Genomic DNA, 71,903 nt, shown 5'->3' with positions numbered 1-71,903 from the left:
AACGCCTGTAATCCCAGTACTTTGGGAGGCCAAAGCAGGTGGATCACCTGAGCTCAGGAATTTGAGACCAGCCTGGCCAACATGACGAAACCCCACCTCTACTAAAAATGCAAAAATTAGCCGGGTGGTGGTGCACCTGTAATCCCAGCCACTTGTGAGGCTGAGGCAGGAGAATAGCTTGAATCTGGGAGGCAGAGGTGGCAGTGAGCCGAGATTGTGCGACTGCACTCCAGACTGGGGGACAGAGTGAGACTATGTCTAAAAACAAAATAAAACAAAAAACATTTACTCCTTATCCATGAAACAACATAGATGGAGGTGATGTGTCCTTCTGCTCAGGTAATTCAAGAATTCCCCAGACAAAGGCAGAAATGAAGGAGAATGGCCAAGTATGTAGCTAGTGATTCCCTATGCATAAGCCAGCTGCATACATGCCACCCCTTATGTGACATTCCCACGAACATCTGAGGTGTCCTCCATGGCTCTGCACAGTTCCTCCTGAGCAAGCCATACTCCTTTGTTATTTCCAAACTTGAGAATCTTAATTAGTACTAGCCACCAATTACCTAATACACACTTCACAGCTGATCACCACACTCCAGTGGATCAGGGATTGCAGTTGAGAGCACTGGTTGCTTGAGTTGGGAGTTGATGTCTCTCAGTCAAAGACCACCAGGAACCCACATATAGTCAACAAAGTCAGGTTTACTATTTGCTGCAGCAAAAGAGATTGCATATGGGGGGTGTCTTTGTCTGTTTTCTGTTGCTATAACAGAATACCACAGACTGGATAATTTATAAAGAAAATGTTTAGCTCATGGTTCTGGAGGCTGGGAAGTTCAAGAGCATGGAACTGGCATCTTGTGAGGCCTTCTTGCTGCATCATACCATGGTGAAGGGCATTACATGGTGAGAGGGCAACAGCAGGAGAGCCAGAGAGAGCTCGCTTCTATAATAAAGCCCTTCCCTCAATAACGAACCCACTCCTGTGATAGTGACATTAATCCATTTATGACCACAGAGGCCTCATTAACCCATTAATCCATTCAGGAGGGCAGAGCTAACATTAATTCATTCGTGAGGGCAGAGGGATTAATTTTCCAACACATGAACATTTGGGGGCACATTCAAACCATAGCAGAGAGGAACTGAGGAACATCTTAACAGGAGGGAATTAGGGACAGACAGGGCTTTTGAGACCAGAGAAAGTCATAGGATGATCCTGGAAGGAATGGGTCAGATTTTGTAAACTAGAGAGTTGCTGGAAGAGTCAGTACTCTTGTCTGGCTGTGTGAGTGAGTGGGTGTTAGGAGAGTTTATGCTTACATGATTTGTGACATTCATGTTCTGAATGGGTGCCATTTATGGGTTAGTTCTAGAGCAGCAATGTTGAAAAGTTGTGACTTGTTTCAACTGTCAGTTCTCCCTGACAGCCTTGCTGCCAATAGAGCAATTTTTCACTCTGTCACTGGAAAAGTGTAGCAAATGAGAGAAATGGACACCAGGAAATGACTCTGCCCACCCTACAACTGTCTCTCACCATGCAAAGAGGGAGAGTTGCATACAGAGATGCTAAAGGAGAAAAGACACCCTGGGCAATTTCTCAGGTAGGGGGACCACCTTGACCTGGAAGGCATTTCTGTGGAATTCCTGTCCATTTGTCTTTTGACTCACTTTTGATCTTGATTATAATTTTTTCCCTTCTGTTTGTCTAGGAGGAAAAGGAAATGTGGGTCATGCATCCTGGTTCTTAGGGCAGAGCCTGGCTTTAATCAGCATGCAGATGGAACCCACATAGTCTTTAACTTGCTCTGTAATGTCACCTGAAGTTAATAAAAGCAGAGATTCCAATTAGTTAGCCTGACTCACTGGTAGACTATAGTGGAGGGAGGCTTCCCTGGCTTTACTGAGGGTGTATCTTAGAGCATTCAGGTTGCTATAATAAACTACCTTAGGCTGGGTGACTAATAAACAACAAAAATTTATTTCTCACAGTTCTGAAGGTTGGAAAGTCCAGGATCAAGGTTCTAGCAGGTTTGGTGTCTGGTGAGGACCTGTTTCATGACCCATAAATGGTGCTTTTTGCTGTGTCCTCACATGATGAAAGGTAGCAGACACACTCTCTGGGTTTCTTTTTTTTTGAGACAGTCTCACTCTGTCACCCAGGCTGGAGTTCAGTGCTGCGATCTCGGCTCACTGCAACCTCTGCCTCCTGGGTTCAAGTGATTCTCCTGCCTCAGCCTCCCAAGTAGCTGGGATTACAGGTGTCTACCAACACACCGGCTAATTTTTGTATTTTTAGTAGAGATGGGGGTTTCACCATGTTGGCCAGGCTTGTCTTGAACTCCTGACCTCAAGTGATCTGCCCACCTTGGCCTCCCAAAGTGCTAGGATTATAGGCATGAGCCACCGCACTCAGCCTCTGGGTTTCTTTTATAACGGCACTAATCCCATTTATGAGAGCTCCACCTTTATAAACTAATCACCTCCCAAAAGCCCTATTTCGTAACACCATCACCTTGGAGATGAGGTTTCAACATATGAATTTGGGTGGTTGGGGAAGACATAAACATCCAGACCACAGAAAGGGATAAGAGCCGAATCAGCTGCTGCAGGAATATTGTTAGAGAGGAGGGATACAGCAGGCCTGGAAGAGGAGGTTTGGGGGAGGGAGTGTTTTTGATCCTGCAGATTCTGAGGAGAGAATGGCTTTGATTTTGTTTGCAGTTCTCCAGGCAAATCCAGGGTGGGGATTAAGAGTCCATAGCCCTTCCTATTCCTGGAGTCAATGAATCTCTTTATGAAATATGCTGATTGAGCCCCTTGTTTCATCTTTTTACTGCTGAAGTGAGTAGAATCATGTCATTACTAGTTATAAAATTAGTCCATGTCTTTTTTAGAAATAGAAAAAGAAAAAAGTCCACAATGTTTGAAAATCAGCGCCCTGAATGTCCCAGAATGACTCTGCCCTCATTGCAAAATGGCTTTCCTCTCTGGCTCTAAATTTAGCTGCAATTACACTAATAAAATCATCATCTTGCTCCAAGATTATTAGCAAAGAAAAGGATGGCTGAGCTGGGATGTGGACTTAAAGTGAAGTGACTGGTTGGAAGTTGGTGGCTGTCTATGTTCCCTAGGATGGGGATGACCCCTTTCAGCAATAGGTGATTTACCCCAAGCTGGTGTTTGGAGGGGAGGTTGGGATACTAGGTGTGTTCATTTCCTAGGGCTGCCGGCACAGAATACCACAAACCAGGTGGCATTCTCTCACAGTTCTGGAGGCTACAAGTCTGAAATAAAGGTATATACAGGGCCACACTTCCTCCGAAGGCTGCAGGGAATGATCCTTCCTTATCTTTTCCTAGCTTTTGGTGATTGCCAGCAATCTCAGCATCCCTTTGCTGTGAAAGCATGACACCAATCTCTGCTTCTGTCTTTTCTCTCTCTGCATGTTTCTCTCTCTGTCTCTCTCTCTCTCTCTCTGTGTGTGTGTGTGTGTGTGTGTGTGTGTGTGTTTTCTCTTATGGATGCCAGTCATTGTATTATGACTCCATCTTAACTAATTACATCTGCAAAGACATTATTTCTAAATAACATCACATTCATAGGTACCAGGTGTTAGGACATTGACTTGGTTTGGCTGTGTCCCCATCCAAATCTCGTCTTGAATTGTAGCTCCCACAATTCCCACGTGTCATGGGAGGGACCTGGTGGGAGATAATTGAATCATGGGGGCAGGTCTTCCCCATGCTATTCTTGTGATAGTGAATAAGTCTTATGAGATCCAATGGTTTTATAAAGAGGAGTTCCCCTGCACAAGTTCCCTCTTGTCTGCTGCCATGTAAGACATACCTTTGCTTCACCTTTGCCTTCCACTATGATTGTGAGGCCTCCCCAGTCATGCAAAACTGTGAGTCCATTGGACCTCTTTTTCTTTATAAATTACCCAATCTTGGGTATGTCTTTATCAGCAGCATGAAAACGGACTAATACAGACATAAACATATCTTTTGGAGGGACAGAGTTCAGCCTACAACACAAAGCCTATTACGCTCCTCAGGCAAGAGGCTGGGACAGAGCTAAGGCTGGCCCTGATCAGACTCTTCCATGATGCTGGAAAGGATATTCTAACCTTTGATACAGGCCATTTTAGCCTGAGTTTTGCAATTTAGGTAATCAGGCTGGGCACTGTGGCTCACGCCTGTAATCCCAGCACTTTGAGAGGCTGAGGTGGGAGGATCGCGCGAACAGGTGGTGACTGAAGTGGCATGAGAATATGCCACTGCACTCCAGCCTGGGTGACAGAGCGAAACCCTGTCTCAAAAAAGGAAGAAGAGGAAGAAGAAAAGGAAGAAGAAGAGGAAGAAGGAGAGGAAGAAGGAGAGGAAGAAGAAGAGGAAGAGGAAGAAGAAGAGGAAGAAGAAGAGGAAGAGGAAGAAGAAGAGGAAGAGGAAGAAGAAGAGGAAGAGGAAGAAGAAGAAAAGAGGAAGAAGAAGAAAAGAAGAAAAGAAGACGAAGAAGACGAAGAAGAAGAAGAGGAAGAAGAGGAAGAAGAGGAAGAAGAGGAAGAAGAGAAGAAGAGGAAGAAGAGAGAAGAAGAAGAAGAAGAAGAAGGAAGAGGAAGAGGAAGAAGAAGAAGAAGAAGAAGAAGAAGAAGAAGAAGAAGAAGAAGAAGAAGAAGAATTAAGTAATTTTGGGGGAAGGGTAAGGCAGGTGCACGGAGTCAAATGTGTTCTATTCCTCAGTCCACAGCATAATCTCCCCATCAATGACAGAGGGATCTTGTCATTTTATTTTCTCCCTTTCTTCCCTGAGTCAGTCAGGATAGTTATGCTGGAGCAACAGACAACCTTAAAATCATTGTGGCTTAAAACAACAAAGGACCATTTTTTGCTCATGCTTTTGTGCCTCACAGATCAGCAGTTCACTGTGATCACTCAGACACCTGAGCTGACAGGGCAACCTCCACATTGAGTGGGGCCATTGGCCGTATGAGAGGAGAGAGAACTCTGGGGGTCCCAGCATCTGTGAGTTCCTTGGCCTGGAAGAGACTGGCACCATTTCTGAGCCACCACTGGTCCCAGTGCCATGCCCTCCCACGAGGGCACAGACTGCCAGCCTATCATGGGCCCAGAGGTGGGAGAGGAGGAAGTATTAGGCCAAATTTGCTAATGTCTACCACAAATGCCAACTGTTTTGTGCCTTGTCCATCACCTTGCCCACAGGACAGGCTGGCACTGGAGCTTCCTCAGTGAGCATGCAGACAAGATGCCTGCTCTTGTGGAGGTGGGATCCCAGCAGGTCAGGTCTGTAGGGATGCTTTTGGCTGCAAACAAGAACTCCATCTGAAACCTACTTAAATCATAACCACGTTATCTCACATAACAGGAAGTCCAGTATTCGTATGAGAAAGACTCCCTAGAGGGCAATGTTCTTGCCTCCTACAGCTTTCAAGCCCAGGTCTGGCACTCCCTGGGAGCTGGACAGGAATGAAGGAATGGGAGCAGTAAATTACCTTGCCACTCAGGGCCCCAGCAAGGGGCGAGGAGTGAACTCTTCCTCTGATGGAGTTTTGCCTGGGTCAGGTGGACAAACGAGTCAAAGAGGCAGAGATCTTTACTTGCAGAAACACGTCTGGCCACTCAGCCAACCATAAGAAAGGAAGGCAAGCTATTGCGTAAGTGCCACCGCATGGCTGAGGTGAATCCCGGCATAAGTAAGCAACGTATATGACAGAGCACACTTTCCCTCTAAAGAATGCATCTAAAGAGCTCCCTGACCTAAGAAACTAGATTGCTAAGATCTAATTTTTCATTAAACGTGGTCAGATTCAGAAAATCCCATCAGCCCAAATCTAATTTTCATCATCATAGTCTCTTGTTTGCAAGTCAGCTAATATTTCTGTGGTCTGGCCAATGCTGTGTTTTGTTGGAAATCCTCTTTGTGGCAAAGGGTGGCCTAAGTTTCTCATTAGACTTCCTCTAATAAGAACCAACTTCTCCATGAATCAAGTGCCAACTTCTCCATGAATTGGTCTTGACTCTTCCAGTGATCCTTTTCCCCCAACTTCTGACCTTGGTGAACCTGCAGCACCACGCACATTGGATTTTTCACTCTGTTTCTACCATTGTTCAAAGTATCCCCTTGTGACAGATGTGGAGATCTTACTTCTGAACTAGAGGGTAAGTTTTATTTTAGGCAGAAATCATTTGTTTGAAAAGAACACCCAAAAGAATGCATGCAAAGGAAGACTGAAAGGACACAGGGCTATCTGATAAAATCCACTGACTGGAAGCCAGGTTGCATGAGGCACTGGAAACCCAAACAGGAAACCAGAAGTGGCGTTTTCAAAATTGGCCCTAAAATCCTTTGAAACCTCTCAGCTCAATTCAATTTAGTAAGTACTCATTGGCCTATGTCCACCTCCTAGGACTCAGTGGCTTCTTGTGACTACTTTGATCAACAGAGTATGGTGGAGGTAACAATATGTGATTGGGTCCTAAAAGGCCACGTAGCTTCCACATTGTTCCCTGGACCACTCATGCTAGTAACACGAGCCATTGTGTTAGAAGCCCAACTACTCTGAGGCCACCTGGCTCAGAGGTGGGTTTACTGGGAGTCTGAACATGTGCCCAAGGAGAGATATGAGGAAGTCAGACTCAAATGGGTCACTTTCCACCAACCACTGCCTCAGCTTTACCAAGCTCTCCCTGCAGGGAAGGAAAGATGAATTTTTGTGAGTCTTAGCTTGTACATATGAAAATCTCTAAGTGTTTATGAGCTGCATAAATATTCCTGAATGTCTGCTGTGTCCTACACACTGTTCTAGGTGCTAAGCCACATGGAGAGCCCAAGGGTAGATGTTCCAGTTATCAGTCCTAGTCTTTAGGTCATCCCAGCCCAGGCAGACATGTGAGTGACCCTGAGGTAACCCCAGCCCCCAGGCATGGAGTCTTCCTAGCTGACGGAAGCAAAGACATTGTGGAGCAAATAGAAACTATTCCCCTGTGCTCTTTCTGAACTACTGGCCCACCGAATCCATGATAATTCATAATAAAATAATTGTTTTAAGCCACTAAGTGTTGGGATATTTTATGCAGCAATAACAAGCAGAACACAAAATTAAATTCTATCCTTCCAAGCCCCATGGTCTATTGTTTCCTTTCTTCCCACATCAGCATCATTGTTCTCTTTGTAGACAAGTTGTCTTTCCCTTGTGCACATGAGCCCAATATGGCCATCCAAGGCTTTACACCACTACCTCATCCAAACACTCAGGAGAGATTCTGAGTCCTAAGGCCAAACTCCTAGGATATGGGATCCAACTATCATTGCACATGATTACAGTGTTTGCAACACCCAAGTGACGTGGATGATACACATTTGGTCCTCCATACCTGCAGGTTCTGCACAATCAACCAACTGCATATCAAAAATATTCAGAAAAAAGGAATAAAAATAACATACGTTTTAAAACGTATAGCAACTATTTACACAGCATTTATATCATATCAGATATTATAAGTAATCTATAGATTACTTAAATTATGCAAGAGAATGTGCATAGGCTCTCTTCAAATACTATGCCATTTCTGTTTTTTTTTTTTTTTTTTTTTTTTGAGACAGAGTCTCACTCTGTCACCTAGGTTGGAGTACAGCAGTGCTATCTTGGCTCACTGCAACCTCCACCTCCTGAGTTCAAGTGATTCTCCTGCCTCAGCCTCCAGGTAGCTGGGATTACAGGCGTATGCCACCACACCCAGCCAATTTTTATATTTTTAGTAGAGATGCAGTTTCACCAAGTTGGCCAGGCTGGTCTCAAACTCCTGACCTCACATGATCCACTCGCCTTGGCCTCCCAAAGAGCTGGGATTACAGGTGTGACCCACCGCACCCAGCCCTATGCCATTTTTCTATCAGGGACTTGAGTATCCATGGATTTTGGTATCCATGGGGGGCCCTGGAGCCCATCCTCTGCAGATACCAAGGGATGACTGTAATTACATATATTACAAATACATTTACTACATACTGACAAACCCCTTTCACTGCTTTTTTGTAGCTCTCAACCCTCTTTGACATTACACATTTTTTCATTTACACATCTACTGTCTGTCCCCTTGCCAAAATGTAAGCTCCATGAAGTCAGTGTCTTCAGCAATCTTACCCATTGTAACTTCAGCAAGTAGAACAGTGCCTGGAACGCAGTAGACATTCAGGAATATTTATGCAGCTCATAAACGCTTAGAGATTTTCATATGTACAAGCTAAGAGTCATAAAAGTTTATCTTTCCATCCCTGCAGTGAGAGCTTGGTAAAGCTGAGGCAGTGGTTGGTGGAAAGTGAGCAACCCATTCAAGTCTGACTTCCTGTCTCCTTGGGCACATGCTCAGACTCCCAACAAACCCATCAAGTTGACTGTGACTCTGCAGTGGTATTTCATTGTTGGCTTATTTTTCTTTTTGTTTGCTAGTGTTGTAGGTATAATAATTCTTAAAAAGTGATTTTTAAAACCCATCCAGAATCCTAGCTAACTTTCTACTGCTCAAGTGCCCGTGATCTATTTGGCTTGCCTCTTGTCTCTTCCTGGTGGCAGCTGACTGATACCCAGATACCCAAGTCAGGCAGGTGGGCTAGCTGTAGAATACCCCTCCATTCAGGCCTCTCTGTCCTTCCAAAGGAGGGTTTGGTGGGTGGGGCAGATGTGACAACTGGAGGCATCACTGGGGCCTTCTTTGATTCAGGAACAAGAATGCTCATACATTGCTGTTGGGGGTGGAAAATAACATAATTCTTACAGAGGAAAAATTGGCCCTAAAGATACAAAGGCAAAAATACAAAAGGACATATGCATATTGCTGCAATATTTTTAATAGCAAAGGGCTGGAAACAACCCAAATGTCAATCAGGAGTGACTGGTTGAATAAACAATGGTATGTTGTCATAATGGAGCATTTTACAATGGAAAACATACTATATGGTTCTATGGAGTGATAGCCAATATTTTAAGCAAAATAGAAGGGTCCAGGAAAGTGTGAAATAGCATGCTATCATTTATCATTTGTTTATATTGCTTAAATGGAAGGATAAAAGGGGAAATTTGATTACAGCAGAAGAGGAGGAGGAAATAGGGTGGAGGGAACTGGTCAGAAGATAAACTCTGAATACATTTTGTTTTGTAGATTTGACTTTGGAACCATGTAAATAGTTTACATAATTATAAAACAAAGTTAAAATTAAAAAGCAATCTCTAAAAATTTCAGGAAAATGAATGAGGTATAATCAGTAAATCCTGATTCTAGTTTGGAGCATGCCACAGAGAGGGGAACCATTCCAAGTAACTTTACAACAGCAAGTTGACTGTCTGTCCCTAATTGCATAAATGCTGAGGACACAAAGAATTGAAGAAAAAAAAAGATTTTAACTGTTTTTAGTTATCACATTTGTGTGTTAAGGTTGGCATTGTTCTTATAAGAATTTTTTTAAATGTGTAGTTAACTATTTTGGTGATGTTTAGAAGGAGGTTTTCAGAATGAGAGGAGAGCAGATAGAGGATCAATGAAGTTACATTAAAAATGGAAACAAGGCCAGGCGCGGTGGCTACGCCTGTAATCCCAGCACTTTGGGAGGCTGAGGCAGGCAGACCACTTGAGGACAGGAGTTTGAGACCAGCTTGGCGAACATGGCAAAACCCTGTCTCTACTGAAAATACAAAAATTAGCTGGGTGTGGTGGTGCATGCCTGTAATCCCAGCTACTCGGGAGGCTGAGGCATGAGAATCACTTGAACCCAGGAGGTGGAGGTTGCAGTTAGCCAAGACTGCACCACTGCACTCCAGCCTGGGCAACAGAGCTAGACTCTGTATCAAAACTAAAATAAAATAAAATGAAAACACTACAAAAAATAAAAATTTTCTGGGCATAATGGCATGGACCTGTAGTCCCAGCTACTCGGAGGCTGAGGTGGAAGGATCGCTTGAGCCCAGGAATTTGAGGTTGCAGTGAGCTATGGTTGTACCATTGCAGTCCACTCTGAGTGACACAGAGAGACCCTGTCCCTATGCCAGTTCTCCCCTCTAAACAACATAAAACCGCCAGTAGTCCTGAATTAAATTGGAAGTATCAGCATGAACTCATGTAGTGTTTTATCCTAAAAAATATTAATAATACATATTTCCTAGCTCTAGCCACTAAAGCCAAGAAACTATGATGTAACCACTACCAATGAGCACTTTGAGCGCCCAGACCTTGATGTCTAATTACCATTCCCCACTAGAAGGAACCAGGGATTATTGGGGGAAAACAGCTGATTTCAGGGCAGGGACAGAAAATATACAAGGTGAAAAAGACTACTAGGGTCATGTCAAAAGGAATCAGCCACCTCAAAGCAGCTCCCAAGAACCAAAGATAGAACAATTTGAGCAAAAACAAAGACAGTAACTGTAATTACTATTAATACAGATGATAACACACATGATAACATCAGGTATGTTTCAACCATGAGTTCATAATGTACTCAAAGAAGAAAACAACTCTCAGAGGGCATATTGGAAAGATGCCTGTGAACCACCTCATTTTGAAAACTGAAAAATAAAGGGAGGAAAGCCAAGAATCAATCCTACTTTTCTCATACAAACCAAATCTCAGGGTAACCAAATAACTGATGAGAGTATGTTTCTCTTTATAAAGTATGTCAGCTAATAAACAATGAAAAAATCAATAGCACTAGAATATTAATTGCAACCCCTACAGAAGTAATGGATCTGTGCAATCAGCGGGTGCTGACATCAGAAAAGAGAGGCAACCAGATATTTTGCTCCTCCTACTGGAAGGATCTGTCACCACCAATAAAGTAGTCTTGCCTAAATAAATCTAACTTGAATCTGACTAACTCTCTAGACTTACAAGAAATAGAGAAGACAGAGATGCACTCAGAAAAACTCATACTGTGAAAAATTCTACAATATAAATGACCCTATATTTTGTCTTCCAACAAACCTTCAGATTATTCCAATATATGCTGAAGTGTGAGACCCACTGCTACAGATTAAAAAAAGACTTAAAAGGCATATCAATAAATTACAGTGCATAGACCTACTGCAAGTAACCAAAAAATATAAGCCACTCAGAGAAATGTCAACAATGGCTGAATATTTAAAGGTATTAAGGAATTAATGTTTTAGATGTGAATAGTATTTTGGTTATCCTTTTTTTAAAAGTTGTCTTTTAGAGATACATTCTAAAATATTTATAGATGAAATGATAGGATTGGATCTACTTTGAAATCATCATGAGGTGGGGTGATAGTAGATCAAACAAGTTGGCCATGTGTTCATTGATGAAGCTACTGATTCAGACATGGGGTTCATTATACTATTCTTTCTACTTTTGCATATGTTTGCAACTTTGCATGATAAAAAGTCTTAAAGCCCCTCTCTCAAATAATATGAAACTATATTACCTGGAAAGGGGTGCAAATGAATACTGGTTAACCACTAGTTACTCTTAGTACAGAGTGGGGCTCTGAAAGGACAAAATAAAAGTTGATTCCATAGAGGAGAGTGAGGAGAGAGCATACAGAGAACAAGACACTCCACAGGGAGAAGTGCCCAGCCATTATCCACAAAAGACCCATCATCCACGTCATCCACAAGAAGTGCCCAGCCATCATCGTCCACAGCCATCATCCACATCCTAAGCAGTCAGCCATTTATACTTTGGTGCTGTGGGGACCGGGGCTGGGTGCGTGATTTCATCAGTGGGAAGCAGGTTTGATGATGGCAGATCTTGGTGATGGAAATTGTTGCTTTAAACTGGGCTGTTTGGCATCAAAGTTCTATCATATACCAGTTTAGAGGGCACCTGCTCTGGAGACTCCCCAAACACTCCCCACCTTCTGGGATGTGAGAGGCTTGTCCCCCTGAACACATCATATCTCAATATATCCCACATATATCCCACATCATATCTCATCATATCTCACATATGATGTGTGTGATGTGTGGGCTCCCCCTAGCCCATAGCTGTGACATCTCCCATTCAGGAACCTGGCCAGGCCCTTAGACTCTTCCGCCTGGTGTTGCACACATGGGACTGGGTGGTGTGCAGGCTTCTGGCCCAGCATAGCTACATTTAGAAACATAAGGCTGTGGATAATGTTTTAATGAAGTCTTGTGACTTTAGTTTGCAGGTCCTTTTTCTGTTGTTAGACAGAGATTGCAGCTGAGCCCATGGGAGAAGAAAAATTTCAAAAGCAACTCTTGACTGTGTCTCAACCTTTGTCCAAAAAACAGTACAAGAATAAACCATCTCAGAAACCATCTTGATGTAGGGCTTGATCATTGAACTAGTGACATACTTCTGGCTCCATCTCATACCAGGGCAAATACAAAGATTTAAATAAAATATGTGTGATGAAATCTCACCAGCAGCTTGACATGCAATTAGATAATGAAACTTTCTTACAGCTTCTCTACCTCTTAAGTTTTAGCTTGAATGATCTTCCCCACCCTACCCCACACCCCATCCTACCACACCCCACTCAGCTCTGGCCAGTGTTTTCTCTCTTTGATCACCTGGAGGGCGTCACCCTGTAGTGAATTCATCAGAAACAAAAGGCCATGGAATCTATGACAACTCAAGCACTTTCCTAAACTCTCCACGGCCAGGTATTGTCCTTACCAATCTCCCATGTGGTCAAAACAAATTTGTATTGTGGAACAGTCCCAAACATCACCTCTGTGTTCTCTGACTCATTTATTCCAGTGTATTCAACCCAGACAGGAAGAGAGCCAGCCATCGCCTCCTAGAAGGAAGTGGGCTGTCTCATGCTCAGGTAGAAGTCAGGCAGGCAGGAAGGAGCAATCGCTTTTATTTTTTCAGTTATATTACCAGCTTATGTATTTGAGATATGATTTCTCAAAAGGGAAGTAACTCAGGCAGAATCCATGCTTTTAACAATGGGTCCTTGGTCTAGAAGGATCTGCGTGGGATTTAAGGCCCTCCTGTGACTCTCTGATGAGAAGGCAGGCAGGCATGTCACAGAGGAAAAGGCAGATAAGAACAACGTGCTGGGTCATGGGAGAAGACTCCACTTCCTATGCCACATGCACAGAGGCATGACTAGGCCCCCCGCACGACTAGAACCGCTTCATTCATAGCAAGCCTGGCTGTAAAAATGCAGAAGGGCTGATAGTCACCTGACACACATTGCCACCTTTTCTCTCCCCAGCTAGTTCAAACTCACAAGGCCATTTGCACAGCATTTTGGAAAGCCACCCATCCCCTGAATGAAAAAGTTTTAAGAAAGTTAGTGCATAATCTAAGGGAAGGGCCTCAAAGCAGGAAAAAAAAAAAAAAACAGTGATGGCAGCAGTTGAGTTTTGTGGCTGCTCTTCTGTGCTATTCCATGGGACGCCGTGCAACGCTGCCCTAGAAGCCTGGGTGCACTGGCGAGAGGGCAGGAACAGGCGGGAGGATCCACGCAGTCAGTGCCCGAAGCTGAGCCTTCGGGGAAGAGAAATGAGGTCAGCTCTCCACACCCCAGTGTCCCTGTGTACCCTTAGAAGTCATAGGGGGATACAAAGATGGTGACCTTGGACACATGGTTGGCCTGGAAGGAGCGGTCCAGGTATTCCGACATGTCGACGTCCACCTCCAGCGTCTGAGGCCCCTCCAGGGTCTGCACGAGGATCAGCTCCCCAGTCTGCCGGTCTGAACGCTGCATCACAAAGTGGCCGCGGCTGTTCCCACCCACGATCCCAAACCGCAGGCTGTTGGGCCCAGCTCGGCCGGGGGCAGAGGCTGTGGCCATGCGGAAGAGCGTGATGGGCGTCTTCAGGTTGGAAGGCAGAGAGAGGTAATGGAAGGAGATGGTCTTGGGCAGATGGCGGCAGGGCCTGCTGTCCATGGGGCAGGGGTTCCGCTCACACTGGCTGGAGCGGAGAGGCAAAATGGAGGCAGTCAGCCTTGGGGAGTCTCATGAAGGGCTGCTCTGACCCGGCTGCCCACCTGCCCTCTTGCAGAGGCCACCTAGATGACCTTTCCCAGCCACGGGTCCTTCACCCAGGAGCTATGGAGCTGCAGACGAGTGAATGTAGCTGGTGTCAGGCATGGCAAAGGAAGGGCTGCTGCTTCTGTTCCTGCTCAAGGGTGCTCCCTGCCCACCTGTGTACGTGTGTATGTGCGTGCAGATATGTTTATTTATGCTATTACTATCATTTTTACAGAAAAATAAAGCCTGGGAATATTAAATAACGATGGCAATGCTGATATTCAAACCAGGTGCCCTTTCTCCATATGCTGCGACCTCACTCAGTAATGGTAGGACCTCAGCAGTTAGCCAGGAACATCCTGTAATGCAGTGCTTCCCACACGGTGTACGGTGAACTTCCTAAACACAGCAGCATGTATTTTATTTATTTATTTATTTTTAGACAGAGTCTCACTCTGTCACCCAGGCTGGAGTGCAGTGGCATGATCTCGGCTCTCTGCAACCTCCGCCTCCCAGGCTCAAGTGATTCTCCTGCCTCAGCCTCCTGGGTAGCTGGGATTACAGGTGCCCGCCACCACGCCCAGCTAATTTTTGTATTTTTAGTAGAGACAGGGTTTCTCCATGCTGGCCAGGCTGGTCTCGAACTCCTGATCTCAAGTGATCTGCCCTCCTCGGCCTCCCAAAGTGCTCGAATTATAGGCATAAGCCATTGTGCCCGGCCATCACGTGTATTCTTAACGCAGGAAGCCCTGTTTTCCTTAATCATTTGGAAAGAGGGTCTTGTGGAAATGCTTTCGATATTTATCTTGTTAAAAGACAAATGCAATCTAGTATATTTGGTGATTCTGTAACATCATGATTATGCAGTCAACTGTCACATCCAGCTGTTGGTCGAATGCCCCAGAGGCCATAATAGACAGGTTCCCCATCCCTTCACCGAGTAACTCCATGAGGAAGGTTCTGATGTCTTCACTCTCTCTAAAACCTGCCATGCTTCAATGCCACTAACTTTCTTGATGCTTCTAATCTGCTTTAACTCAACAGCAATTCAAATAATTAAGTTACCCTCCATGGCTGTTACTTCATTTTAAAGACAATGCTAGGGCTGTTGTGATCTCTTTTTGAGAGAAAATATATGTGCTTTGTGATAGCTGTAGTCATTTCCCTTAAAGGCCCATCTCCCAACTTAAAAAATAAAAAAAGCTCTACTTGCTGTTTAAGAGTTGCAGTTACTAGATGTAGAACCTTCTAGTACTATTGGAAAAGCAGAGCGATACAATGCAGGGTGCACGTGATATGCAGTGTAACTCAAGGGAGTCTGTAGTTCCTGGCTATGTGAATGCTGTCATCTCCCAAATCCATGTGATCTATACCTGTCTCCTGGGCTGCTATGGGTTTATCAGGGTAATGTCACCAACAGCTTCTTCCCTTCAGTGCCTGCCCTGGCTTTGCCATCCTCGGGTGGCAGCAACCCCATCAACCTCTATGCAGTGGGGCAGCACTTAATATATTACTCCCATGGGGAATGGGGTTCTTATTTCTCCAGAGCAGCAACACATTAAATGCAACCACTAAGGGGAAATGGAAATTCAGAGACACCAGCCTCCCAGCCTCCTGCCTCTCATCTTTCTATGGTATAACTGTACCTTCTCCCAAGAACCTCTAGGAAACATCCAGCCCAGCCACACTTGGAGGGCTGGGTGAGGGTGTGCATGCCCTGGAGATACTCACAATGGAGATGTCTTCACATAGCTCACATTGCCACTGCCCTCGGGGCACTCAGGGCTGACGCACTGGAAGCTTCCACTGGTGTTGATGCACGTGGTCCCTTGGGGGCATACCGGCTGCAGGCCCACACATTCATCCACATCTGAGATACGGGACATACAACGGGTGAGAATCGCCCAGTCCTTCCCTCCATTGCAGACAGAACCACATGAGAGGCCCTGCAGGCCCTGTAATGTGGTGCTCCCTGCTCCTGGCACTTATTCTTAAAGCAGAAAGCCTGCCTTCCTTAACTGTGTGGAATCAGGGCCCTGAGGAAATGCCAGGGAACGCCCCTCCCTGGGATCCTGTCCTCTTTCCCTGGGGTATGACAGGTGGCAGGGATGGTGGAAAGCACCAGGTGAGTGTTACTGGTCACAATACTTCTCTCAGACCTGTCTGCTTCTCAGCCCAAGTGCCCCATTACCCTCCATGGCTGTTATTTTTCATATGTGTGTGTGTGTATATATGTATATGTATATATATGGTGTGTATATATGTATATGTATATATATATGGTGTATATATACATGTATATATATGTATATATGGTGTATATATATACAACATATATGTATATATATACCACATATATACATATATATGGTATACCATAACATGGTATATATATGGTGTATATATACACACATATATACATATATATAACATATATGGTGTGTATATACATATACATATATGTACATGTATATATACACATATACACATATAACATATATACACCATATATAACATATATGTTATACATATATGGTGTATATATACATACATATATACACCATATATAACATATATGGTGTATATATACATACATATATACACCATATATAACATATATGGTGTATATATACATACATATATACACCATATATAACATATATGGTGTATATATACCATATATACACCATATATATACCATATATATACCATATATACACCATATATACCATATATATACCATATATATAACATATATATACCATATACATATATATACTATATATATATACACTTTTTAAATTAGAATCTTCTAGAAAGTCTTCCCTGCCAGCCTCACCCATGCGAGTGCAGACACCTCAATATCATGATTTGTATGAGTTCTCTGCTCCCTTTGCAGACATCCAGAGAGTCTCCCCAGCTGGAGGCCGTCCTTCCCAACCCCAAGCAACCCCAGGTGGGCCTTCGTGAGCACTGTGGGAGGGAGGGAGTGTGGGTGGCTATCTGGATGCCTTCTCCTGCTCCAGCCCCAGGTCACCCACTCCTCAGAGCCCTGCAGCGGGGCCCCAATGGGATGTGACGTGGGATGACGTGGGATGTGAGCCACCTCTCCCCTCACATTCCCACGTCAGCCCATGGAGGAGCTCTCTGCCCTCTCTTCTCCCGTTCTCCCTTGGTGGGTCAGAGCTGTTGTCTGGAGCCAGCGGGGCTCCCCTGTGTCCTGTTTCCATGGGGTAAGTCCAGCTGGGGAGGTGGGGCTGTCTACCCTCCTAGTGTGAGGTATGCCTGCAGGAGCAGAACCAGTCCCCCCGAAAGGCCCACTACAGCACAGTGGTTTAAGGGCCAAGGGTCAGGATGATCCCGCTTGGGCTTCAGGCCTGAGATGTGTGCTGTGACTCAGCTCATGTGGCGATTCAGCATGTCTACATCAATTGACATCTGTATTTTCCCTAAGTGGAGGTGGGGAAACACAGGAGGCTTCCTGTTAGGCACCCAGCGTCCCTGGGACTTGTCCTGTAGTGATGATGGTGACTGTTGCGAGGGTTCTCAGCCTCTCTGTTCTACAACCAACCCACTCTGCACACATGCTTCCTGATCTCTTAGGTGCTTCCCATCCCTGCTGCAGACATTCCTTGTCAGCTTAAGATGTTCTTTCCCACTCTGCCAGGAATCAGCCTCAGAAACCTCAACCCGGTCCTCCAGGAAGCCACTGCTGATGGACAGGAGTCAGCACTGGGGTGAAACCTGAGCCAGTTATTTTCCATCTGCACCCCTGCCCCCCAACCCACTCTCTGCACCTGAGAGGCTGACTGGTTTTCAGCTGGGGTTGGCAAATGACAGTGACCCAGCCTGAGGAGTCCTGACCTGCCTGGATGTGGTTCTGATGGAGGCTGTGTCCTTGATCAGAGCCACAATCTATCAGGCTCTGAAAAGCCCCCTCACTTCCTGTACCTCACAAGCCAGGGGTAGTGATGCCCCCGACTCTTGTCCCTCCCTGGGTGCTCCGCCTCCCTTGTTGTCCTCAGCTACCATCAGACAAGGCTGGTGCTGTAGAGCCCGACCTCACTAAGACATAAGTGCCTGTAAGGTGCTGCCCCTTTCAGAGGTGGACTTACAGGTGGCCACACAGGGTCATGGAGTCTCATGGGTTCCTCCAGATTACATGACATGGGTGACCACCTGGCCACTCTGCCTTTAGGCCCAGCCCCAGCTGAAGGAATTGTTGAGTGGGTAGAACTGACCAGACCTTGAAGAAAAAAAAAAAAAAACCCATTTACTCAAATAAAGTCAGAAAAGACTAGTTGCCAAGATGTTTAAGGAACTCATTTTCCTATTTATGTAGATGATGATGTGGCCTGACCTTTGAGAAACCCTTTGGCCGGTGGCTTTTTAAAAATCGAATGTATCTGAAACTGTGACTCTCCTAACCCCCTCACTCCCGATTGTGAGGTCCTGGGGGTTCACCACAGCAGCAAGTGGCTGGGTGCAGACGACACTCTGTAGCCTCACTCACCCTCACAGCTCTTCCCGTCGGCCAGAGTTCGGTATCCACTGGGGCAGGTGCAACGGTAAGAGCCCGGGGTGTTCACGCAGGTGTGCATGCAGAGCCGGAGGCGCCCCTCCTGCCCGTAGAGCTCACACTCGTTCACATCTGCAGACAGAAGTGCTCACTGTGACTTCAGGAGCCATGCAGCAAGTGTTGCCACTGTGACCCAGAACAGTCATGCCTCAATTCCTGGAGGCAATGGCAGCTGCAGTTAAGTGGCTGGGCCTCGGGAAGCCGCCATGCCCTACCCCCAGCAGAGCACTCACAAGAGGAGCAGGTGTGCTTCCCTTTCTCCTAAGCCGAGGGCCCAGAGGGCTAAAAGGAGGAGTGAGAGGGAGCTGACGTGCTAGGCCCTAGAAGGGCATCACTGTCTTAGGTTGAAGACACCTGGGGAGACCTTGCAGAGGCTGGCAAATCAAGCCTATTCCCAGAAAGTAGGGATGGGTTAACAGCCCCATGTTAACTCTCTTTATCTTTGGGAATGGAATAAGAGGGCCTCCTTTCTGTGCTGTAAAATGAGGCTATTAGCACCAACTGACCAGATCTCAGATTTGAACTCCTGCTTTGCGTTGTTTGGGGAGAGAACTCTGGTAATCAGGAGAGCACAGCAAACTGAGCCGTCAGGAAAGCTAAGCCCAGAGGGGACCAAGGAATGAGTCCCACACCCCTACCCAGCTCCGGGCCCTCTCTACCAACACAGCGATTTAAGCTCCTCCTTGCCACCCGTAGATGTGACTCCAGCCAGGACGGAGGGGATGGAGGGTCTCAAGGCCCTCCTGAACCAAGCGCGTGTGGCTTGCGCATAGGCTGGACCAGGTTCTGAGGTGGGGCGAGCTCCGATTTCTATGAATTAGCTGCCTTCTAGCAATCATTAGGTCAACACTTACCTATAATGCAAAGTGGCCAGGCCTTCTGAGACCGCGCGCAGAAAACCACCCGTGCCGGCAGGAGGACGGTGGGTGAGAGCCCCTTCCCCGCCCCATGTCCTCCCCGTGCTGTCCCCAGTGTCCTGGCGGAGCCCGCGCCTACCCTGGCAGACGCTGTCGCCGGCGGCGCCGCTCAGGTGGAATCCGGCCTCGCAGCTGCAGTGCTGAGCCCGCTCCACCTGCGCACAGCGCGGCGCGCGGCTGAAGGCAGAGTCGCCGGCCACACTGCCCTCGGGGGCGGCTGCGGGGAGAAGACACGCTCAGTGCCGGGCCCTGGCGCACCTGCCGTGGGCCCAACCTTGGGTAGGGGCCGGGAGCAGAACCAAGACGGAGGCACGGCCCCTTCTCAAAGAGCTTACTCTGGAGTAGGGAAAGGAAAGACAAGTAATTAACCACAAACCCAGACGACCCGTCCAGGGCCCACCCAAAGAGGGCGCAGGACAGGAAGCGCACTCGAATAGAAGGGTGCATGAAAATGCAGGCCACCAAGCTGCACCCCGAGAAGGACAGCTAGGGCAAATCCACGTTTTCACTTAAAAAGACTTGAACACCCCAAAATTCTAACAGTGATCACTAGAGTATAAACCATGGGCCACTATTTTTTGTTTCTTTTTGTGTGTTTGTATTTTTTGTTTATTTTATTATTTTTAATTTTAGGTTTGAAGACCTTCAACATGTGAAGGTTTGTTACATAGATAAACACGTGTCACAGGGGATTGTTGTACACATCACCCAGGTATTAAGCCCAGTACCCAATAGTTACCTTTTCTGCTCCTCTCCCTCCTCCCCAACCCCTCGAGTAGACCACAGTGTCTGTTGTTTCCTTCTTTGTGTTCATAAGTTCTTATCAATTAGCTCCCACTTATAAGTGAGAACATGCAGTATTTGGTTTTCTGTTCCTACCTTAGTTTGCTAAGGATAGTAGCCTCCAGCTCCATCCATGTTTCCACAAAAGACATGATCTCATTCTTTTTTGTGACTGCATAATATTCCATAGTGTATATCTACCACATTTTCTTTTTTTTTTTTTTTTTTTTTTGAGACGGAGTCTCACTCTGTGGTCCAGGCTGGAGTGCAGTGGTGCGATCTCCGCTCACTGCAAGCTCTGCCTCCCGGGTTCATGCCATTCTCCTGCCTCAGCCTCCGCAGTAGCTGGGACTACAGGTGCCCGCCACCACACCGGCCTAATTTTTTGTATTTTTTTAGTAGAGACGGGGTTTCACCGTGTTAGCCAGGATGGTCTTGATCTCCTGACCTCGTGATCTGCCTGCCTCAGCCTCCCAAAGTGCTGGAATTACAAGTGTGAGCCACCGCGCCTGGCCCCATGTACCACATTTTCTTTATCCAGTCTGTTATTGACGAACATTTAGGTTGGTTCCATGTCTTTGCTATTGTGAACAGTGCTGCAACGAATATTTGAGTGCATGTGTCTTTATGCTAGAACGTTTTATGTTGCTCTGGGTATATACCCAGTAATAGGATTGCTGGGTCAAGTGGTAGTTCTGCTTTTAGGTCTTTGAGAAACAACCATACTGCTTTCCACAATGGTTGAACTAATTTACACTCCCACCAACAGTGTATAAGGGTTTCCTTTTCTCCACAACCTCTCCAGGATCTGTTACTTTTTTACTTTTTAATAATAGCCATTCTGACTGCTGTGAGATGGTATCTCACACCAGATAGTTTTGATTTGCATTTCTTTAATCATCAGCAATATGGAGTTTTTTTTTCATATGCTTGTTGGCCAGATGTAGGTTTTCTTTTGAGAAGTATCTGTTCGGAGGAGCCAAGATGGCCGAATAGGAACAGCTCCGGTCTGCAGCTCCCAGCGCGAGCGACGCAGAAGACGGGTGATTTCTGCATTTCCATCTGAGGTACCGTGTTCATCTCACTAGGGAGTGCCAGACAGTGGGCGCAGGTCAGTGGGTGAGCGCACCGTGCGCCAGCCGAAGCAGGGGCGAGGCATTGCCTCACTCGGGAAGCGCAAGGGGTCAGGGAGTTCCCCTTCCAGGGGTGACAGACGGCACCTGGAAAATCGGGCCACTCCCACCCGAATACTGTGCTTTTCCAACGGGCTTAGGAAACGGTGCCCCAGGAGAGTATAGCCTGCACCTGGCTCAGAGGGTCCTACGCCCACGGAGTCTCGCTGATTGCTAGCACAGCAGTCTGAGATCAAACAGCAAGTCAGCAGCGAGGCTGGGGGAGGGGCGCCCGCCATTGCCCAGGCTCGCTTAGGTAAACAAAGCAGCCTGGAAGCTTGAACTGGGTGGAGCCCACCACAGCTCAAGGAGGCCTGCCTGCCTCTGTAGGCTCCACCTCTGGGGGCAGGACACAGACAAACAAAAAGACAGCAGTAACCTCTGCAGACTTAAATGTCCCTGTCTGACAGCTGTGAGGAGAGCAGTGGTTCTCCCAGCACGCAGCTGGAGATCTGAGAACGGGCTGACTGCCTCCTCAAGTGGGTCCCTGACCCCTGACCCCCGAGCAGCCTAACTGGGAGGCACCCCCCAGCAGGGGCAGACTGACACCTCACACGGCCGGCCAGGTACTCCAACAGACCTGCAGCTGAGGGTTCTGTCTGTTAGAAGGAAAACTAACAGAAAGGACATCCACACCAAAAACCCATCTGTACATCACCATCATCAAAGACCAAAAGTAGATAAAACCACAAAGATGGGGAAAAAACAGAGCAGAAAAACTGGAAACTCTAAAAACCAGAGTACCTCTCCTCCTCCAAAGGAACGCAGTACCTCACCAGCAACGGAACAAAGCTGGACGGAAAATGACTTTGACGAGCTGAGAGAAGAAGGCTTCAGACGATCAAATTACTCCGAGCTACGGGAGGATACTCAAACCAAAGGCAAAGAAGTTGAAAACTTTGAAAAAAATTTAGAAGAATGTATAACTAGAATAACCAATACAGAGAAGTGCTTAAAGGAGCTAATGGAGCTGAAAACCAAGGCTCGAGAACTACGTGAAGAATGCAGAAGCCTCAGGAGCCGATGCGATCAAATGGAAGAAAGGGTATCAGCCCTGGAAGATGAAATGAATGAAATGAAGCGAGAAGGGAAGTTTAGAGAAAAAAGAATAAAAAGAAACGAGCAAAGCCTCCAAGAAATGTGGGACTATGTGAAAAGACCAAATCTACGTCTGATTGGTGTACCTGAAAGTGACGGGGAGAATGGAAACAAGTTGGAAAACACTCTGCAGGATATTATCCAGGAGAACTTCCCCAATCTAGCAAGGCAGGCCAACATTCAGATTCAGGAAATACAGAGAACGCCACAAAGATACTCCTCGAGAAGAGCAACTCCAAGACACATAATTGTCAGATTCACCAAAGTTGAAATGAAGGAAAAAATGTTAAGGGCAGCCAGAGAGAAAGGTCGGGTTACCATCAAAGGGAAGCCCATCAGACTAACAGCGGATCTCTCGGCAGAAACCCTACAAGCCAGAAGAGAGTGGGGGCCAATATTCAACATTCTTAAAGAAAAGAATTTTCAACCCAGAATTTCATATCCTGCCAAACTAAGCTTCATAAGTGAAGGAGAAATAAAATACTTTACAGACAAGCAAATGCTGAGAGATTTTTGTCACCACCAGGCCTGCCCTAAAAGAGCTCCTGAAGGAAGCGCTAAACATGGAAAGGCACAACCGGTACCAGCCACTGCAAAATCATACCGAAATGTAAAGAACATCGAGACTAGGAAGAGACTGCATCAACTAACGAGCAAAATATCCAGCTAACATCATAATGACAGGATCAAATTCACACATAACAATATTAACTTTAAATGTAAATGGACTAAATGCTCCAATTAAAAGACACAGACTGGCAAACTGGATAAAGACTCAAGACCCATCAGTGTGCTGTATTCAGGAAACCCATCTCACGTGCAGAGACACACATAGGCTCAAAATAAAAGGATGGAGGAAGATCTACCAAGCAAATGGAAAACAAAAAAAGGCAGGGGTTGCAATCCTAGTCTCTGATAAAACAGACTTTAAACCAACAAAGATCAAAAGAGACAAAGAAGGCCATTACATAATGGTAAAGGGATTAATTCAACAAGAAGAGCTAACTATCCTAAATATATATGCACCCAATACAGGAGCACCCAGATTCATAAAGCAAGTCCTGAGTGACCTACAAAGAGACTTAGACTCCCACACATTAATAATGGGAGACTTTAACACCCCACTATCAACATTAGACAGATCAACGAGACAGAAAGTCAACAAGGATACCCAGGAATTGAACTCAGCTCTGCACCAAGCGGACCTAATAGACATCTACAGAACTCTCCACCCCAAATCAACAGAATATACATTTTTTTCAGCACCACACCACGCCTATTCCAAAATTGACCATATACTTGGAAGTAAAGCTCTCCTCAATAAATGTAAAAGAACAGAAATTGTAACAAACTGTCTCTCAGATCACAGTGCAATCAAGCTAGAACTCAGGATTAAGAATCTCACTCAAAACTGCTCAACTACGTGGAAACTGAACAACCTGCTCCTGAATGACTACTGGGTACATAACGAAATGAAGGCAGAAATAAAGATGTTCTTTGAAACCAACGAGAACCAAGACACAACATACCAGAATCTCTGGGATGCATTCAAAGCAGTGTGTAGAGGGAAATTTATAGCACTAAATGCCCACAAGAGAAAGCAGGAAAGATCCAAAATTGACACCCTAACATCACAATTAAAAGAACTAGAAAAGCAAGAGCAAACACATTCAAAAGCTAGCAGAAGGCAAGAAATAACTAAAATCAGAGCAGAACTGAAGGAAATAGAGACACAAAAAACCCTTCAAAAAATAAATGAATCCAGGAGCTGGTTTTTTGAAAGGATCAACAAAATTGATAGACCGCTAGCAAGATTAATAAAGAAAAAAAGAGAGAAGAATCAAATAGATGCAATAAAAAATGATAAAGGGGATATCACCACCGATCCCACAGAAATACAAACTACCATCAGAGAATATTACAAACACCTCTATGCAAATAAACTAGAAAATCTAGAAGAAATGGATAAATTCCTCAACACATACACCCTCCCAAGACTAAACCAGGAAGAAGTTGAATCTCTGAATAGACCAATAACAGGAGCTGAAATTGTGGCAATAATCAATAGCTTACCAACCAAAAAAAGTCCAGGACCAGATGGATTCACAGCCGAATTCTACCAGAGGTACAAGGAGGAGCTGCTACCATTCCTTCTGAAACTATTCCAATCAATAGAAAAAGAGGGAATCCTCCCTAACTCATTTTATGAGGCCAGCATCATCCTGATACCAAAGCCTGGCAGAGACACAACAAAAAAAGAGAATTTTAGACCAATATCCTTGATGAACATTGATGCAAAAATCCTCAATAAAATACTGGCAAACAGAATCCAGCAGCACATCAAAAAGCTTATCCACCATGATCAAGTGGGCTTCATCCCTGGGATGCAAGGCTGGTTCAATATACGCAAATCAATAAATGTAATCCAGCATATAAACAGAACGAAAGACAAAAACCACATGATTATCTCAATAGATGCAGAAAAGGCCTTTGACAAAATTCAACAACCCTTCATGCTAAAAACTCTCAATAAATTAGGAATTGATGGGACGTATCTCAAAATAATAAGAGCTATTTATGACAAACCCACAGCCAATATCATACTGAATGGGCAAAAACTGGAAGCATTCCCTTTGAAAACTGGCACAAGACAGGGATGCCCTCTCTCACCACTTCTATTCAACATAGTGTTGGAAGTTCTGGCCAGGGCAATTAGGCAGGAGAAGGAAATCAAGGGTATTCAATTAGGAAAAGAGGAAGTCAAATTGTCCCTGTTTGCAGATGACATGATAGTATATCTAGAAAACCCCATTGTCTCAGCCCAAAATCTCCTTAAGCTGATAAGCAACTTCAGCAAAGTCTCAGGATACAAAATCAATGTGCAAAAATCACAAGCATTCTTATACATCAATAACAGACAAACAGAGAGCCAAATCATGAGTGAACTCCCATTCACAATTGCTTCAAAGAGAATCAAATACCTAGGAATCCAGCTTACAAGGGATGTGAAAGACCTCTTCAAGGAGAACTACAAACCACTGCTCAGGGAAATAAAAGAGGATACAAACAAATGGAAGAACATTCCATGCTCATGGGTAGGAAGAATCAATATCATGAAAATGGCCATCCTTCCCAAGGTAATTTACAGATTCAATGCCATCCCCATCAAGCTACCAATGACTTTCTTCACAGAATTGGAAAAAACTACTTTAAAGTTCATATGGAACCAAAAAAGAGCCCGCATCGCCAAGTCAATCCTAAGCCAAAAGAACAAAGCTGGAGGCATCACACTACCTGACTTCAAACTATACTACAAGGCTACAGTAACCAAAACAGCATGGTACTGGTACCAAAACAGAGATATAGATCAATGGAACAGAACAGAGCCGTCAGAAATAATGCCACATATCTACAAGTATCTGATCTTTGACAAACCTGACAAAAACAAGAAATGGGGAAAGGATTCCCTATTTAATAAATGGTGCTGGGAAAACTGGCTAGCCATATGTAGAAAGCTGAAACTGGATCCCTTCCTTACACCTTATACAAAAATCAATTCAAGATGGATTAAAGACTTAAATGTTAGACCTAAAACCATAAAAACCCTAGAAGAAAACCTAGGCATTACCATTCAGGACATAGGCATGGGCAAGGACTTCATGTCTAAAACACCAAAAGCAATGGCAACAAAAGCCAAAATTGACAAATGGGATCTAATTAAACTAAAGAGCTTCTGCACAGCAAAAGAAACTACCATCAGAGTGAACAGGCAACCTACAAAATGGGAGAAAATTTTCGTAACCTACTCATCTGACAAAGGGCTAATATCCAGAATCTACAATGAACTCCAACAAATTTACAAGAAAAAAACAAACAACCCCATCAAAAAGTGGGCGAAGGACATGAACAGACACTTCTCAAAAGAAGACATTTATGCAGCCAAAAAACACATGAAAAAATGCTCACGATCACTGGCCATCAGAGAAATGCAAATCAAAACCACAATGAGATACCATCTCACACCAGTTAGAATGGCAATCATTAAAAAGTCAGGAAACAACAGGTGCTGGAGAGGATGTGGAGAAATAGGAACACTTTTACACTGTTGGTGGGACTGTAAACTAGTTCAACCCTTGTGGAAGTCAGTGTGGCGATTCCTCAGGGATCTAGAACTAGAAATTCCATTCGACCCAGCCATCCCATTACTGGGTATATACCCAAAGGACTATAAATCATGCTGCTATAAAGACACATGCACACGTATGTTTATTGCGGCATTATTCACAATAGCAAAGACTTGGAACCAACCCAAATGTCCAACAATGATAGACTGGATTAAGAAAATGTGGCACATATACACCATGGAATACTATGCAGCCATAAAAAATGATGAGTTCACGTCCTTTGTAGGGACATGGATGAAATTGGAAATCATCATTCTCAGTAAACTATCGCAAGAACAAAAAACCAAACACCGCATATTCTCACTCATAGGTGGGAATTGAACAATGAGAACACATGGACACAGGAAGGGGAACATCACACTCTGGGGACTGTTGTGGGGTGGGGGGAGGGGGGAGGGATAGCACTGGGAGATATACCTAATGCTAGATGACGAGTTGGTGGGTGCAGCGCACCAGCATGGCACATGTATACATATGTAACTTACCTGCACATTGTGCACATGTACCATAAAACCTAAAGTATAATAATAATAATAATAAAAGAAAAAAAAAAAGAGAAGTATCTGTTCATGTACATTGCCCACTTTTTAATGGGGTTGTTTGTTTTTCTCTTGTAAATTTAAGTTCCTTATAGATGCTGGATATTAGACCTTTGTCAGATGTATAGTTTGCAAATATTTTCTCCCATTCTGTAGGTTGTCTGTTTACTCCTTTGATAGTTTCTTTTGCTGTGCAGAAGCTCTTAAGTTTAATTAGATTCCATTTGTCAATTTTTGCTTTTGTTGCAATTGCTTTTGATATCTTTGTCATGAAATCTTTGCCTGTTCCTCTGTCAGGATGGTATTGCCTATGTTGTCTTCCAGGGTTTTTGTAGTTTTGAGTTTTACATTTAACTCTTGAATCCATCTTGAGTTGATTTTTGTCTATGGTGTAAGAAGTGGTTCAGCTTCAGTCTTCTGCATATGGCTAGCCAGTTATCCCAGCACCATTTATTGAATAGGAGTCTTTTCCCCATTCTTGTTTTTGTCAGCTTTGTCAAAGATCAGATGGTCATAGATGTGTGGCCTTATTTCTGTGCTCTCTATTCTGTTCCATTGGCCTATGTGCCTGTTTTTGTACCAGTACCATGCTGTTTTGGTCACTGTAGCCTTGTGGTATAGTTTGAAGTTGGGTAATGTGATTCCTTTAGCTTTGTTCTTTTTGCTTAGGATTGCCTTGGGTATTCAGGATCTTTTTGGGTTCCATATGCATGTTAAAATAATTTTTTCTAGTTCTGTGAAGAATGTCTTTGGTAGTTTGATGGGAATAGCATTGAATCTATAAATTGTTTTGGGCAGTGTAGCCATTTTAATGATATTGATTCTTTGTATCCATAAGCATGGAATGTTTTTTCATTTGTCTGTGTCTTCTCTGATTTTTTTGAGCCATGTTTTGTAATTCTCATTGTAGAGATCTTTCACCTCCCTGGTTAGCTGTATTCCTAGGTGTTTTGTTTTTGTGTGTGTGGCAATTGTGAATAGGATTGTCTTTCTGATTTGGCTCTCAGTTTGGTTGTTGGTGGTATACAGGAATGCTAGTGATTTTTCTACATTGATTTTGTATCCTGCAACTTTGCTGAAGTTGTTTATCAGCTGAAGGAACTTTGGGACTGAGACTATGGGATTTTCTAGATCTAGAATCATGTCAGCTGCAAACAGATAGTTTGACTTCCTCTCTTCCTATCTGGATACCCTTTATTTCTTTCTCTTGCCTGATTGCTCTGGCCAGGACTTCCAGTATTCTTCCAATACTATGTTGAATAGAAGTGGTGAGAGAGGGCATCCCTGTCTTGTGCCAGTTTTCAAGGAGAATGCTTCCAGCTTTTGCCCATTTAGTACAATGTTGGCTGTGAGTTTGTCATAGATGGCTCTTATTATTTTGAGGTCTGTTCCTTCAATACCTAGTTTGTTGAGAGTTTTTAACATGAAGGGATGTTGAATTTCATCAAAAGCCTTTTTGCATCTATTGAGATAATCATGTGGTTTTGCTTTTAGTTCTGTTTCTGTGATGAATCACATTTATTGATTTTTATATGTTGAATCAACCTTGTATCCCAGGAAGGAAGCCTACTTGATCATGGTGGATTAGTTTTTGATGTGCTGTTGGATTTGGTTTGCAAGTATTTTGTTGAGGATTTTCGTATCAATGTTCATCAAGGATATTGGCCTGACATTTTCTTTTTTTGTTGTGTCTCTGCCAGGTTTTGGTATCGAGATGACTCTGGCCTCATAGAATGAGTTGGGGAGAGGTCCCTCCTCCTCAATTTTTTGGAATAGTTTCTGTAGGAATGGTACCAGCTCTTCTTTGTACATCTGGTAGAATTTGGCTGTGACTCCATCAGGTCCTGGGTTGTTTTTGGTTGGTAGGCTATTTATGGCCAATTCAATTTCAGAGCTCATTATTGGTCTGTTCATGGGCCACTATTTTTTGTTCCTGGTTTTTTTTGTTTGTTTTCTTTTTTCTTTTTTTGTATTTCTTGTACTTTTCTAAAGTGTTCACATTTTTGGTTTTTACCAAGAACATAAATTTCTCTTTCTCTCTCTCTGTCTCTTTCTTTCTTTTTGAGACAGAGTCTCGCTGTGTCACCCAGGCTGGAGTGCAGTGGCACGATCCCGGCTCACTGCAACCTCTATCTTGCGCGTCCAAATGATTCTCCTGCCTCAGCCTCTGAGCAGCTGGAATTACAGGTGCGCGTCACAACACCCTGCTTTTTTTCTGTATTTTTAGTAGAGACAGGGTTTCACCATGTTGGCCAGGCTGGTCTCAAACTCCTCACCTCAAATGATCCACCCACCTCAGCCTCCCAAAGTGCTGGGATTACAGGCATGAGTCATCGTGCTTGGCCAAATTATATTTCTAATCAGGAAAAAATGTTATTTTTCTGAAAGTTTTTCAAGGATTGGTGGGAATCAAACACAAGTGGACAAATCCTGCATGATTTTACTTAGATGAGGTCCCTAGAACAGTCAGACTCACAGAGACAGAAAGAAGAATGAATGACGATTACCGGGGGCTGTGGGGAGGGAAATGGGGAGTAGTCCTGTTATGGGTACAGAAGCTCAATTTTGCAAGACAAAAAGAAATCTGGAGCTGGATGGTGGTGATGGTTGCACAACAATGTGAATGTGATTAATGCCACTGAGCTGTATAGTTAAAAATGATTAAACTGGTAAATTTTATGTTATATATATATTTTATCATAATAAAAAATAGGGCGAATGGATTTTTTTTTTTTTTTTTTGAGACAGAGAGTCTTGCTCTGTTGCCCAGGCTGGAGTGCAGTGGCGTGACCTTGGCTCACTGCAACCTCTGCCTCCCGGGTTCAAGTGATTCTCCTGCCTCAGCCTCCCGAGTAGCTGGGACTAGTGCCTGCCACCATGCCTGGCTAATTTTTTGTATTTAAGTAGAGATGGGGTTTCACTGTGTTGCCCAGGCTGGTCTCAAACTCCTGAGCTCAGGCAATCCTCCTGCCTCGGCCTCCCAAAGTGCTAGGATTACAGGTGTGAGCCAGCGTACCTGGCGGAATGGATTTTTAAAAAAGGAATTGGAGGGATGCTCCTCCAGGGAACTGGAAAGGCATGGGCCAGCTGATGGGAAGGAAGGTGTCAGGCTGGGGGATAAGGTGAGCAAGAGCCAAGGTGTGTGATGGCTGTTCATGGAGACTATGAGGATAGGAGCTGGCTTCGGATATGCCTGCTTGCTTACCCTCCTTCCCGTTCCTGGGGAAGATTCTGCTCATGGGCCCACTTTATAACAGGCCCCCCTGGACCTGAGCAACAATTGTCTAAAGATCCTTGGGCGGGCTTGGTGGCTCATGCCTGTAATCCCAGCACTTTGGGAGGGTGAAGCAGGCAGATCACTTGAGACCAGCCTGGCCAACATGGTGAAACCCTGTCTCTGCTAAAAATACAAAAAAATTAGCCAGCAGTGGTGGCACCTGTAATCCCAGCTACTCAGGAGGCTGAGGCAGGAGAATCACTAGGAGGCAGAGGTTGCAGTGAGCTGAGATGGTGCTACTGCACTCCAGCCTGGGCAACAGAGTGAGACAGACTCCATCTCAAAACAAAACAAAAAAAGATCCTGCAGTGGGAGGAAACCCTAAAGAGTGGAGTTTAGAACGTTCAATGACCAGGACTGGCATATTTAGGGTGAAAGGGAACCCATTTCTTTTTCCCTCTTGTTTGTAAACAAGGGGAGAGGCAGTGAGGTATCCATGAAGTCCATGTCTTTGGCCTCAGTTTCCATAGAAAGCAGTGCCAGGGACAGGAGCTGTAAGGGGACTCTGAGCTCAGGAGGACAGCCTCATTCTGAGAAAGTGCCCAGCCAGCTGACTCAGCTGAACTGAATCAAGGCATATTAAGCAGCAAATCTCTTGGGGCACTATTTAAACCTGACCTTGGGCTGGGTCCAATGCCAGGATCACAAGTATTGATAAAGCTCTTATCCACTGGACACTGCACTAGCCCCAATGTCCCTTCCCCCCACAGATATTTCATACAGAAATAAAGACAAACAGACATAACACACCAGCCTTTTCTGGCGAAGGAACAGGACATCTTTGGGGCTGAATGAAATCTTGGTTGCAGCATGGCGCGGGAACCCCTATCCATCCTCCACAGATTCCTTATCATTGGATTTTCTTGCCATATGCAACACCAGGCACCATGTGACTTCTTAGACCTTCTGGGTCGAGATATGTTGAGACTCGAGATGTGAATAATAATCTCAAAACCAGTCAAATGTAGTTATCCAGCTCTCAAAATACTTGGGCCTGCATCAATTGCTGCTAATTTTGCAGGATGTGATGGGAACACTGGAAAGAAAAGGTGGTTCTGCTGGCGGAAGAAATGCTGACTAAGCAAAGGTGGCAACAGTGAAACTTCTCGGGCCACATTCCCAATCTAGGGGATTTTTAGGTTGGGAGTCAGTTCTTGCACTCATGTTTTCTACTATAAAAAGGATCAAAACTCTGGTTGCATGAAAGAGCTAAGCTCTGTCAAGTGACCACCTTAGAAAACCAGAGGGATCGACGGATGTGAAACAGAGAAGAAAAGCTACATCTTTGAGTGGGGGACTGAGCTCCCTACATGTCTACAGTTGGTGACCTATGCCGAGGGTCCTCCTCTCCCCACAGCAGGATGTCCTCACCTAACCCCACGGTGGCTACATACCAGTCTGGGCCTGATGCTGACAGCGGTTCCCAGTCCTTCCTGGAGGACAAATGCATCTGTACTGGTTGACTCCTTCTACACACGTACCACCATTTTGACAAGGCTGGCTGGAGCATTCACTGATATCTAGGAAGATAAATAATTTTCAAATATAAGGATGTGAGTTCTAGGTCTAAAACAAATACAATAAAAAACCGATGAAGGGTTAACTTCCTTTACATTGTAGGATAACTCCCACTTTCTACCTGACCCCACCCACTCTTTCCACCCTCTCCACCGCAAGAGCTGCCAGGGGGCCGATGGGGCTGATATGCAGCCCTATTGCATCTCCATTCAGCGGGCCCTGCCCCCAGGCACACACTGCCCACCTGGGGCTCTGCATGCAGGAGCTGGCCTATGACCTGGCCATACCCCGCCCACAGGCACCATTTTCTAATTTGCAAAGGTGCAGTGTAGACAGCTGTAGCCAGACAGAAGTGGCTACCTGTGGGCATCTGCCCACGTTGCCTTTGAGTCAGGCCCTGCAACCCACAAACCCTCTGCTCCATCGGCCAGCACCGGGGAGAAACACTTTTAAACAGGAACAAAATTCAGTGCAGTTTTAAAGGGGAGGGATGGCCCACTGGAATATCCAGGGTTGGGGAAAATGAATTCTCCAAATTCCCAACCAGAAGCCCTACTGTGCTTGACCAGGTAAGAGTTTTTTGACATTTCCTTAACGTTGGTAAAGGGAGATGTTCCTTGCTCATCTACACAACATTTCTGTGGAAAAGGTCTTTGTAGAGAGAGATCGTTATTTTAAAAAGCTCAACAGACTATTTTTCTCTGAGTGGTAGGCTTACAGGTGACTTTTCTTTGCTAGTTTATAATTTTTTGTATTCTTCCCTTTTCCCATAATAATCATGTATACATTTTTTTTAATTAAAAAAAATGACTGTTTTAAAAGCTAGAGGCCACATGTTAGCTGGGCATGGTGGTGTGTGCCTGTAGTCCCAGCTACTTGGGAGGCTGAGGCAGGAGAATCGCTTGAACCCGGGAGGTGGAGGTTGCAGTGAGCCGAGATCGCGCCACTGCACTCCAGCCTGGGTGACAGAATGAGACTCCGTCTCAAAAACAAAAAACAAACCAAACAAACAAACAAACAAAAAAAACCCCATAGTCCACATGTGCTTGTTATGAATTCCCTAAGCCCATTTTAGTGACAGAAATAGGCCATTTCCATCAGAGAGAGGCTTGTCAGTCCACTGACTTGACCACATTATCTTCGGAAAGAAAGCCGAAAACACCGCCTTGTTGGCATAAAAGCAGCCTTTCCTGCGTGTCTATCAAGAAGAAGAAACAGGTGCTTTGCTCCTAACGAGAACGACAGACTTGTTTTGGATGGAATGGGAGGGACTTAGGCTTCCCTTAAGCCTCCTGGAGATCGGGATGTCATCAGACTCTTAAACAGTTTCTATTTGTTGCAAAAAGACAAGACTGCCCGAATGCTGCTCATCCCTAGAGAAAGAGCCCTTTCAGTTTCTCAGTAACCTCAGCCTGGTTGCACTGTCCCTCATACATTCTGTTTGCAGATGACCGGTTTCCAGGAATGTGTCTGAAATGACTGTACACAAATGCTTGGGGTTGCTTAGAGCTTAGGGTTACTGTTTCTATCCACTGTCCAGCTCCATGGTTGCCCACCAGCGTAGTCTGGAAGTGGGCAGATCACTAGGCCGTGAAGTTGTGGGCAGAGAGCCAGAAAAGGTGAACACCAGTATCTTGTAGCTTGGCCCCAGTAGGGCCAGTGCCATGGTCTCTCCTTTGCTGCCTGCCACAAGAAGGCATTGAGCCTGATCTGTACCTGAACCATGTGGATGGGGGTTGGGGATCATCGGTGCAGCAGAGAAACGCACAGGTGTCCCAGGACCGTACACTCTGTCTCCCTCTCTGGATCCACCCAGTGTATTCATTTCCAGACAGGCTGCATTCAGACTCTCTTTATCTGTTATCTTGATATGCAATCAGAGGCATCCAATGGCCTGATGTCCAGCCCGGCACCCACCCTGTGTCCTGATTGAAGTACAGTTGTCATCACACCCACGTATGTCCCAGGCTGTGGCATTCAGTCAAGTGCATGGCAGGGGCTGGCAAGCCAAAGCCCAGATGATAATTCTGCTTTCATCTGCTGTTCCGTGAAGATGAAACTTCACATAAGTAAGTTTCATCTTACTGTTTTCATGAAGCCTAGCTAAGGATGTTATATGCATGACCGAACTTTTTTCTTTTATTTCTAATTCCTTCCTGACTTTTTTATTTTATTTCTAATTCCTTCCTGGGTCCTATCAACTCATTTCCTGTTTTTCATTTTTCCAATCACCTCATTTTTGAGTGTTTTCTCATTTTTATCTAAACTGTTCTTTCCTTGCTTTTATCTTTTAAACATTTCTTTCAGCTTGTGATACTCTAGGTTATAGTTTTTATCTGTTTTATGGGCATGTCTTTCCGGCATTTCTTTATTGTCTGTAGAAATTTTACTCTTTTTTTATAGTATTCTCTAAGGAATTTGCCAAGAATCCTTTTCATTACTCATAATTAAGTGAAATGCTTTCCCATATAGCTTTGCTAACTTAATGACTCTGAAATTCTCACTTCACTTCTGTTGTTTTTCCAACGTGAGCAAACACAGGCCCTCACACTTTCTCAGCTCTGCCTCCTTTGCACTTTTGTCTGGATGACCATCTCTTTCATTTGCACCTATTTTCCTTGTTGTGCACAGTTTGGACTCTCCTCCCCTTAAAGTCTCCTTATTATTAAGACTTTGCCCTGGAAAATTTTGGAGGTTCCTATGGGGCAGGCTGTTCTAGCAACTGAAACTTCCTATTGAAAAGATGAACTTAGAGCCAGGTGTGGTGGCTCACACCTGTAATCCCAGCACTTTGGGAGGTTGAGGTGGGTGGATCACTTGAGGTCAGGAGTTCAAGACCAGCCTGGCCAACATGGCGAAACCTCGTCTTTACTAAAAATAGAAAAAATTAGCTGGGCGTGGCGGTGGGCACCTGTAGTCCCAGCTACTTGGGAGGCTGAGGCAGAATCGCTTGAACCCAGGAGGCAGAGGTCGCATGAGCCAAGATTGCACCACTGTTCTCCAGCCTGGGCAACAGAGTGAGATTCCATCTCAAAAAAAAGAAAAAGAAAAAGAAAAGGTGAATTCCATACCTGAGAAAACTGACCCAGAAAGGCTGGCACTGAGACAGATCCTAATCAAATGACTGAATTTTAAAGAAAAAAAAATATATTTTGGGGGCATTCAGGCAAAAAGACCAATGTAACAGTACAACAGCATCAGTTTAAAACAGAAGACACAGAGTGACATATTTAAGATACTCAAGAAAAATGTGAGATAGGTGTTTTATATCCAATGAAACTAACAACCAGTAAAAAAGCTGCATTTTTGAAAGTGGGAAAACTCAGGAAATTGCTCTAACTAGACAGACATCAGAATGAGTATGGCAGTGACACTCGCTGAGGCAGAAGAGACGTTATCAACCAATTCTAAGTTATAAAACTGATTTGGACCCTGATTCAAACAAAGTGTTAAAAAAGTGTGAGACAATTGGGGGATTTTTACTCTAATTAGATATTGATGATATTAAGGAATTTGCTGTGTTAATCACTGGATTTTAGGTACATAAGTTCATTCTACTATTCTCTGTAGTTTGGTGTGTTTGAAACTTTCCATAGTGAAAAAATCTTTTAAGATGCTTAATGGCCGGGTGCGGTGGCTCGCACCTGTAATCCTAGCACTTTGGGAGGCCGAGGCGGGCAGATCATGAGGTCAGGAGATCGAGACCATCCTGGCTAACACGGTGAAATCCCATCTCTACTAAAAATACAAAAAAATTAGCTGGGCATGGTGGCAGGCGCCTGTAGTCCCAGCTACTCGGGAGGCTGAGGCAGGAGAATGGCGTGAACCCGGGAGGCAGAGCTCGCAGTGAGCCGAGATCATGCCATTTAATAAAGCCTAGAATAGCCCTTACGAGGAAGTGCTTCCTAATCATAAAGATTTACATTTAGAAAGAAGAGGTAATGAAGAATTGTTCATGTTAATATCTATACACAGATGATACTGAATATATGCGACTTGGATGTATTTGTATGGGCTTAGATAAAAGACTAGAAGGAAATTCATCTTTTTTTCATTAATTTAATCATTTGGTAAATCAGCCAGCCAGTCAGTTACTCAGTAACTATTTATTGAGTGGCTACTATATATTTAAAAGGGAGCCCTTTCTACTCAAATCCTTTTTTTAAAGGTCTCAGGGGAAAGGCCTCATGATACAGAAGGTGAGATGGACTGAAGCTCTGCTCCCTTCTTATTGCAAAATGCCCTTCCAAAACTCCATCTGGCCCTGCTTTCCACTGGCCCTGCTTTCCACAGCCTCCCCGAAGTCTGCCTCTCCTGGCCCTTCCTGTCTCCTTTCGCCCTCCTCCTTCTCCATTTGACTTCTCAGTGCCCTGCAGGTCTCTGCCTGAGTCACGTTTCTGTCTCCACCCTCTCCTTGCAGGTCCTCCTACCACTGCCCATGGATTTCAGTACTATCTTATGCTAATAACTCCCAACTGGGTATCTCCAACCCTTCTGCTGCCTTGAGCTCCAGACGACGTCTACCCATCTAGGGGGGAATGAATGGATCTCCACTAGGGTGTCTTACAGCCATTTTAACGTAATATGTCCAAAATGGAATTCTGATCAATGACCCACACACGAGCTGTTTAAAAACAAACCACATCCATCGCTCAGTCTTCATTATCTCTGTAAATGACACCCTGCACACCATCATCCAAGCCTGAGCCTGGGAGCCTTCATTTCTCTTCCTGCCTCACAGCCCACATGGGATGGCAGCAAATTCCATCAGTTCTGTTTCTAAAAATACCTAGAATCTCTGCTACCACAATCTCTCCCCTGGACTTCTGCAATAGCCACCTATGTGTTTTCCCAGCTTCCATTCTTGTCATCTCCAATGCATTCTCTAGGCAGCAGCGACACTTGTCTTAACCCTGTTTATTGGGCTTAGAACTAAAATCCCACCACCTGCATGGCCCATGACTACAGTGCTGGCTTGTGTGTCTCTCCACCTCGCCCGGCTCACTCTCAGCTCATATAATCTCCAGCAACGAGGTTCTATAATTTCATTTTTCATTTCCTCAAATGTGCCAAATTCTTCCCTTCCCTGGGGGTCTTTGCTCATTCTCCTTCCTTTTCTTTTCTTTTCTTTTTTTTTTTTTTTTTCACTTTCGAGACAGGGTCTCACTCTCTCACCCAGGCTGGAGTGCAGTAGCATGATCTCAACTCACTGCAATCTCTGCCTCCCGGGTTCAAGTGATTCTCCCAGCTCAGCCTCCAGAGTAGCTGGGATTACAGGCACATGCCACCACGCCCGGCTAATTTTTGTATTTTTAGTACAGATGAGGTTTTGCCAAGTTGGCCAGGCTAGTCTCGAACTCCTGACCTCAAGTGATCCACTCACCTTTTCTTTTTCTTTTCTTTTCTGTTTTTTGTTTTTTGTTTTTTTTGGTTTTTTTTTTTTTTTTTTTTTTTGAGATGGAGTTTTGCTCTTGTCACCCAGGCTGGAGTGCAATGGTGCGATCTCAGCTCACCGCAATCTCCGCCTCCCGGGTTCAATCGATTCTCCTGCCTCAGCCTCCCAAGTAGCTGAGATTACAGGCACCTGCCACCACGCCCAGCTAACTTTTTGCATTTTTAGTAGAGATGGGGTTTCACCATGTTGGCCAGGCTGGTCTCGAACTGCTGACCTCAAGTGATCCACCCACCTCTGCCTCCCAAAGTGCTGGGATTACAGGCATGAACCACCGTGTCTGGCCCCTCCTTCCTTTTCTTAAAACAGTGTCTGCCCTGTGCTGCCCAACTACCTGCTCTTTGCCTGGCTAGATCCCGTTCCTCCTTTCATCTCAGTGTCATTGTCCCCTGCTCAGAGGCCCTCAACTGCTCCTTGCCCCATGCTGTTTACTCTGTCCCTTGTTAGGTCATGTGTGGCCCTCACCACAAACGTCAGCTCGCTTCCCTTGGTGTGTGGCTGCCTGCTTTGCTTTGCCTCCCCTCTTAGCCTGTGCACCCCAGAGGCCAGGGCTGTGTCTGTGGGATTCGGCATTGAGTCCCTAGCATCTGGCACAGTGCTTTGTGCATGGCTGGTGCTCAGTAAAAATTGGCTGAATAAAAGAATGAAGGTTAAAAATAAAGGGTGTGGACGACTGACAAAGATTCCTTTTCACCAGCATGATGATAAGTGACAACGGTATTTATATCTCTCAAATTCGTTTCTTTGGTTACCCACGTTGTCAAAGGCACAAGATCTTCAGCTATGGTTCCCAATTCAGAAAGCTTTACATCTTAAAAACATGGCCTTCAGAGAAAGGAGGAGGAAAAAAGGAAAATAAAGGAGAAATGGAGAAAGCCAAGTGGCTGCTTTCCACACTGGAGTTCTGGAGTCCACCTATGCCTGCTGTTTTTTTGTTTTGTTTTGTTTTGTTTTGTTTTGTTTTGTTTTGTTTTTCTCCCGAGATGGAGTCTTGCTGTGTCGCCCAGGCTGGAGTGCACTGGTGTGATTTCGGCTCACTGCAACTTCTGCCTCCCAGGTTCAAGCAATTCTCCCTGCCTCAGCCTCCTGAGTAGCTGGGATTACAGGTGCCCACCACCACGCCTAGCTAATTTTTGAATTTTTTAGTAGAGACAGGGTTTCACCATGTTGGCCAGGCTGGTCTTGAACTCCTGACCTCAGGTGATCTGCCGCCCTGGCCTCACAAAGTGCTGGGATTACAGGCATGAGCCACCGCTCCTGGCCTGCCTGCTGTTTTTTAATGGCGTAATTGTGTGTAATTTCCTTCCCTGACAAGTTGGGTTCATCACTGTCTTTCCAAGCAGCTGACTAGGGTTGGAATGAGGGACAATTATGACAGCACTGCCAAATTTGTCACTGGCACTGATATTTTGGGCCTTGAAATGAATTCTCTGTAATTAAGAAGATTATGCCCCACCCCCTATCCGTGGTCATAACACATGGTGACCACACGACTGGTGGTTTGGAACATGCAGTGAGTGTGCTCAGTGGTTGCTGGTAAGTTTCTAGGTTTGGTCACTAAATTGTTGAGTTCCAGCCTGTGTCCCGTCCACACCCTTAATACTGTCACAATTGGTCATCAAACAGCAGTCAGGAGCACTATTTCTCCCTCCTGGCAGGTTTGGCTGGCACCGCTTTGAGGCTCTTGCTGGAGACAACATCCATGAATCACATCAATTCCTGCTGAGAACGGAAGTGTCAGTACAGGCACAGTCTACTCACTTAGGAGGGGCCGTGGCCAGCAGCTGCTGGAGCAGCTTGGTTGTAACACATGAGTATTTTTGTTCAATCACCACCATGGAGTCAATGCCCAGGCCCCATCTACGCTTCAAGAGAAGAAAAATCTCCATCTAAGATCTCATCCTGGACTGGCCATCACCTTGTTCCCTGAGTTAGTCCTTCCCAAGTTTTTGATAGCACATGCTGCCCGAGTAGGCATCCCCAAGGTGGGCTGCACCATGCAGCTCTTTGGTGTGGAAGTCAAGGAAGAAGGAAAAAGGGCTACGCAGGAGGCTATGGGGAGATGAGAGACGAGCACAAGGTGCATCTGAAATGAGCTGGTACATCCAAGGGCAAGACTCGGGAGGATACCACGTTGGACCACGGGAAAGGTCAATAGGCTTGCTGAACGCCTGGCAGGTGGGACCGTCTGCTTTGCACCGTGGTCCTCCAGGCAGAGTCCGCCCTCCACATCTCAAGAAAGGGAAGTCTGCCCAGCAGGGCTGTGGGCTCTGATGTTTGTAAGAGTTGGCTTGGCCTTCCCAAAACATCAGGGCAAGTAGCAGTGAACATAACATAACATAACATAACATAACAACAGGTGTCTTTCCTGGACAGAGATGACACACATACATCTGTCTACTGTTTTGCCTGTGGCTGGCAGTCATTCTGACTGGTTTGGGCCCAAAATGCATTAGCACTTCAAAATTTTCAATATATTTTCTCCTTCTGGCAATAGCAAGAACGAACCAAGTGGTGCTTCTCAAAATTTAGTTAACAGCAGTATTACTTAGGGAACATATTAAAAATGCAGATGTTTTGGGTCTCATCTATAAAAGTCCCGACTGGATAGGTCTTTTGAGACCTCAGAATCTATCTTTTATGAGCTTCCTGTGTGACTCTGGAGCACCTGAATGTTTGAGATCATGGCACAAGTTAGGATGCGGCAGGACCCTCTTTTCCATTGAGGGGGTCCTGCTGCAGCGAGGCAGGTGCAAATGCATAACTAAAGCACCCAAAGTCAAGAAGGAAGCTCGTGGACACACCCAGGATCCTCTAGGAAGGCATTCTTGGCCAGCCACTAGGATGGAGATGGACTGTGGGGAGCGCTTTGGGTCTTCACCTTTGTCAAGTAACCACGTGTTCCTTAGCTTGAGTCACTTCTCACGACTATGTTCCCGGGCCTCCAGTGTTTTGTATCTATCTCCCTAAAAAGGCATTCTTTCTGCTATCTTCTCTGATGAACTCATCTTTTCATTTTAATCACATGATGTGCATTGTAGTATGTCACCATTGAGGACAGAATATTTGGATAATATCTGAGCAAGCAATAAAAAACAGCACACACATAAGTAAGATGTGCTTTCACTTGCAGCACCGCTTGGGGGCGCGTGGGCAGGTGCAGCCCTTCGGCCGAGTGGCAGGCAGTGCTCAGTTCAAAGACAGCCCGAAGCCAGTAGGCCCCCTCCAGCCACAGATACACAGCCCAGAGACAAAGTAGGGCGATACGAAGGCCTTATCAACATTGTTTGTGGTGGCCGGGAGTTGACTGCAATCAGGTGTCCATGGCAGGGGGTGGACAGATCAGATGTGGGGGTGCACCCCAGAGAGGAAGAGGCAGCTATCAGAGGCACTGGAGCAGACTGCACATGGCAATGCAAATGGATCCTGAAAGTGCTGAGTAGACTGAGAAGGAAACCAACCAGGGTCTGTAACTCAATCTGTAAGTTAAAAATAGTGACACCCAAAGCAATAAAAATGAAATATCTGTGTGTACCCACTTCCCTTGCCATGGCTTATCACCCAGGAGGTGCTTAACCTGGCTTGAGATCTTTCAGAGTCAAGTAAGTAAATACCAGATATTGGCATTTCCCCTGTTTTGTTTGCATGTTACATGACTTGTATTTCCTGGCTGGTTCCTAGGTGGGTCTGAGAGCTGGTCATCAACCTTTGAACCATCATCACTCTTTCCAGGGGTCAGGAAAGAGAAGCCTAAATTGTAAATGTGGTTCTGGTTTCCCTGAGCTTCTCACGGCAATCCATACTCATCTTTAGGGATGGCATACTTTCTGGAGTTCCTCTATGTTTTCAAATAATTTAAGCATCCAAAGTCCTCTCTTGGCCAGGTGCAGTGGATCTCACCTGTAATCCCAGCACTTTGGGAGGCCAATGCAGGCAGATAACTTGAGGCCAGGAGTTCGAGACCAGTCTGGCCAACATGGTGAAATCCCTTTTCTACTAAAAATACAAAAGTTAGCTGAACGTGGTGGTGGGCACCTGTTGTCCCAGCTACTCAGGAGACTGAGGCAGGAAAATCGCTGGAACTCAGGAGGCGGAGGTTGCAGTGAGCTATTATGCCACTGCACTCCAGATTGGGCAACAGAGTGAGACTCCGTCTCAAACAAAAACAAAAACAAAAGCAAAGTCCTCTCTCTACTCTGCTGTTTGCAATCTTCTTGTTTATATAATGTCCGTGTTTCTCCTTCAACTCTTTGGCTAGAATCATGGACATTCTGCCTCAGCAGATGTCCCACGAACCTTGCTCTGAAAATGACTGGTGACTGGTAGCCAAGATTTTTTTGACTATGGGTTTTTGAAAAGCCAACAGATTTTTTGTGCCAAGGCTGATGTTCCTCTATATCAAAAAAGTGCTGTTTTTAAACCTAGCACAGAGAGAAGCCTTCTCGTGCCTCCCCCACACAGTGGACTCTCCTGGAGCCTGTTGATACCAAGTCCCAATGCAGACAGAAAGGACACCTGAGGAGTTTCCTCAGCCTCAGAGGATACCAGCAGGCTCACAGACAGCCTGCGGGCCCAGAACGGAGCAGCCACAGGAGCATCATCCTGCGGTACCTTCCTCTGGTCCCTTTCCCCAGCCCACGAGCAGCTTCTTGCCCTCTCATTGATAAGAACAAGTCACTGGTGTCCACAGCAGAGAGTGGTGTGAAGGAGCGCAGACTCTGGGGTCAGAGTGTCCAGGTGTGAAGCATCTTAACTGTGCCCCCCACCCCCCAGCTGTGTAACCTTGGGCAAGTTCTTTAACCTCTGTGTGCCTCAATTTCCCCATATGCAAAACAAAACTAAGTTATTGTGAAGATATAGTGAGCTCATACAGATAGAGACCAGCGCCAACCCGGCATGGAGGTGAGTGATCAGGCATATTGGCTGCTGTTCTGTGGCTGAGGAATGATTAAAGAACCAAGCAGAAAATGTTCCAAGCAATGACCCTTTCTATGCAAGAAACCCTTGCTATGCTATGAAGGGTCCAGCGCAGTGGGATGGGAAGGAGAGACAATACCTCTACAGTGGGGCTGCTCCCCTGTCCAGGTGCCATTGGGAAGACACACCACGCTGCTGGGCCCGACCAGCCGGAACCCAGGGTTGCAGGTAAAATGGACTTCGTGATCCACTAAGTACTTGCTTCCAAACTTTCTGCCATCTGCGGGGGTGTTCAGAGCCGGGCAGGAAACTGTAAGGAGAGATGGAAGGATTACGAGCTCCTCATCCTGGACCACAGCACTTAGACATTACTGAATTACAGGACTTCCCATCTTGAAGTGCCCTCTGTTGCATGCCTGCTGCAGGCTGTGTACTGTGCTGGTCATTCTGCATGCTGTGTCTCATCAAGTCCTCAAAGCTCTCTTGGGGATGGGTGGTACGATGCTTGCTTAGCAAAAGGTGATGAGACTGGGGCTTGGAGACACTAAGTGCTGTGTGCAAGGCCTCGAAGCATGGGAGGCCCACCCTGCAAGGATCCGCCTCATCACTGCCACCTACTCACTCTGGTTTTCTGGAGCTCCAACCCCACTGAGTTTCTTTAGGTCTCCTGAACAGGCCGGGCTCAGCCCCAGCTCCAGGCCTGGGATTTTGCTCCTCTCTGCCTGGAATGTTCTTTCCTCAGAGCTTCCACAACTGGCTCCTTCTCACTCTCCAGGTCTCCACTCATATGCCACCACCTCCCCGCATGTTCCCTGGCCACCGTGCCTAACCCAGACCTCCCCAGACACTCTTCCCCAGGTGCTCACTCTGCTCTCTTCTCAGTGTTTGTAACCATCCGAATTTTCTTATTGACTTGCTTCTTTCTAGATGTGTTGTCAGTCCTCTCCATCAAAATGTCCTATGTTCCTGTGTATCCCCAGCACCAGCCCACTGCCTGGCACATAGTGAATACTGGATAAATTATAAATCATTCTTGAACAAATGAATGAATGGAGCCTTATTTATTGCATCTTTACTATGTGCCAGGCACTATATTAGGCACTTGGGCTATATCCATGAACAAATAGACAAAACCCAACCCTCAGGAAGCCCACCATCTAGCAGGGTAGATAATAAGCAATGGCGAAGTGTGGGGCCATGTAGAAAATGAAAGCAGGGAATGGTGCTGGAGATGCCAGAGAGAGCATCATTTGAATACGGTGGTCAGGGCAGGCCTCACCAGAACGAGTTGAAGGTGAAGGCATAGCCAGACAGATGTCTGGGGAGGGCAGAGGGACAGCTGGTCAAACATCCTGAGGCGGGGATGTGCCTGGCAGGTCTGAGGAATGTCAAGGAGGCAACAGGACTGGAATAGAGTGGACAAGGTGGAAAGTAGTTAGACATGAGTCAGGCAACAGGAAGAAGACGGCTCAGAGTTACACGGGGCATTGGAAAGAAAACAAAAAGGCCATGCAACTTGTTCTCCGTGTGAGACCGGGCCACTGGAGGTTTGAGCCCAGGCAGGAAGCAGCCTGACTCTCAGCAGCACTCCTGCTGCAGTTTGATGGTGAAGTGCCCATACAAGAGGAAGGGGAGGGAAGCTCACGCCAGGGTAGTAGCTGAGCGTGAGGGACATGGTTCAAATCCTGGCTGCTCTGTGAAGATTTCCCGAAGGACTGACGTGGTTGGAGAGAGACGGGGTGAAGCTAGCCTGTTCCTCTTCTTTTTGCAACAGAGCATCATGCATGGGCGACAAGCGAATGCCCAAAGTTAGGATGGCGTGGATTTGGATTCAGTTTAGATGGAAATTCAGAGCCACTTCTAAAATGCATTTAAGGTAAATTCCAAGTGTCATTTGCCATGTTCGTATTTTAAACAGGCACAAACAGAACTGTTGCTTCAACTGTGCAGGTCAAAACAAGTGACAGAGTCACTGAGCATCCCCCATGAGGATGCACTGATCAGGGTGTCCTGGACCAGAGGCCACTAAGGAGCGTGATGGGCCTCCCTGTCCAGGAGTGCAGCTGGCAGGATGCTGTAGCCCTGCCCAAAATCCCACCTGGGCTGGACACAACCCGGGGTTCTTTGAGGAGCAGCCGTGGCAGCATGAGCTGGGGCGGAGGGAGGTGCCGGACCCTCCAAGGATGCTCGGTGGCCTTTGGCGATTGGGGAATATCTGCCCATTGCTGCATCGCCTTCCTTGAGTAAAGCTCCAAGTTGGCCCCCAGTGGTAATAACCTTGTGAGTAGAAAGCGAGTGAGAGCTCACGTCCCAGGACTCGGCTGCTCCCGGGGTGCTGCCTCAGCCTCTGAAATAAATTACTTTATAGTTCTTTTTTTAAAAAATCTAGCACTTTATTGTGTTAAAGAGTTTTAAAATGCATTGGGGGAAAATAGTAGGGTCTCTCTGGGGATGAAAAAATCTTTAAAAACCTCAACAAAGGAAAACTGCCTACAACTCACAAATACACCATACTTGAATAGATTGAACAGTATCCGGCACTTAGTAGATGCTCAATAAATGTGAATGGAGTGGATTAATGGATACAAATTAATTAAAAATCAATTTGTAGTCACATCCCAAACGGGAGCTGAAGGCCCTTCTCTAGTGACAGTAGGAGAATGTGCCCTTTGGTTGATTCTGTTCATGAGGAGCACATCCTACTGAGTGTGCAGAGCCATAGTGAAGCTCCCTGTGCCTTCCGAGGTGAAGTTAGCATGTAAGGAGTCAGATCCACAGTTAAGCAGTCTCAGCAACACGGGGACATGAATCCGCTGAGGCTGCTCTGGATGAGCCCTGAAGCTGATGGGTTGTGATGATGCACCCAGGAAAGAAAGACCAGGAAAATAAGAGGGAGATACTTCATATGGAAGCCGGAAAGGAAGACCAAGAATTCTCCAGAACTAGAAATTATTCTTCCTGACTCCCAGCAAATTCCCTTAAAAAAAAAAAAAAAAAAAAAAAGGCAAAACAGGCCTGGCACAGGAGCACCTTCCTGTAATCCCAGCACTTTGGGAAGCGGAGGCTGGAGGATCGCTTGAGCCTGGGAGTTCAAGATCAGCTTGGGCAACATAGTGAGACCCCATCTTTAAAAAAATTTTCAAAGTCAGGTGCAGTGGTGTGCACCTGTAGTCCTAGCTACTTAGGAGGCTGAGGTGAGAGGATCGCTTGAGCCTGGGAGGCTGCAGTGAACTAGGATCACTCCACTGCTCTCCAGCCTGGGTGACAGAGCGAGACCTTGTCTCTCTTAAAAAGCAATATGGTAGTTTTCCCACTATGTGCCATTTGATCTGGGCAGGTGTCTGGCTTTCCTCCAGGTGCGGGCCCAACCCCCACCACACCCTGAAAAGGGATCCTGACAGCTGCCTGTCCTCTGCAGTGCTGTCAGAGGATCAGCCTCTGCACGCATAAAGTACCTAGCACGGGGTCCCCCACACACTTAGAGATACAATACATGATGTCAATTTTTTAAAAAGAGAATTTGCCACTTTAAAACATGTTGTACATTTCAGAGATGAAAGCCCCTGAATCTTGGGAAGGAGGATGATAACTGCCTGTCTATCTATCTAGCAGGCAGGGCCCTCTCACATGGGCAGGGGAATTGTATAACATTCCCTGTGGGCTCCACTGAAACTCCCAGGGACCGCAGGCAGCTCTGACCCCATGAAAACAAGGAAGGCTTTGCGGAGTCAGGCCTTGAGCAGGAAAAAAAAAATCACTAGATCAGGGACCTCTGACCGCTAACTTACTTGTCTTGGCCTCAGTTTCCCCATCTGGAACAGGAAGGAAAGACACCCTGCCTGCCCCGTGGAGTTGGGGTGTGTGGAGCCCCAGTGAGGGCTTGGGCCTCACAGTGCCTTGGAAAGTGTGAGGCTTGGCTGGTGGTTATTTCTGCAGCTGTGGAGCCAAGGAAAACAGGAAGAGACTCAGTGCTGTTGAGAGCTGGATTTGCTACCATCATCTCCGAGAAGGTAGGAAATCCAACGCCTTCCCCAGGAAACTTCAACTCACTCAACAAAGACAGCCCTTGATAAATGTGTCTGCAGTGAGTAAATGATGTCAGATATTCCACAGGCTCCTGACTTTGAATGAACATGATGACTGCCCCCTGCCCTCCAGCACCCTAAGAGACCGGAGGAAAACCAGCCGCCCATCTCTGGGCCTTGGCGGTGTGAAAGCTGTTACAGGGCAAGCATGAAAAAGTGCCCCTGTGTCTGTCAGAGTCTTGCCCTCATGGGAGGGAGTCTGGGGTGTTCGCTGTAGCCTCATCAGACAAGTGGAGCTTGTCCTCAGCGGCCCTTCCCTCCCAACCGCCCTGGTACTAACGGGGACTCCCTGGAGGGTGCACTTTCACGCCTGAAGCACTGGAGCCAACCTTGGTCATGGAATGGAACCAGTGTATTGCACTGGCGCGGGCTGGGGATTGTGTGTGTGTGTGTGTGTGTGTGTGTGTGTGTGCACGCACAGAGGGTGTGGAGGAACTCAGTGCTTTCCACTCAACTCTGCTATGAACTTAAAATTGCTCTAAAAAATTATATTAAAGTAAAATCAAAAATGAAAACGAACCAAAACTGGATCCAACTTGTGGATGGGGAAGGGAAAAGCAGTGCGTGATCTAAAAGTGGCGCCTTGCAACAGTTTGGTCAGTATGAAGACATGATAGTTGTTAAGGCTAGAATGAAAACGCTTCAGAAGAAAAGGGGTGACATTCAGGCCGAGGGAGAAGAAAGAGGGCAACTGCCTTTCTAATGTACTCACCCCACCCCCACTGCCACCAACCAGGGTTACAAATGGGCCACATATTGGCCCAGCGCGGTGGCTCACGCCTGTAATCCCAGCACTTTGGGAGGCTGAGGCGGGCGGATCACGAGGTCAGGAGATCAAGACCATCCTGGCTAACACGGTGAAACCCCGTCTCTACCAAAAATACAAAAAATTAGCGGGGCTTGGTGGCAGGTGCCTACTGTAGTTCCAGCTACTCGGGAGGCTGAGGCAGGAGAATGGTGTGAACCCGGGAGGCGGAGCTTGCAGTGAGCCGAGATCGTGCCACTGCACTCCAGCCTGGGCGACAGACAGAGCGAGACTCCATCTCAAAAATAAATAAATAAATAAATAAATAAATAAATAAATAAATAAATAAGGGGGGCCACAGTTGGAAGATGGAAGGTGATAGGGGAAGGGTGAGGGGTGACGAAGGGCCCTCCAGCTGGGAGCATCTCAGGGAGAGTGCTTGAGTGCTGCACTGCCACCCCAGTAGTGCCGACGTGGGGACCCACCTGGAGGGGCATCTGGGGCCACCCTGCTCACAGAGTTCTGCAGCGCGGCCAGCCGGCTCTTCATGTGCCGGATGCCCTCGGCGAAGCGTGTCTCCTGGCCCTTCAGCAGCTGCTGCAGCTGGCGGATGGCCGAGAGGAGCTGCTGTTTGCTGAGACAGTTCTGCGGAGAGAAGACATCGCCACCACCACCCATTGAGACTGACTCAGTCTCACATGCTCGTCTGAGCTTCCGAAATCACCGAAGCCGCGGGGTCCAAACCGCGTTTGAGGCTCACTAAACGCAACGTAAAAGTGAACTGCCGCTGGACAGCCCCAAGCACACATATGGTAGCCCCAGTTCACCCCTTGACAAAAACAAAATGCGGGCAGGACGGATGACTCTAAATGACCGGGTGGATGAACAGTTATTTGAACCCAAAGAGCCTTATAATCACTATGCTGCCACTCTGAGAGACTCTCTCTAATTCTTCACTCTAAGTTAATGCTCTGAAACCCTTGGGCCTCGGCAAACATTTTCTTTCTGTCACTCTTAGACGTTTTTAAAAGCAAAGGGCCAATAATACATGTAAAACAGGCAAAATAGGAATGCCCAATGGTTCCTATTCTTTAAAGACATACAACATGGGAAATAAGAAAAAAAAAATCACTAGAGTTAAAGAGGCATTCAATAAAAGCCAATGTTCAGTTCTGATGATTTTTTTTAAGCCTTAGAAAGGCTGAAAATGGAAGATCATGCTTATCATGAGTAACTTAAAGCAGCATCCAGCATCATACTTTTTGTTTGCTTGTTTAAACAACAGAAACTTATTTCCTCACAGTTCTGGGGCTAGAAGTCCAAGATTAAGGCACTGGCAGTGTTAGTTTCTAGTGATGTCTTCTAGATGGCAGATGGCCACTCTCCCGAGGTGCCAGCATTCTACTTAATGCTAAAATTCTCAAGGTTTCCTGGCCGGGTACGGTGGCTCATGCCTGTAATCCCAGCACTTTGGGTGGTCAAAGTAGGTGGATTGCTTGAGGCCAGAAGTTCAAGACCAGCCTGTGCAATATAGTGAGACCTCATCTTTACAAAAAATTAAAAACTTCAGCCGGGCGCGGCGGTTCACGCCTGTAATCCTAGCACTTTGGGAGGCTGAGCGGAGCGGAACATGTGAGGTCAGAAGTTCGAAACCAGCATGGCCAACATGGTGAAACCCAGTCTCAATTAAAAATATTTTAAAAATTAGCTGGGCATGGTGGCAGTTCCCTGTAATCCCAGCTACTTGGAAGGCTGAGGCAGGAGAATCGCTTGAACCTGGGAGGCAGAGGTTGCAGTGAGCCGAGATTGCACCACTGCACTCCAGCCTGGGCAACAGAGCAAGACTCTGTCTCAAAATAATAAATAAAATAAAATAATTAAAAACAAAAAAATTAGCTAAGCCCGGTGGTGTATGCCTGTAGTGCCAGCTACTTGGAAGGCTGAGGTGGGAGGATTGCCTGAGCCTGGGAGGGAGGTTGCAGTGAGCTGCAATCACATCACTGCACTCCAGCCTGGATAACATTGGAACCCTATCTCAAAAACAACAACAAAACTAAATACTTCCAATCTCAACTGCCTTTAAGAACCAGGACAGGCTGGGTGCGGTGGCTCATGCATGTAATCCTAGCACTTTGGGATCACTTGCATCCAGGAGTTCAAGACCACCCTGGGCAACAGACTGAGACCCTGTCTCTACAAAAAATAAAAAATTAGTTGGGCATGGTGGTGCGTGCCTGTAGGCGGGAAGATCACTTGAACCTGGGAGGTTGAGGCTGCAGTGAGTCATGATTGCACCACTGTACTCAGCTTTGGTGACAGAGTGAGACCCTGCCTCAAAAAAAAATTAATTGCCTAATTAAGAAAAAGAGCCAGGACATGAAAAATAGTAAAAGAGGGGTGAATCAAGTGGGGAGGATGGGACCTTGGCCTTGTGAAGCAAGGAGGTCTCTACAAAGGCCATTCACATTCACTGGGGGCTGTGTGTTACAACAGCACAGCCTGGACTCTGCTGCCTGCACAGGAGACAGGAGACACATCAAGACAATGATGATGGTTATCTTTAGGGATAGGCTTATGGATCATGTTTTAATTTAATTTAATTTTTTTTATGAGATAGAGTCTCACTCTATCACCCAGGCTGGAGTGCAATGGCACAATCTCTACTCGCTGCAAGCTCCACCTCCCGGGTTCAAGTGATTCTCATGCCTCAGCCTCCCTAGTAGCTGGGATTACAGGTGCCCGCCGCCATGCCCTGCTAATTTTTGTATTTTTAGTAGAGATGGGGCTTCGCCATGTTGCCCAGGCTGGTCTCGAACTCCTGACTTCAGGTGATCTGCCTGCCTCGGCCTCCCAAAGTGCTGGGATTACAGGTGTGAGCCACCACACCCAGCCTTAATTTTATTTTTTCTACTTAATTTTTTTTCTACTGAGTATTGGTTTTATAATTCTAAAAAACTCTCTAAAATACAGTGGGACAGTAAAGTGGCAGGGAGGTGTGTGGCCCCCACAGCCAGGGTGGCTTCCAGCCTCACCAGCGAGGCACCACAACCACAACTATCACCACCACTGCGGTGGGAACCGAGCCACTGCCGCTCTCCCAGGGAGGCTGCCAGGCCTCTGCACCGTGGAGATTTCACCAAACCGATGACTCACTGGCCAGACTGAATGGATGCTTTTGACACAGTTGAATCCCCAGTTGCCCCTGGAATTCGTTAATCCCGGGGGCTCCTGGGCCTCCACCATATGCAGGGCCTGACCAGGCACAGCCCCAAATGCAACTGCTCGGAAGAGAAGTTTGGTTTGTTTTCCTTCCTCCTCCCCCATTGTGGTCCCTCCCACGCAGGTCCTGGGGCACTCGGGAGCGACCTCCAGCAACCCTGTACCTGCCCAGCACCGTGCAGCCCTCCCACCCAAACCTGATTTCCCACACCCACGTCCCCTTCCTTAAAAAGGGGGGGGCTCTGCTTTTATAGATGACTTCATGGTTTACATGTCAATTGCATTAGTGTACTTCAGTCTACAAAGAGCTTCTTCGCTGTAACAAAGAGTAGTTCAGCTACTGGCGGCAGCAACCCTGTGGAGAAATGGGGCTTGTCTCCATTTCATAGAGAAAGATATGGAGGCTGAAAGTCAAACACCTTGCCCCGAATTATGGGGCTTAGGAGCAGCAGAGCCAGGCCGGGAACTCTGACTCCCACCCAGCCCCTCTGGCCACCCCAATGGACTGCCTCCTTTGATCTCACAGGGTCCTGTGTGGTGAATGATCTTATTGATGAATTTGCACTAGGGATTGATAGGACTGAGCCCAAATGCCCCACAGTAGATTTCTAACTCCCGTGCAAAGTTCAGGTTGGGCGCCTGGGCAGTGGGGGCAGGAAGCGTGAAAGGAAGGTGGAGGAGACGTCCTTGCCCACATCCAGCCAGGTGAGCAGCTGCCTCCTGCGCTACGAGCTGGCCAGGCCCTGACAGCTGAAAGTAGGTTCGCGGAGCCACAGCTGCCCCGGGTACATGGAGGGCTCAGTTTTGAAACCGGGAGAAATTTGTGCCAAAGGCTGTGCTGGGAAGGGCAAGCATACTGCCAGAAACCTGGGGTGATGGCCTGGGGCTCCAGGAAGTAAAGGAAGCAGGGGAATGTGTGTGGAGGGACAGGGTCTTGTTTTCTACTTGGCCACTGGGCAGCCAAGTATTTCTAACCCCAGTGCTGCTGGCTCCAGGCACAACTGCCCTCTGCTTCCAGTGACACTTCCTGCTCCATGGGCAACAGGCGCCAGCTGCTTTCTCCCCGGTGCTCATTGAAGGTGAGATGTGCCCAGCTTGCCAGTTACCACTGAAAAACCTTAAACATCTTCAAGAGCAAGCAAACCAAGGCCTCATCTCCATCCCAGGTGGGGAGGGAGACAGAAAGGCTGCAGGCTGACTTGCCGAGGGAAGGTCAGGAGGCTCTGGCCCATCCCAGCCTCCAACCTCTCTGGAGTGAGGCTAGTGAAACAGAGTGTGGTACAAGGAAGCGCCCTGCTGCTCTCGGCAAGCCAGCATGCCGGGGTTGGGGCCAGGGAGCCCGAGAAGCAGAGAGTATCTGTGCTTTGACATGAGGTTTGAGGGTCTGAGCTGCAACTGCTCCTAACAGGGCAGGTCCTGGATGCCATGCTCATCTGTCACCTGAATTGGCACAGGCACAGACATCACTGAGCTCCTTTGCAAAGCTAAATGATGAAGCTGGAATCCTTACATACCAAGACAAGCACCCATGAGACCCACATGGGGACAAATGAGGTCATGTGAGGGGCCTGAGACCCCAGTGTGCCCTTTTTCCAAGCTGAGAAAGTTTATCATTTTGCTTGATCATAAAAAGAAAGCATAATCTCTGCAAAACAATTCAAAATACAGAAAAATGCATTCAAACAAAGAACAAGTCCCACAACCAGAGACAACCGCTGTTAACTTTTCGTTGGGTTTCAAGTCTAGGGTTAGATACAGCTGCTCCCTTGCACAGATGTCATCACACAGCCCCACAGGATGCAGGTTCTATGTCAGCTCTTTCCCCTCAACACTGGCTGTGGCATCATTTTCACATTAACGAGCAGAGCAACCCGTCTGTCTCTGCGTCTCAATTCTCATTCCTCAATGCGCTCTTTTCAGTCTGGGCAGGGGGCTCCTTGCCCACAGCCACAGTTGTCTGCCATTCCCCTCCCAAACCCACCACCCTCCCCTGCTCTGAGCCATGCATGGAAGCAGGCCATTTCCTTCCGTGCACATGTGGCCCTTGCCGAGGTCAGGCCAAGGGTGCTGTGAGGGGCTGTGGGACGGACAGGAAGCCGGCCGGACCCTCAGGGGCTGTCCACCTGCTGTTCAGTGAAGGGCTGGCTTTTGGGCGAGGCTTTCCCATCTCAGGGTTCCAGGTCCCAACTGTGAAAAGCAACCCCAGGCTCTGCACAGCCCTCCAGAGCTGACCTCCCACTCTCCAAGGTGGGATTGGGTGAAGGTCAGATCCAGACAGGGTGGCAAGGGGAGGCCCCTGCACCCCAGGAAGGACACAGCGTGTTCCAGAGGCCGTCCCCTCGAAGCTGAGGAAGCTGCCATGTCTGGGCCCTCACTTTCCCAGGCCTTTTCCAGGGCTCTTGAGGCGCCCCCATTTTAAATCTTTTTCTTAGAGAGATCCCCTCAAATGGTATAAATTTTCATCCCTTCAAAACCAGTCGTGGCCCAGCTTGTGTCATTGACAATAAACAATGACAAATAGTTTCCATTTCTTTGAATTAATAACTTCTTTGAAATGGAACCAAGAGGAGACATGCAGTGAAACTCTTCCATCTTTGAGTAGAAAAATATCAAGGTTTACCATTTCTGTTATGAAACTCTTTAAAGGGGTGAGTACTTCATCTAACTCGACGCCAATGGCAATGTTTGCAGAGAACCAGTTAGAGAAGGAACAACAGATGTCACCCCATCCAGGTTTTTCCAAGCTGGGGTAGAGGCGGCATGGATGGTTCTGGAAGACGCAGACCAGTGCTGAGAGCTGGGTGAGGGAGGAGCTGGTTTTAAGGCTCTTGGAAGCAAGAAGGCCCACGGAACACTCCATCCACCCCTGCCCTTCTCCGGGAATTCTTGTCCATCTCCCCTCCAGCCCCTTCTCTCACAGTGTTTACTCCGGTGGGTCCGCAGAAGGTTCCTCAGAGATCATGAGGCTCCCTTCCTCTGAGAACCAACTACCACTTGTAGGACGGCTGGGCCTCCAGAGACATTTCATACCCCCAGACCCCACCTCCTGGTCCAAGGGTGGACACAGCCAAAGATGGGTGTGTTTCCCCTGGCTTACCCAGTCCCCTGCCAGCAGACCTGACCCCTCCCATCCCATCCAGTCCCCCATGCTGTTTGGGCTCACCCGGAACCTGCTCTGAAGGCACCAGACAGCACAGAGAAGCTTCAGGGGTGTGTACGGGAACATGGGGACTGGTCCCTGGGGCTTCTGTTCTCCTGTTACCTGGCTCCATGGTCTTCCTCAGTGACAGTCTTGGTACAGTGACACCTTTTGAGAGCCTCTTTGGTGACAATAGAGCTCTGAGACCTCCGATGGCCATGGATGACCCCTAGACTTGGAGGGGCCATCTCCCACGCTGGTTTCTCCCAAGCCACAGCTATGCATCATGTCAGCATTTTGTTAATGGGAACACAGATGTTTTGATGCCTTAGGTCTCTGAAAGGACCAAGCAACTTGCCAAATGTGTGCCTTCTGGCCAAGGCTCGGAGCCTTCAGCGTGTGAGTCATGCCGAATTCGTGAATGTGCTTTCTCCAGAACTTATTTTTATTTTTCAGCCGAGCCAGAGGCGGGTTATAAATCCTCGACTACTCTTCATGCCAGAGACCTCTGCTCAGCACCCACATATATGAGGAGAGAAAGTGGGCGCTTCTGGGGGAAGTGAGAGAATTTCACTTGGGGAGTTGCCTGAGACCTTTGGATTAGTCAGAACTCTCTACAGAAACAGAAGCAATAAGAAAGAGATATACATTATATATACACACAGATGCATACGCATACATATGTAATATTGTAATATATAACATACTTATTAATACATGGAGAGAGAAAGAGAGATTTTAAGGGATTGTCACGCAGTTGTGGGGGCTGGCAAGTCCAATTTTAAGGAATTTTAAGGAACTGTCGCACAGTTATGGGGGCTGGCAAGTCCAACCTCCGCAGGGCAGGAGCAGGCTGGAGACCCAGGGCCAGTTGCAAGTGATGCTGCAGCTCAAAGTCAAAGGCAGAAGGCAGTGTGGAGGCCCAACTCCCTCTTCAGGGGACCTCAGTCTTTGCATGAGGGCCACCCACATTAGGAGGCAGATCTGCTTTTCTCAAAGGCTGCTGATTTAAATGCTACTCGTATCTAAACAATCGCTTCTCAGCAACATCTGGACTGGTGTTTGAGCAAATATCTGGAAACCATGTCTTAACTAAATTGACACATAAAATTAACCACCCCAGCCCTCCAGCTGGAGCCTCCCTTTGGGGCTCTGCACCCCAGGATGCTCAGGGTACTTTGAGTTTGAACCCTGCTGGCTGCCTTAATTCTACATTTACGCTCCATGCGCATTCCAGTCTGGTTTTTAAAACAGCCACGGGAGCGATGACAACAACAGCGGGTGCCAAGAGCCGGCACTGCGGCCACACTTCACACAGGAACCCGCGACAGCCCAGGATGTGGCACCATTACAACACCCACTTGACAGGGGCAGAAGCCGCGTTAAGTCTCTGAGCCACGGTGGCCTATCCAGGATTTAAAACCCAGTGTGCCTACTCCAGCCCCTGGTGTGACAAGATGGCTGGACTTACCTTAGAGAGGGGTGCACAGAGAACCTTCGTGAGTCCTGCCTCGTTCATCCTCTCACTTCACAGCACCCCCTCGAAAGCCTTGGTGTCCACCTTTGGTCACCCTCCCAGCCACCTCTCCCCTGGCCGCTTGGCATTCTTGAGGACAGAAAACAAATTTTAGACAACTTGGAATCCTTGACACTGAGAATAGGATCTGAGTGTACACTAGATGCTCATTTGAATGAACAAACGAGTGAACGAGTGAATGAGGAGTGAAGGAATGGTGTCAGTATGAGCCAAAGACAATCTCTTGCTCATCTTACCACCCAAACTCACTTTCCCCATTTCACCTGTTTGCTGCCCAGCTAACCTTCGTCCAGATGCCACCTGCACCTGTGGACTGGGTTGTGCCTTTCACAGCCTCGGTATTATCTTCAGCAAGTCTCTGAGGTCCCCAATGCCCAAGCTAAGCGAGGAGCTTGGGGTCCACACACGTGGCATCCAGCAGCCGCAATCCCCTCCTAGGTACACAAGCCAGATATACGAGCCTTCTCCTTACATCTCACAACCTGAGAGCCTCCTACCAGCAAAAATGGCAGCATATTTTGTCTATTTCCTTTTGGGATTTAACACAATATGAATATAGAAGGGAGAGAAAGTTTAGTAGATAAAAAGGAATCAAATAAGGCAGCAATGAAAAACTAATACATTCTGTCAGCTCCATGGTGAGGAGTTTCCCTTTATTCTCAGGGGCGAGGAGACTTGTTGTGGGGTGTAGCCAGGGGCATGATGCAGCCCGGCCTCTGACCTCTGTCTTTGGGAAATACAGATGTTACGAAAGCAAGTGAGGATGCAGGGAGGGGAGACGCAACAGGACTGCCGTGGTACAGGAGAGGATAATTTCTGTTGCACCATTGCCAACCCACTCAGAAACACTTGGGATTTTCCCCTAGAGAGAGTAGGAAAATCGGAAAACACACTCCACTTTTTATTTAGCCATCATCACCATCCATGTTAGTTACTCCAAGAATAGACTCCAAGACCCCAGACCCTGACAATGTGCTCAGGCACACCGCCATCATTTGATCCTTCCCTTCCTGTTTGCCCACGGAATCCAGTGGAATCCGTTCTGCCAACGGAATCCAGTCCCTCTCACCGCGAACCTCCCCAAGCTATATCCACCTCGGGGCCTTTGCACTGGCTGGGTCCTCTGCCCAGGGAATCTGACCCCAGGTCCTCTAGAGTTGAGTCCAGAGTTGAGTCCTCTAGAGTTGTCTTTCCACTTCGACTTAGAAGTCCCTTCCTTAAAGAGCTCCCTACCTGCTTGCTTAACCTGGAGTAGCTCGTGGCCACCATCCAAAGCAGCATCCTGCTTAGGCAATCATTGGCCCTCTGATACTTTTCTAATTTGTCTGGTTTTTCTCTTCCTGCTTGGTGAGCTAAGTGGCAGTGGGGACTGTGTCAGCTGCATCTTTCTCTCTCCTGTCACGTATTTAGCATTTGTTATGGACCTGGTCTTTCAATATTATTCATTTTCTTCAACTATGACCCTATGAGATGGGAATGTCTATTATCTCCACTGTTCAGAGGAAGAAACTGATTCACAAGGGGCAGGAACTTGCCCCAGATCAGTCAGCCAGGAAGGATCCGAGCCAAGACCAAGCCAGGCCTGGGAGTCTTCACCACCTGCTATGCTGCCTCAGACCCTGCTGCCTCCCAGAACAGCATCTTTCCTGTGCTAGCCTCTCAGGACATAGTTGTGGGATGAGCACATTATCTTACTAGTTAGATTCTTTTTGTCATGCAATCAGAGAAAAGGCCTAAATTGCAGGAGGACTGAGGTGATACTGACCCGTTCAGGTGATACTAACATGTTTGTATGTTTTTACACTACAGTGTGATGCTTCTCTGGATGCATTTTTTTTTTCCTTCTGGTACTGCAGAGACCCCTGTCTTGGAGCTCAGTGGTCCTCTGTCTTTGTTCAAATCAGCCTGGGATTCATCCAATGCTCTCAGCTCTCCAAGGGCAGTTGAGGCTTTCTGGACAATGCAACCAGTTGCTGGTCTTGCTCTCTGACCCCAGCCCCTCCTTCAGAGATGGGGTGAGTATGGGGAAGGGCTGCTCCAGAGCTCATAGCCCCCTCCCCTTCCATCTAAGGTCCAGAGGGAACTGATCTCTAGCAGACGAGGAAATGTCTCAGATAGTGGCCAACCAGATGGCAAGAGCGGGGCCAAGGGTGGCTCGGGGACTTTCCAGTTCCCTCCCAGTCACCACCAATATCCCCCATGCCTCTGGTCTTTGATGTGAACAACTGTCACGTCTCAATCTTAGTACTTAGGCACCCAGCCCCACGCTGAGTTCCTTGGGTCTCACTTCCCATCGAGGCTGCCTCCTTTGAGAGATTCTGATGCCCAGAGAGGAACACGTTTTCCTATATACAGGAGGGGAAATGACTACTTCCTTGAGATACACATTTTACTTACTTGAGTTACAAATTGTACTTGAGACTTGTGCAAATGGATGGGTTTGGGTCCAGTCAAATTATGGGTGCTTATTTTTTCTTTAACAAAAATGTGTGTCGTGTCCTTATTTTAGGTTTCAGGCAGTTACTGAAGAGCATGGAAAGTCCTGGCAGGGAGTTTGAAAGGATAAAGAAAGTTCAACCCACCCTGGGAGTCTTCTCTGGAGCCCCAGGGCTGCACAAACCCTTGCCCCTATGGGTCAGGGGAGAGTGGCCAGCACAGTCAGGCCTTTGTCAACAGCTGTGCCCAAACAATGGACCCTGATCCTGGCACAGCTGGCTGAGAGGCAGGTCTGAGCCAGCATATGGAGGGAGGGCTGGTACCCAAAGGGAAGGGGAGCAGCTTCAAAGGCATCTGGCTCGATCTGCCTGGAATCAAGTCTAGTGCCAAATAGGATTCCCCAGGGTGAGCAGATCTGGGAGGACATCCGTTCCTGATTGAAAGACTCCAGGCTAGCCCGAGAAACCACTGAACTGGCTGGCCACGTCTCCTTTCCCAGTGGGCCATGGTGTGGACCGGGCCCTTTACACTCACTGCCCAATGCCCCCAGGGCCAGAAATGACCCCAAGGGAGCAAGGGGACTTCCATTCTCCTCTGCAATTAGGGCTGCCCTTGACAGGACGTAGATCTCATTCTTAAATGTGCCAGGGAGAAGTGGAGGCTGCTAGAGAAAGCAGAAGATGCCAGGAGGACCTCCCCGTCACCACCCTGCCCTGATTCCACCCATTTGTCTAAACACAGGTGCCTGTGGGAGTAAGTCTCTGGGTCACTATGATGGAGGATTTGCAAAAATCACCCCAGGTCTTCCTCCCTGTGCCAACACCATATGCAAGGAGACTCTGCTCTCTTTGCATCAAAAAGGAAGTCTGTTTTCCCACCTTTCATATCTGGGCTGGACTTGTGGCTTGCTTTGGCCAACAGGATGCAGTGGAAGTCATGCTCCAGTTCCAAGGCTGGGTCTCAAGAAGTCTGTGAGCTTCTGCTCAGTCTTGGTGCTCTACGACCACCATCACCACCACCACAACCACCATGAGAAAAGCCCCAGCTAGCCTCCTGGAGGATGAGAGGCCTCATGCAGCAGAGCCTGCATGCACCAGATGAGCTGCCCTAGACCAACCAGCCCCAGCTAGCTTGGCAGCTGACTACAGACAAAAGAGCAAGGCCAGTCCAGATGAGCTGAGTCTGGCCCTGACTAGCACAGCAGACCAGCAGAGCTTGGCTCAAGTTGCTACCCTGGCCTGCGAACTTCAGATCCAGAGCTTCTCTCTTAAAATCAAAGCAAGATCACTGTCTGTTTTGTTCCCAGTGCCTGGGCCATTGTAGGCACCAAATATCTGTTTTATGAAATACCTCATTTTAGACAGCAGTATTTATCTCAGATCAATAGATCTGAATGATTCACAAGCCCCTGCTGTTTCAGCTCATCTTCATGTATTAGTATTAAAATCTCTACTTCAGGGTTAGTGAACACTCCTGGTGCTAGGATGAGGGCAGATACCCCTGTCTATCATGGTGTCCTTTCATGCCAAGCTCTAGAGTGATTGAGGAGCCATCTCAACCTGGACTCTAGGCAGTCCCAGGCAATCGATCCGAATCAGCAGCTAAATTGACACTGATGAGCTGACTTCCCAGGTCACACTAGGCTGGAAACGAGCAAGCTTTTGTTTTCATTTTTCCACCCTTCAGCTCATTTTTTTTTCTCAGACCAAGAAATAAGTCTCAAGTCCTGCTCCAGCGCGAGGTCTTGATTTTCTCTGGGAAGTCAGCGGGGAGGAGAGCTGGCGGGCAGTGAGTCGGAGAGAGCGCGGGTCAGCTTTCCTCCTCTCACTTCCTCCTCTGGCCTTGCTCCCAACTGTACGATTCAGCCACTCTTTTTGGCCACAGCAGACCCCCCACCTACGACCTGGGATCATGATGCTACTGTTGGCTGCTTAAAAGTTTCCATGTAGAAAAAGTGTGATATCTACTGTAGGCAAGTGATTTGACAAGCCCAGCAATAATGAGTTAAAAATCATTTTCCTAAGGATGGGTTCAAAAAAATAAGGGAGTAAGCCAAAGAAAGAGGAAGACATGTGATCTCGAAAATGTAGACTCCAGCTCAGGATAGCAGAGAGACTCTCTCCCAAAGCCCCTGTGTAGCCGCAGGGCCACGAGCCCAGGGAGGGCAGCAGCAAGGCGGGAGCCGAATGCAGAGAGGCCGGGGGGAGTCTGGGCTCCAGGGACAAGCAGCCCTGGCAGAACACTGACTGGGAAGGAGATCCTGGAAACAATTGTGCTTGTGTAGACGGCAGACTGAGGCAAAAGGGAATAAACTCTAGGAAAATTAAAAAGTTACACAAGAAAGGAAATTAATCATAGGGGACTACTTGGCTCTGTAATGGATTATGGAACAAAGCACTCATCTGTCATTATAGGAGATCAATTGCGTAGAAATGCGGAGTGGTCCCCAGAGTATTTAGAAGTAGGTGCCTCAAGAGACAGGTGCTATGGACCAATTTCTTGAAAGATACAAACTACCAAAACTCACCCCAGGGAAGAAAAATTGCTAACCTAAATAGCTCTGTATCTAAGAAATTGAATTCATAGTTAAAACTTTCCAGAAGTCTCCAGGCCCACATGGTTTCATTGGTAAATTCTACCAGACATTTCAAGAACTGGCACCAGTTCTACACCATCTCTTCCAGAAGACAGAAAATCCACCTTATTAACAGACTAAAGAAAAACCACAGGACCATATCAAGTGAAGTAGAAAAAAAGCATGTGAAAAAATTCAATGTCCATTTATAATAAGTATTGTATCAAACTAGGACAAGAAGGAAACCTTAGCCAGACAAACAACACCTACAAAAAACCTACAGCCAGAACCATACTTAATGTTGAAAAAACGAATCCTTTCTTCCTAAGTTCTAGAACAAGGCAAGAATGTTCGCTCTCCTGTTAAAAACTGTACTTGAAATTTTAGTCCATGTAATAAGGCTAAATACATAAATAAATGACACATACATTAGAAAGGAAGAAATAAGACTGCTCCGATACATCGATGACATGATTGTCCATGTAAAAAACCCCAGGAAATGTATTTTTTTTAATTCCCTATAAATAATGATTGAGTTCCACAAGGTCACAAGATACAAGGTCAATGCAGAAAAGCCCATTGGATTTCTCCATACTGGGGATATCCACTTGGAAATGAATTTTTAAAAAAACTATGTAAAATAGCTTCAAAAATGAAATAATTAGGTATAAATCAACACAGCATGTTTGTGTTGAAAACTAAAAATATATATATACTGATGAAAGAAACCAAAGAATATCTAAATAAGTAGAAAGACATTTTGTGTTCACAGATTGGAAGACTCAGTACATTTAAGATGCCAATTCTCCTCTAATTGATCTATAGATTTAATGCAATCCCAATACAAATTCCAGTAGTTTCTTGTTGTTGTTTTTGAGACAGAGTTTTGCTCTTGTTGCCCAGGCTGGAGTGCCATGGTGCAATCTCAGCTCGTGGCTCACTGCAATCTCTGCCTCCCGGGTTCAAGCAATTCTCCTGCCTCAGCCTCCTGAGTAGCTGGGATTACAGGCATGTGCCACTACGCCTGGTTAATTATGTATTTTTAGTACAGACGGGGTTTCACCATGTTTGCCAGGCTGGTCTCGGACTCCTGACCTCAGGTGGTCTGCTCACCTTGCCCTCCCAAAGTGCTGGGATTACAGGCGTGAGCCACAGTGCCCGGTCCAGTAGAATTTCTTATAGACATAGACAACTGATTCTGAAATGTTAATGGAAAGGCAAATAAACTAGAATAGCCAAAGGAATTTTGAAAAGGAATAATAAAGTTGGAGGACTCACTTTACTCAATTTTAACACTTACTGTAAAGCTACAGTAATCAAGATAAGTGTGTTATTGGCAGAAATTGCTCCATACATGTATGATGAACGATTTTTGACAAAGTTGCTAAGGCAAGTGTGTGAATCAGCAGTCTTTCAACAACAAATGGTATTGGAACAATTGGATATCCACATGAAAAAGTGGCCTTCAACGTGAATCTCACGCCTTATTTTTAAAAAGTAACTCAACATGGATCATAATAAAAATGTAAAACTATAAAAATTTTAGAAGAAAATTTTCATGACCTGAAGTTAGGCCAAGAGTGCTTTGACTTGACACCCAAAACACAATCCATTAAAATAAAAAATTGACAAACTAAACTTCATTAAAATTTAAAATTTTGCTCTGCAAAAGTCACTGTTCAGCTACAGACTGAGAGAAAATATTTATAACTCACATATCCAAAAAAGGCTTTGTATTTAGAATATATAAAGAGTGCTCAAAATTTATTAAAAACAGTCAGGGTTCACCTGTAATCCCAAATACTCCAGAGGCTGAGGCAGGAGGGTCACTCGAGCCCAGTAATTCCATGGCTGGCCTGGGCAACATAGAAAGACCCTGTCTCAAAAAATAAAAAGAAAGAAAAGGAAACAAACAATCAATTTTTTAAATGGGCAGAAGGCTCGAACAGACGTTTTGCCCAATAGACTATTTGGCAAATAATCACATGAAGAGATGTCCAATGTCATTAGTCATTAGGGAAATGGAAATTAAAACCACAATGAGATACCACTGCATGCTTACTAGAATAACTTGGAGAAAAACAAATCAACCTGAGAACTCTAAGTGCTGTTAAGGATGCAGTGTAGTGAGGTCTTTCATAAATGTAAAGTGGTAAAACTAATACAGAATATAGTTGGGCAGTTTCTTACAAAGTTAAACACACATTTACCATATGACCCAGCAATCCCACTCCCAGGTATTTGCCCATAAGAAATGAAAATACATTCACATGAAAAGCGTATGTGAATGTATTCACAATTGCCCAAAACTGGAATGATACCACGGGTGGGTGTTGTTCAGTGGGTGAACCGATAAACAGTAGAGGCCAGGCACGGTGGCTCACACCTGTAATCCCAACACTTTGGGAGGCCGAGGCGGGCGGATCACAAGGTCAAGAGATAGAGACCATCCTGGCCAACACGGTGAAATCCCGTCTCTACTAAAAATACAAAAATTAGCCGGGTGTGGTGGCGGGAGCCTGTAATCCCAGCTACTCTCGGAAGGCTGAGGCAGGAGAATCGCTTCAACCCGGGAGGCAGAGGTGGCAGTGAGCCAAGATGGCGCCATTGCACTCCAGCCTGGCGACAGAGCAAGACTCTGTCTCAAAAACAAAACAAAACAAAAACAAAAACAAAGAAAAACAAACAGTAGTACACCCACACCACGGAGCCCCACTCAGCAATAAAAAGGAGCCTGGCCGGGCATGGTGGCTCATGCCTGTAATCCCAGCACTTTGGGAGGCCAAGGGGGGTGGATCACCTGAGGGCAGGAGTTTGGGACCAGCCTCACCAATGTGGTGAAACCTCGTCTCTAGTAAAAAATACAAAAATTAGCCAGGCATGGTGGCGAGCACCTGTAATCCCAGCTACTTGGGAGGCTAAGGCAGGAAAATCGCTTGAACCCGTGAGGCGGAGGTGGCAGTGAGCCAAGATCAGGCCACTGCACTCCAGCCTGAGTGACAGAGCAAGACTCCATCTCAAAAAAAAAAAAAAAGAAAAGAAAAGGAAAACAAAAGCAAAAACAAAAAGGAGCCTGTGACTTGGGTGATTCTTAGATGCATTATACGAAGTTAACCCTTTTCTCATTTAGAAACAAAAAAGTGCAGCTTGCTGCCAGTGCTCATTTAATTTTACAGAAACATGCTCTTTGAAGCTGAAGGAAATCTGAATGATTTTCAATGTGAAAAATAAAATATAAAAATTGTTCTTGTAGTTATTTCTAAGCAGAACATCAGAATTGTCTGAATCATCAAAATCATCTATTTTGGAAAAATCGGATGCATCAATTGAATCTTCGGCCAACAACTGTTCCAGAGTGATGTTAATATCATGCGTAGGAGTGCTATGTTTTCTAGGATTTGACATTTTCAGCGATCAAGAATTACTATATTTTGTAAATGGAAATACCACTACTAAGAACAGAATGCTATAAATAGAATGATGTCTGTTGTTTCCAAAGTTGATATACTAAGCAATGTGAAAATAATAAAAGAGAGATATTTTGTGACAAAGTTATCTCGGGGTAAATGCTGCAGCCACAAGCACTGCCCAACACATATTCTCAGAGCAAATGAGATTAAAGAAACTAAACCCAAAAGGCCATGTACTCTTTTCCATTTGTATGACATTGTGGAGGCCGGGTGCGGTGACTCACACCTATAATCCCAGCACTTTACCAGGCTGAGTTGGGAGGATTGCTTGAGCCCAGGAGTTCGAGACCAGCCTAGGCAACATGGCAAAACCCCGTCTCTAAAACAAAATAAAATAAAAAATTGTATGACATGAAGGAGAAGACAAAATTGTAACGATAAAGAATAGATAAGGGCTGCCAAGGCTGGGGTGGGCAGAGGGTGTGACTTCAAAGAGCAGCATGATGTAGTTTTGGGGGCGTTGGAACTGTTTTGTATCCTGATTGTGGTGGTGGCTGCCACACATAGAATATAGTTCCATGGTTAAAATCATGAAATTATACATGAACAACATTTATTTTTATTTAATTATAAAAAGCAATGTATCAAATGGGAGGAGGCAACTGAAAGAATGAACCTGTCATGGTGGAATTTGGAGACCTGTGACATCTGATCACAGGGAGAGGATCAGGGAGGGAAGCCTGCTTAAACACCATAGCAGCTCCCCACACAGGCGAGGAGGTGGCTGGAAGCCTGCGTCCCCCGCCCACCCAGAGCTACTGTGGGCTGAAGGTGAAGTGCGAGATGATGGTTAGATACTTGTTCTGATCTCCCCAACGAGGTGTTTCTCTTCCAGTGGGAAGGCTACAGGGTGGGCACGGAGTCCAGAAAGGGCTCCCGCTCTCTGCACCCCCCCATACTTCTCAGCCACCCTTCCTTCCCCATGACCACCTGCTCTTCATCAGCCAGTGACAAAAACCTGCAGAGTGACTTGGGACAGATGTGCTGACAAGAGGGACACAGTGGATAGCCACAGAGGAGAGCAGGAGAGAGAGGAGACTCCATCCTCGCAGGACCACTGATCTGGACCCTGCAGCACACAGCCTCCCCTCCCCTGTAACACACACACAATCACAGAGACACAATCACAGGCACCAATACACAAAGACATGTGCATACCCAATCACACACAGCACAGATATGCACACACACATACACTTACCATCACACATACAGTCACTCATTCACACAGACACATGCACACACAACCACAGGTACCAACGCGAAAAGGTGTGTACACACAACTACACACAGAGACACATACATCTATTGACACACACACACACACACAAACATACACATATGCTCATGATATTACCCTTGAGCTGTCTCCTAAAACACAAAGCAAGCACATTTGCCAGCAAACAGGAACCCCAGACAGGGTTGTGGCCCGCCCCCATGAGGAGCACCGCAGCCTCCATCTAGAGCTCCTTGGAGTTGCTGTGTCAATGGGCCTTGGTCGAGGAAGCCTGTCCTCAGTGACTCCCAACTGACTCATCTCATCTCCTCCATGGCAAGATATGATCCTGTGGGCACAGTTCATTCTCCAAACTTGCTGAGTCTCCACCAGCCAACGGCTCTTACTGGTGGGTTCAGGAGTCCCAGGGCTCACACTACTTTTAGGCCAGGTGGTTCCCTGCCCCGGAGCCCTATAGTGGCAATACAGACAATAAACTTGAAACCTACCAAAATATATCATTACAAATGATGATCGGTACTATGCCAGAGCCCTTCAGGGGACCCAAACAGAAAATACAGGGGCAGAGAGAGGACTTTTTTAGAGTAGAGAGAGGTCTGGAAGGCCTCTGCAGAGGATTACTTATTTGAGCTGAGACCCAAAACGTGGAAGGAGTCAGGTAATGCTTGTTCCAGCATGCACCAGGCCCTGGGGCCTCCTTTATAATTCACCCTTTAAGCTTGCCTGGACAGGGTTGAGGGTGGAGAAGGGGAGACCCCTGGCCACATAGGACTGTGGGTGAAAGAGTCTCACTAGAATTTTTAAATGAACATCTATGCGCAATCTCTTTTGTTCCCTTTCCCCTCACAAAGCACCTAAGACAGGTGTTTTGCAGCTAAAGACAGTAAGGTTTAGAGGATAAGAAACTTGAGAAAGCCTGGATGCGGCGGGACAGGGATTGGACCCAGAAGTTCCAGGTACAGAGTCTGAGTGAGCTCACTTTGCCTCTGCAGCAGCTGCAAACATGTGACAAGTGCTTCGGTCTCACCTGGTTTCTAGGTAACCTCAGGAGACAGGTGTTTACCTCATTCCCTGACCAGCAAAGGTCACACAATGGCAGGGCCTGGTTCTCAAGCATCTCATTACACATCCTGTCCATGCTGCCTCCCTGGAGCCTAAGCTGGGGAGCTGGCTTAGGGATGTACCCACCTATGCTTCCGGCATTGGGCTCAAGGTCTGAGGTGGGGTTTTATTTTGTTCTGTAACCTGCAAAGTTGGTAGGAGACCCCATTGCTCTGTTGGGTGGGTTTAGCGTGGCCCCAAACTGGGCCTCTGCTGCCTGGTCACTGAGTATCTCCCTGTGGTGCCCCCTCACCACCTTCTGCACTAACATCACCAAGTCTCGTCTGAGCCAAATTCTGCCTGCCTGGAATCCCTTCCTGCACCCTAGGGGCTTCTAGGTGGCCATGGGCATGCCTGCCTGGCCCAGGAAGTCAGCCTCCGGCCAGGGAGTATGGACAAGTGTCTGCAGGCAAGGAAGAAATCTTGGAGCCCAACAAGAGAGACTGGGTTATTCTGCTCATTTCTGGTTGTGTGACCTTGAATACGTTTCATCCTCCCTGGGCCTCAGTTTCATCATCTGCAAAATGGGGGTAACAGTCCCCACTTCACAGGGTTGCTCTGGGAATGCGGGGACTGGAAGATACCCTGCAGGGAGCCTGAGACGCACCAGGCACTCGGGAAGCGTGTGCAGGCTCTCCGCTACCCACCGCTGTTGGTATTGTGCGGGTAGCCGGTCGGCAGTCCATGGCCGGGCCCCTCACCCTGGCTTGCCAGGGCTACTCTGCTGGATGCGGGTCCTGGACTCGGCAATTCAAGTTCTCGCCTTAATTTTAAAAATCAGTTGCTAATGGTTAATATAAAAGCGAATCCGGTCAAGTATTAAACAAATAAATCCGGTGAGATTCGAACAAATGCCAGTGGCAAGAACAGAAAAATTAAACAGCAAGCCGCCTGTATATGTGTTTAAGAAAATGTCATCCCACATCCAGGGCCTCGCCGGCTCAGCAAGGGACTGCTTCAGAAACCTCCTGGGCCACCTCTGCCTTGGAAATGCCACAAACTGCCAAGAAATTCCTTTGAGTGTTCTAATATTTCGGTTGGAAATTTAAATGTCGGAGTTTGGAGGGCGGGGACGTTCTCTAAGCTAATTGGGTGACCCGGGGCTCTCATGGAGACCCAGGAAAGACCAATGTCTCATAACTCCCTGAGAAATCTTCCTCCTCCCGGCGGTTCTCACGCGGAGCCTTCTCCCACAATGGACCGACGCTTTCGCACCCCAGTCCGGGTCCTCCCAGGCGCCCGGCCCGCGATGCATCTGAGATGACAGATGGGGGACCCTGCACCTCTCTCTGAAAACTGAACCCCAGCCCAGGCATCGCTCCAAGCTCTCAACCCAGGCATCCCAGTGGAAAGTGGCAAGCCCAGGTCCCCCAGCCTTGGTGCTGCCTCCCCTGAGCGCGGGACAGGGGAGAGAGGCGGGAGGGACACTGACCTGGGAAGCCCGCGGCTCGGGGCAGGCGAGGATCAGGAGCAGAAGGAAGAGCGCGCGCGGAGAGCTGGGCACCATCTTGCCAATCGGAATCCTGCTGCTTGGGAGGGGGAAATAACTTTGTCTGCCTCTCCTGCCGAGTTTGTCCCAGCGATGCGGCAGCCGCCCCTGCAGGGTGCGGGGCGCCGCGCGGCCCGGGGGCGGCTGGGGCAGGGAGGGAGGCAGGAGGCCCCCGAGCGCAGTGCGTCCCGCGGGGATCAGCGCCGCCCGGCCCTTGCTAGGGTCCAGGTGCGCCGTGCACCGGACCCTGGAGCAGCGCGGCCACGAGCGTCCGCAGCTGCCCGCACGAGACAGTCCGGGCGAGGCCGGGAGGCGCCAGCCCCTTGGCTAAGGCCGAGGGAGGAGGGGCTGCCCGGCCAGGAATGCGCCTGGGAGCGCGCCCAACCCGCGCGGCTCCCCGAGGAGGCCGGGCGCGACGCCGAGGACGAGCGCGGGCATCCTCGGGGCCTGGCAGGGATGGGCGGCCAGTGCCCCGCATATGTGCGGGTGACTGGAAGCCCACCCTGGGCAGGTTCACTCCTGACTGTCCCATTTCCCAACCAAGTAGACTGAGGCTCAGTCACCAAGGACAAGTGGCAGAACAGAAACCCAAACCCAGGTCTGTCCTACTTCAAAGCCCACGAGACACCCTCCTCCCGACATTCCTAGAAGGGGACCAGGAGATGGGCTTCATAAGCTTGACATGGGGTGGACAGAGTTCTCCATCCGAATAAACTAGTGTCCCTTTAAATAATGCAATGGGGGTGTGAGAACACGCACGCACAGTCAGTAGGTACACACACAGTGATACAGTGAGGGGATCTACAGCCCTTCTGATTCACCGTCCTCCTTGCTTAAGGGAAGGAGAAACTCAGTTTAAATCGGAGGTCAGGTTCTAGAACATTGCGTGCCTTGCTAAAGTCGAATCAGGAAGTGCCAGGCCGGCATGAGCAGTCTGAAGTCCCCTGCCATCAGGGCTGTGGTACAACCAGATGCCTCAGACCTGAGCTCCCGGAAGGCATGACTGACGTTCTTCCTGGAAGGTTTTCTGAAGGCAGTCACTGCAGATGTCCTGGGACACAAAGTCTGGTCAAGCCTCAGATCTCTTTTTCATCTTCCACATTTCACTTTGTTGAGCCCACTCAGAGCTCAGGGAATGGAAAGCCCAGAAGACTGCGACCACAGGAGCTGTTTCCCAGCAGAGGCCAGAAAGGTAAGTTGGAGTCCTGGCTTAGTCCCTTCAAACTGCTATAGCAAAATACCATAAACTGCATGGCTTATAAACGATAGAACGTATTTCTCACAGTTCTGGAGGCTGGGAGGTCCAAGATCAAGGTGCCAACACATTAGGTGTTTGGTGAGGGCCAGAGTTCTGGTTCTCGTGTCCTCACAGGGGCAAGGCAGCTCTCTGGGGCCTCTTTTCTGAGGGCACTAATCCCAATTGTGAGGGCTCTGCACTCATGACCTAGTCACCTCCCAAAGGTCCCACCTCCTAATGCCATCATCTTGGGAATGAGGTTTCCAACATATAAATTTAGGGGAGACACCAACATTCAGAACATAGCCACTGTCCCAAAAAGCAGGGTACATGGTTTAGGCTGGCCTCCTGGGCATTGGTTGCCCAGGAAATCCTACAGTGCTGCTCCCCCAACCTTCCCATGCAAAGGAGGTGGAACGGGACCCATGTAAACTTTTTTTTTTCTTTGAGTCGAAGTCTTGCTCTGTTGCCCAGGCTGGAGTGCAGTGGCCTGATCTCAGCTCACTGCAGCCTTGCCTCCCTGGTTCAAGTGATTCTCCTGCCTCAGCCTCCCAAGTAGCTGGGGCTACAGGCATGCACCACCATGCCTAGCGAATTTTTGTATTTTTAGTAGTAACAGATTTTCACCATGTTGGCCAGGCTTGTCTTGAACTCCTGACCTCAAATGACCCACCCGCCTCAGCCTCCCAAAGTGCTGGGATTATAGGTGTGAGCCACTGCAGCCCGCAAGGGATCCATGTAATTTTATTTTGCATTCCTGGGTGAACATCCTGAAGAGAGACATGGTCATACCCCTGCTTCTCCCTATCCAGGTGGAGAGGACGGGACAGCATGGCCCGATCCAGGGCAGCCTGTGGAGATTGTGGTTTTCTGCCTCTATCTCTCGTGTGTTTGCTGTCTATACCAAAAGCCAGTGCCCTGCTCCCTCTCTGTCTCCCTATCCTCTGCCCTATCCTTGAAAAGTTTCCTCCTGGTCAGTGTGGCTGCATTTATTAATATTTTGTGTCCTATCCCACCTTGTGTTTACATGGCGACCTTTTCTGGAAGGCCAGCTGTTCTGGCTCTCAGCCTTGTTCTGGCTATGCGCTGGGAACCAGATATTGGGCAGATGCAAGCATCTTTTCTGTTCTCCTGCTTGGACTTTCTGTGGACTCATAAAGCTGGAAGAGATTCTTGATTTCACAGATGAAGAAGCTGAATCGGGGCATGGTTGACTGACTTGCCCAAGGAATGCAAACTCTGGTCTCAAGATCCCCCTCCCAGAGCGGCGCTGTTTCTAGGACAGACTACCTTTGACTTTATCCCACCTTTCATTTTAGGGCTACTATGTTGCTTATATTAAATATATGATCACAGCATTTCAGGAATTTCATTTACAGTAATAGGGGGGTTTTCTGTTTGTTTGTTTTTTCTTGTTTTTTGTTTTCTTGAGTTTTTGCTTTTGTTTTTACTTTTCAAATATTTCTAAGTTTCAACAGGATTTTTTTTTCCCTATGTAATTATTTCTATTTGTTACCCTTTCCCTATGGCTGCCTTCCCTCAATGTGTTCTGGCATCTGGTCTGAATGAACCTTCTAAGATCTGACTGCCCCAGCAGCACTGTCCTTTTTCTGTCTTTGTCCTCAGCTGCCCTGGATCTGCAGTAATCAAGGCAGAGCCTATCAAGTCCAGAACCTACCAAGGCTGTCTACAAGCAGACAGCCCATGAAAATCAGCTGGGTGCTCTACCTTTAAGCCCCCAACCGTCACCTTTAACTTAATACAATAGGTCTATCAGCTTTTTTTTTTTTTTTTTTTTGAGACAGAGTCTCACTCTTTCGCCCATGCTGGAGTGCAGTGGCATGATCTCAGCTCACTGTAACCTCTGCTGCCTCACAGAGGCAATCTATTCTCCTGCCTCAGCCTCTCAAGTTGCTGGGATTACAGGCACCTGCCACCACGCCCAGCTGATTTTTGTATTTTTTTAGTAGAGACGGTGTTTCACCATCTTGGCCAGGCTGGTCTTGAACTCCTGACCTCGTGATCCACTCTCCTTGGCCTCCCAAAGTGCTGGGATTACAGGCATGAGCCACCATGCCCGGCCCTTATCAGCTATTGTATTCCTCTATTTCCACTCTAGTTTTCAAGAGAATATTCTTGAGTGCCGGGGAATTGGTTTGGTGGGAGTCAACATGTCTACAGAAAGTATTTTAAAAGTCTTTTGGTAAGATCAGTTGCCATCTCCTGGGATTAGTGCTCTGATACATTCATGTTCTCTGTGTAACATAGGCTTGCAACACAAAATGGGAAGATTTGTTGTAGAAATCTGTGTTTAAGACCCCAGCAGAGGCCAGGTGCGGTGGTTCATGCCTGTAATCCCAGCACTTTGGGAGCTGAGGCAGGCAGATCACTTGAAGTCAGGAGTTCGAGACCAGCCTGGCCAAGATGATGAAACCCTGTCTCTACTAAAAGTACAAAAATTAGCCGAGTGTGGTAGCAGGCACCTGTAATCCCAGCTACCTGGGAGGCTGAGGCAGGAGACTCACTTGAACATAGGAGGCAGAGGCTGCAATGAGCTAAGATTGTGCCACTGCACTCTGGCCTGGGCAACAGAATGAGACTCCATCTAAAAAAAAAAAAAAAAAAAAAAGCTGGGTGTGGTGGCTCACACCTATAATCCCAGCATTTGGGAGGCTGAGGTGGGCGGATCACGAGGTCAGGAGATCGAGACCATCCTGGCTAATACGGTGAAACCCCATCTCTACTAAAAATACAAAAAATTAGCCTGGCGTGGTGGTGGGCACCTGTAGTCCCAGCTACTCGGGAGACTGAGGCAGGAGAATGGCATGAACCCGGGAGGCAGAGCTTGCAGTGAGCCAAGATTGCTACTGCACTCTAGCCTGGGCGACAGAGTGAGACTCTGTCCCAGAAAAACAAAAATAAATTAAATAAATAAACAGACACCAGCAGAAGCAAGATCCAGTCTGAAATCATCCTTCCACAGCTGTCCTGGGGGTTCCTCTGGGTCCCCAGTGGTGCCCCATACCATGTTGCATACCATTTTGGGTTCATGGACTTATTGATTCAGCTATGGCTGAGTCTTACTGTCAGCTCATTTGCAGCTGCTTCTCTCCCTTTTCATCCTTTACCCCACATTTCTCCGTGGTTCTAAATGTCATCAACCCCCCACAAAGCACCTACAGAGGTCCCAGGATTAAAGCCCAGC

The 71,903-nt window shown here is 46.9% G+C and overlaps 1 protein-coding gene across 2 annotated transcripts; it reads right to left on the bottom strand.

Annotated features, from left to right (window-relative positions):
• Positions 1-12,852: 12,852 nt before the first annotated feature.
• Positions 12,853-67,839, bottom strand: FBLN7 (fibulin 7). 2 transcript variants are annotated; one of them, XM_002811778.6, is made up of 8 exons: positions 67,405-67,839; positions 47,744-47,903; positions 42,568-42,738; positions 31,936-32,061; positions 19,568-19,705; positions 18,506-18,643; positions 15,724-15,862; positions 12,853-13,933 (listed from the first exon to the last, which is right to left on the bottom strand). In XM_002811778.6, the coding sequence occupies exons 1-8, from the start codon at positions 67,477-67,479 to the stop codon at positions 13,561-13,563; spliced, it is 1,320 nt and encodes a 439-aa protein (XP_002811824.3). In that variant the 5' UTR covers positions 67,480-67,839; the 3' UTR covers positions 12,853-13,560. The 2 variants fall into 2 exon arrangements, with proteins under 2 accessions (XP_002811824.3, XP_002811825.3); XM_002811779.6 differs by lacking the exon at positions 19,568-19,705 and having other exon boundaries at positions 67,405-67,795.
• Between the last annotated feature and the right edge of the window lie 4,064 nt (positions 67,840-71,903).

Source organism: Pongo abelii, chromosome 12, assembly GCF_028885655.2.
Source record: "Pongo abelii isolate AG06213 chromosome 12, NHGRI_mPonAbe1-v2.0_pri, whole genome shotgun sequence".
Taxonomy (NCBI): Eukaryota; Metazoa; Chordata; class Mammalia; order Primates; family Hominidae; genus Pongo; species Pongo abelii.
This window is presented reverse-complemented; position numbering and strand designations above follow the sequence as displayed.

Bases quoted from the DNA above. Each gene is read 5' to 3' on its own strand.
- FBLN7 (XM_002811778.6), bottom strand. From the start codon at position 67,479: ATGGTGCCCAGCTCTCCGCGCGCGCTCTTCCTTCTGCTCCTGATCCTC. The intron at 15,863-18,505 runs GTGAGTGAGGCT...CCCGTATCTCAG, and splicing joins CGACGGGAAGAGCTGTGAGG to ATGTGGATGAATGTGTGGGC. The intron at 13,934-15,723 runs GTGAGTATCTCC...TCTCCGCTCCAG, and splicing joins TATGTGAAGACATCTCCATT to CCAGTGTGAGCGGAACCCCT.